Here is a 71852-nt window from a genome sequence, read left to right as displayed (position 1 = left end):
TTACGAATACAGGCAGGGCAGTAGAATAATGAATCCTGTTTACAAAGTCAGGATTATATTACCAATATAATCCTAGTAAAGACCTTCATATATTCTGTATACAAAGTCAGGAATATTACCAATACATATCCTGTATACAAAGTCAGGACCACGAACTCAACACCCGGATGTACCTAGTCGCCACATCTACACAAGTTGACGCAGTGACTAGTTAACGCAACGCAGTAACAACACAACTATAACGTCACGAGGGTGCTGTTCAAATAAACATCTTGCTCCCTTTTCTTTAGTGGCAACCGGCTCAATGAAAAGGAAAGGCTACTTCCAACAGCTAATGGCTAGGCTATAAGGCTACTGCTAACGGCTAGTCCACAGCACAGCCTTAATGGGGGTGGGGGTCATGCTAGGTGTGGAAATACGATTTGGTTGCATTTTCCAGGCAGATGCATGAACGCAAGGGTGGAATTCGTTTAATATATAAAAAGAAAGAGCCAGTGTACAAACAGCAGACAACACATCGCCAACGGTGGTGCTCCGCCAGCAACCCGGCCATGCGCCTTGTTAGCCGGGCCTGCTAACACCAGCTAGGGGCATCACACATACTGGCCGTTGTAGCGAGAGATGCTCATGAGTTGTAATGTTACTCCGGTCTACCGCGAAGCTACTTCCGCTCACTTGACTCATTCGAGCTGTGAAATACATCTTAAATGTCCCAAGCAGTTAGTAAAAGCAACTGAAGGGACAATTTGGTACAACAACGCTAAGCAGGCTTATTGTTAATTGTTTTCTCAAATGAAATACAAACTGTCTGGACTCCCGCAGCTAAACCCTTGCAACTGAAAGTCCCGCCCCATCTCCGGTTAAACGCTCATTTGATGCAACCCGCTCCCGGCGTTCCCTCTCCGAGGAGAAAGGGGTTATCCAAGACCAAAGCTCAGGGGAAGTATGCCCACAACGGCGAACAACCCTTTATACCGAGAAAAAGGGAAAAACTGGGAGACTCATGGTCCACAAAACACCACAGATGTAAAATCCATAAACATACCGAAAATAATGCTGATAAAAAACGGTTGTGAAGTAGGGAATATGAAAAACACGGTCCGGGTAATGTGATCTGTCCAGGCCCTGAGAGAAAGACCTGCCGGATAGTAAGGCGATGACCCTTTTTGTAGTCCGTGTTGCCAGATTGGGCCAGATTTCCTGCCCAATCTGGCAACTCTGGCTGCAACGAGTAATTTGGCCCAATCTGGCAACACTATTTATAGCGCTCTGGGAGCAAGTAAACGGAGGTGGTGTTCACCAGCGCCACATATTGGTCTGGAGTATGAGACATACTCCTTTCAGATTGTTTCCGAATAATCTATTGGAATCATTCTTCGATCTATTTGTGTTAGATAAATTAATGGAACCAATAATTATCAAAACCATACTACAATGATGATATAACTCGGACAGTATTGTTGTGAATAAAGCATGATATATTTCCCCCTGTAGTCACTGCAGGTTAAATGCTAAGGCGTTAAAGGGGTAGTTCGGAATTTTGGACATAGGGCCTGATTCCCAAGTGAGCATTGGTATTCTATATCACTGGAGACAGTTTTCATCACATTTCATTCAGTCCTTCTAGTTGCAGAGTTCGCTCGTGCTAGGCTAGCGCACGGCAACGGGCAATGCTAGCCTCCTATTAAAAACAGTCTTACCCACTCCACAGTACACCCGAGGTAAATCAATTATAACGCCAGACTATAGATTTAAAATTCTGCGTTGATAGAATAATGTTAGAAATAAAACTAACCTTGCATCGCATGAATCATCGAGGGACTACTTTCTCAGCAGAAGCGGAATTTTAGGCCCTTTCCCATTGCTTTGCTCTAAAGAAAATCTCAGCCCTAGCCCTCGCTGTTGCGCGTGCACGCACCGTGGAGCAATGTCCCAATACCACTTTAAGGTAGTGTGACCTTGGGTACACTGCAGCTCTTCTGCTTCTTATATGAACTCACAGAGACAGGTTGGGTGGAGCACTGGACTGGTTTATTAGCTGCAACATGGGACAACACACAACCAGTGTTCACATATATATATATTCAGCCGTAGTCCGTTCGAACACAACGTAAGCTTGGTTGCTTCTGACTTTCAAACACAAACTTCAAATGATCGTATAGTGGTATTTACAAGAAAAAACATTAAGTGATCGTATAGTGGTATTTACAAACAAAACATTAAGTGAACATACCTGCAACATGGGACAACACACAACCAGTGTTCACATATATATATATTCAGCCGTAGTCCGTTCGAACTATAAAAGAGGAGGCCCGCATTAGCGCGCACATGTCACATACACCTCGTGCTCAAGAACTCCTCAAACATCACACACAAACCAACAAAACGCCTTACAACATGTAACATTAGATTTTACATGTTATGCTATATTTTAAACATCGTACTTTACATGGTTTGCATTTATAAGTGAACTTATGTACAAGCGGACAGAACAGCGACTTACCACAACGTAAGCTTGGTTGCTTCTGACTTTCAAACACAAACTTCCGCCGTGGACTTTCAGAATAAAATATAAAATATTGGTTGGAGTCCCAAGTTTAACAGAATTTAACAAATAAAATAAAGTAATTATTTACACTGTTACAGTAGCTTTAAGGGGTAAGGGGGAGGGCTAACATCCCCTCAAAATTGAGATTTTCGATGGGCACCCTCAAAGCGATTCAGTTCTGACTTGCTCCCACAATACCTTGCGAGAAAACGGAAAATCCAGAAATATCCTAGACAAGATGGAGGACGAAAAGATGCGACAGGATTGGAAAAAGTATTTTCTCTGTAATTAACTAGTAATTATTTTATTAATTATACTCTGCAGCCCGGCTGCGGGCTTCGAAGCCCGGCCAAGGACTCTCGGAAGATCGCGAAAGTCTGTGGCCGACTTTCGCGGAAGATCGCGAAAGTCCCCGGCCGACTTTCAAGGGCCGCCCGACCCCGATTCTCGGCCAGGCTGCAGCCCGTGATCGTGCTCCGCGGCCCGGCCGAGAGCCGGGGTCGGGCGGCCCACTCTGCGGCCCGGCTGTCGGACCTTCGCAGGCCGCCCGACCCCGGTTCTCGGCCGGGCTGCAGCCCGTGATCGTGCTCTGCGGCCCGGCCGGGAGCCGGGGTCGGGCGGCCCATTCTGCGGCCCGGCCGTCGGACTTTCGCAGGCCGCCCGACCCCGGTTCTCGGCCGGGCTGCAGCCCGTGATCGTGATCGTGCTCTGCGGCCCGGCCGGGAGCCGGGGTCGGGCGGCCCGCGGGGGTCCGACGGCCGGGCTGCAAGACCGGGCTGGATATCATGTCAAAACACCGGCTCGTACATGTACGGTTCGTTGGATACAACAAATTCCTCATAATCGTCTTCAAAAGCAGATGCATCGCTAACTCCTCCAAACGTGGGCATATCTTGTTAATTGAATACGCTTATAGAATTCCTTCGTTCACTGTACTCTGCGTTTGTAGCAATGACAGCGGCAGGTAACCTAGGTATCAGTCCGCCGCTGCCGTAGCCTACGTACAGGAATATAAACACTGCTGCTGAGACCCCGCAATCCCCTCAAAATGCAATGCAATGCAAGGTTGGTTTTATTTCTAACATTATTCTATAAACAGACACTTAGATTTAATGTCTGTATAATTGATTTACCTCTCGGGTGTACTGTGGAGTGGGTAAGACTGTTTTTAATAGCAGGCTAGCATTGCCCGTTGACGTGCGCTAGCCTAGCACGAGCGAACTCTGCAACTAGAAGGACTGTATGAAGTGTGTTGAAAACTGTCTCCAGTGATATAAAATACCAACTCACTTGGGAATCAGGAGCTATGTCCAAAATTCCGAACTACCCCTTTAAGTGTCGGTGTTACACCGAATTCTGCGACCCACCGAAAAGTGTGACCCCAGGGGGCGCTGATGCACATTTTCTGCTACATGCACGTGTGCATTATAACAAAAAATAAAACATATTAGTATGTGCTACACTTAAACCTCCTAAGATGGCTCAATTTGATTTGTTCGCTTTCTCGGGATATTGGGCAATATTCAATGATCGAGATCTTAAACTTTTTATTGCGTGACGGTCGTCTCGTCACGCTAATAAAAACTAATAAACCACTAATAAAAACAAATAAATCCCGGCAAAAAGTGTTGTCTTGTTTATTTTTGGAGTGTTCACGTGTAGTATATACTAGGGATGGGCGTGAGGAATCGATTACTCGAGTACTCCTCGTTACAAATGAACTCGGTTGGTGGACAGGCAAACTCGAGTTTGCATATACACACACAAACAAAGTTTTCTGAAGCAAATGTATCAATTTTCTGTCGGCGCCACTAAAGGTGCGGCCACACCAGACGCGTATCTCGCGTACTTCGCGTCTAAAATCGCCATTTTTTCCATAGGGAACCATTGGTTTAATACGCGTATTACGCGTTTCACGCGTAAAGGTGCGGCCACACCAGACGCGTATCTCGCGTACTTTTTACGCGAGATACGCGCGTAAAATGTTGCTTGACCATTTTGTGTCAAAAATGGTCACATACGCGCAATACGCGCCATACGCGCCATACGCGCATACGTCACTCGCCTAGATGAGTCCAATGTCCATGCAAGTGAACGGAGCGTTCCCTCTTCGTCATAACTATCAAACCAAACATCCTTCACATTCACCGAGCGAACATTATGAAAGTAAAATGCACATTTCTCGCTAGAAATGTTTCCATAAAAGCATTTAATGGCGTAACTATGTTACTATTTCCACACAGAATAAAGAAAGATGTCGGCCGTATGCTTCTGTCCAAGCTCACTACTCTCTGCCAGTGACGTCGGGTCAAGCTCAACGCTGATTGGGCAACGCGGCTATCGTCAGACGCGTATCTCGCGTACTTCGCGTAAAAAGTTCAATTTTTTGAACTCTTGAAATGGTTGCGCAAAGTCAGGCGCCCCGACCCGTCAACCCTAACCCGATACTGATCGTGACCCAGTGACTACACCACGACCCCTGACCGATCCCACTTGTGTGGACTCGGGCCCTGCTGATTCTGGAGGAATACCGTCTCACCAAGTACCAATGGGCGGAGTGGTCTCGAGTGAGCCCTCAAAGACTCAGTGATGCGGGATATCCGGGTCCGAAGGGCGTCCTCCTTCGCGGCCCATGCCTGGCGTCAGAGCGGTCGGATATGAGGGTTCGAGAACTTTTCTAGCCTGTTGACAAAAGAAAAAGAGTCTCGAAGGGGACGACCAAATATAATCTGCGCCGGTGAGAGGTTGCAGTCGGGGTCAGGTGTGTTGCGCAACTGCAACATGGCACGCAAAAAACGATCATGATCAAGACCGCCAGTTGGGCCAGTGTTGGACACCAGAAGACGCTTAGCAGTCTTCACCGCAACTTCCGCCCTCCCATTCGACTGTGGAAAACCAACCGAGGACACGCGATGTCTGACGTGCCATAATCGGAGGAAGTCCTCTGTATGGCTAGATTTGAACTCTGGACCACCATCGCTCGAAAGTTCCTCCGGCACGCCAAATGTGGCAAAGAACGTGCGTAGGTGGCGAACCAAGCCAGCCGAGCCTCCCAGATCAGTGCCCGCTGTGGAGCAGAGGACCTCCACCCAGCCCGAGAGTCGATCACCGACAACCAGGTAGTGGCGGCCTCCATAATCAAAGAAGTCAGCAAACACCGCCTCAAACGGTGTGGATGGCGGTGAGGATGGTAGGGGGGGCGTGGATGCCTGTGACGGAGCATTGCGGTTACAGTCTGTACATCCATACCTGGTGGCTCGGATGTCCCTCGACATCCCGGGCCAGAAGACTATGGCACGGGCGTGCTGCTCCATTGCAGAAGCTCCTTGGTGGGCGGCATGGAGGTGCCGAAGGACTCCTTCACGGAGGGACGGTGGAACCACGACACGGTCGTGATATAGGAGGACGCCATCCTGCGCGTAGATTGACCCACAGACTGGTGACAGACTCGCTAGGGCAGGGTCATTAACATCAACCCTACCCTCATGCTCGATCAGGGACAGAAGGTGGCTGAGGCACGCATCAGCTGCCGTCTCTTGTGCGAGAAGGGACCATGAGATGGCTCCTAGTTCTTGTGCATCGTCGCGGATGGAAGCCATAAGTGCGGATTCTACAGTGTCAGGTACGCTAGGCGCTCCCAATGAGAGGCCGTTCGCAGAGCCCGAGAGGGAAGGATGCCTCGAAGTCGCATCAGCAGCATGGTTGCTCTTGCCAGGTAGGTACACAATGTCAAAGCGCCATGGGAGGGTACGCTGCTTGAGTCTGAACAGGCGTGAGTTTGTTATCTCATCTAGTGTGCGGTCGCCGAAGATCTTCACAAGGGGCTTGTGGTCGGTGACCACGACGAGGTTGTCACATCCTTGCGTGAAGTATCGTGTCTGCTCCAGGCCCAAGGCCACGGCCAGGGCCTCTCCTTCGATGGCCGCATAGCGTTGCTCCGCCGAGGATAGGAACCGCGAACCGGCGAGGGTGATCCTCCATCCTCCGGGGCAACAGTCAGGTATGCCCGAAGTGCAGCTACAATGTTGTTGGAGCAGGAAGTTGTTGGACCAGTCAGGGCGGAGGCAGGCGCGCTTCCGCATGTCGTAGATCTCCACGCCCTCACGGATGGCCCCAATTATTGCCTGTTTGAATGTTTGGAAGGCTTCCTCCAATTCAGGGGACCATGAGAATTTGCAGCGTGGGCTGAGGAACGGCTTGAATAGTGCCATAGCGTCGCGCAACTGGGCGTAGTTCGCCACCTGGTTGACCAGGCGAAACCAGCTTCTGATATCCGTCGTGGAGTCCGGGGTGGGGAAGTCCCGGATGGCGTCCAAGTACTTCGGAAGCGGCTCTATGGTGGCTTCTGACACCCTGAACCCAGCAAAGTCTACGCATCTCTCCGCAAATTGAAACTTATCTGGGTTCAACACAATGCCCGACTGGCCGACACGTGTCAGGAAGTCGATGGTCCTCCACCAGTGATGTTCCAGGTCAGTGTCATAGTGGATAGTGTCATCCACACAACGTTCCTTGCGCTAGAAGTCCGAGAGGATGGCGTCAAAACGACGGTTGTAGCCGTCCCCAGATGACAGGAAACCTTGCGGCGCCCTGATGTAGCGCCAGCGGCCGAAGGGCGTGATAAAGGTGGTCAGACGACGGTCCGACACACGCAGGGGCACACTATGGTAGCCGTTCCAGGCATCCGTGACGGTTTTCCAGGTGTCCCCTGGGATGCGACGTGCAAGGTGGAATGGGGATTCAGTGGCGAAGGTTTCACGTTGGCAGAACTTGTTAAGAGGTGAAAGGTCCACGGTCCTGCGGGGGGAGCCATCGTGCTTCCTTGTGACTACCATACGATGGCGCCATGTCACTGGCTCACCGTATGGCACACGTTCAATGACTCCAAGGGCTTTGTCCCGAAGGAGGTCGTCGTAGACTTTCTGCTGCCAGTACAAAGGCACATTAGCCGCGGTGTGGCATGCCTTCGGCGTGGCTGCTGGTTCCACGTGCATTTCGATAGGGGGCCCCTCCATGCAAGGCAAAGCCTCATGAGGGCAAGTGTTGAATGTGGATGAGGCGTATCTCTCTAGTAGCCAATCTTTCATCCGACCATTGTTCTCCGGTGAGCAGGGGAACGGTAACGCCTGAGGCCGTGGTGGAGGGGCTGTATGCTTGTGGCATGAGCACTGAGCGTCCTGGGGATTACCCTGGTCTGTGCAGCCACTGTCGGCAGACCTCGTAGCATTCACAAACAAGGGCTTGATTGGTATGTCACGTGCGCCAGGGCCATGCTCGTCTCTGGGTCCTCCACTGTTACCTGATGGGAAGTCCGCAGGGAAGAGGCCGAGGTTAGGCAGTGACTCGTAGGAGAGGTACATCGCTCGAACTGAGCTGCTCACGTACACCATCGAGCGGCAGGACGTAACACCACTGTCGCTGGGGGCTGTTGAGAGCCTAGTGAAGAATGCTCCCTCAATGGCTATGGGGGAGCGGTTGGCAGCTGACAGGCTAAGATTAACAGGACGCAGGTCATCACGCGAGAATCCGCAGGCGAGGAACTCCTCAAGAGACCACAGATCAGATTGTGCGCCAGTGTCTGCGATCGCGGATATGCTCACCTCATTGTCCGAGCCTCGGTGGTTGATGCTGCCCCGCGGCCCGACTGACCAGTCGACCGAGATGGTGATTAAGACTCGGGGGTGGTCTCTTAGCTTGGCCCGCCTCCATTCCCCCCTGGAGAAGATGTGGTGCCCGAGCCTGATGGGTGTGGGACCACCGATAGTGCTGTGTGTCATCCGAGTGCGGCGACGGCCCCCGCAGCGTCGGCCAGGGCGTGCTTTGAGTTGAACCGATGAAATCTGGGAGATCGGCACCGATTCCATGGCAGCCTGCCGACCGTCGTTTGATGGCTGTTGACGCCTCTTCTGTCGGCGGGCCCTATAGCAACCGACACAAATCTGGTGAGGCTTGGTATTCCAACCGCGAGGTCCCTCCGTGAAGACCTTAAAGGTGCTTTTACAGCCCAGGCACGAGGCTTGCCTAGCCCTGTCTGTTGGGGCTGGGGTCGGGACAGGGCCCGTCTGTAGAGCTCTCCGTAGGCGCTGGAATGACGACATGGCTGATAGAGTGGACGACGGGAGAGCATTGCGGGCCATTTCCTTGTTTTCAACGACTGCAATTACATCGTTCACTGGTTTTGTCAGAATGTCAGGTATCCCCAGTGTCTCGCGGCGTATGTCTGAGTCGTAAATCCCGTTGATCAGAACATCACGGATGATGTGGTCGGTATAGTCCACATCCTTGCCACACTTGAATACCGCAACGTAGGCGCATGTCTCCGCCTTCCCTCGCACCCTGGCGGTGAAGGCACGGAATGCTTCATCACGCTCCTGGTGCAACTGAAGCAGCTCGGTGCGCAGGACACATGTGGCAACCGGAATGACGGTTAGTGAACGCATGGCAGCAATCAGATCCACCAGGGGTCCGGAGGTGATGTTGGGATTGGCCTTCAACATGCTATCTCCAAGTTCAGGCCCAGCGCACTGAAATAACTGGAAAGGGGCGTGGACAGCCACGACGCCTGAACCGGTGCGAAAGCCGTCCCAGCGATGGATGAAAACGTTCCATTCCTCTATCGTCACGCCAACATCGACCTTAGGCCGATCAAGTTTCGGACCATGCGTAGTCGGGATCTGGGCCGGCGGGTTCTGATGGACAAGTCCGTGATTTGTCAACAGCGCAATGGCGAGTGCTTCAGACACATCTCCGGTCTCGAAAGCGCAGCCGGGAACAGTACATCCAACGACAACCATGACTTCTTCATGAAGAAATACACTCCTCGATGTCAGAGTTTGGATTTAATGACAAAGGTGAAGAAGTCCTGCAGCAATCACACACAATAACAATGTAAGCTACAAACGTTATAACAACAGTAATTCCTACATGCACATAAATGCATACACACATAAGCATCTCAAGTATCTAACAATAACAATTGTATTAATCAGGAAAGACTCACATGAATCCAGAGGTGTATAGTAACGAAGTAGATGTACTTCGTTACACTACTTAAGTATTTTTTTTGAGGATTTGTACTTTACTTGAGTTTTTTTTTTTATCAGGACTTTTACTTTTACTTCACTACATTTATAAGTTAAATAATATACTTTTACTTCGTTACTTTGACATTTGCCACCTCGTTACTCGTTACAAATTAAAACAGTCTCTGCATGAGATTCCGAGAGGACGAGAAGAACCACGTACGGTACTCTCGCGAAGAAGGTATAAATACGGGATGCGCGCACCGCGCGGGGGCGGCAGAGAGATCACTACAAACATGGCAGCCGCAGAGCATGTGGATGAGGGAGACACAGAAGACGACGCACAGAGTTCAACAGAAGTCGACGACGGACACCCGTGGTCATACCTGGAAAGTATGTTCAGCTACCTCGGGATGCGGGCAAATTCCTACCGAATGAAGTGCATGTTATGCCTTCCGAAGTGCCACGAAATAAAGGCCTTCAAAAGCTCCCCGTCCAACCTCAAAAAACACATCCAAGTAAGTGCATTAAGTAAGCAATGTCATTTCATGTGGCAGGAGGGATATACAAATGTGTAAAACATAGTTTTAGCTAACATTACAGGCAAGTTGCTAACGTAACGACGTGCTAGCATGGTTGCGTGCTAGTAGCAAGTTGCTAACGCTATGTGCTAACGTTAGCAACTTGCCCGTATCACACGTGTGGTGGTGTCGTGGACAAATAAACCTACGCCACACACACACGCACGCATGCACACAAGTGTTATGCAGGAGTGTCAATAAACAGGGTTAGCATCTCGAACGAGGCAGTTTTCCTCCTGCATGATACATTTTTAATATCAAGTGCTTCACTTGTTTTTTTAATGAAAAATACACAAATAAATCATACAAAATCTGTAACTTGGAAGTTAAGCAATAGGCTATTGAAAATGTGCCTGTTTGTTCATAGGAACTGTAGTAAAATGGCATGCTGTTCATTAAAATAGCTTTGTGTTTGTTTTTTTAAATTGTATTTGTTGTACAGCAATTAGATATCCAAGCTCAGTGTCCTGTATGATGTTTTAGCTTTAAATTATTTGGTATTTTTGAAAGATAAAATATAGTTGACAGTTGAGCAACATTTCTTTTTTTTTATTAATGTTGGACATGCCCACAAACGGGACATCAGGGTGAAAGGGGTTAGAAATCCAGACCTGTCATTGTGGTAACTGTTGAATGATGTCTTGAGTATCATTTGAACTAATATTATTATTTCTTTTAATTTTGTGTTTTTCATGTAGAGAGCACATCCACAACATCTAAAGAAATATGAGCAGCTGACCTCACAAAAAAGAAAGAGGGCTTCGGAAGCTGGGACCTCCACCCTCAAACAGACCACGTTGCTGGCTACCCGATCCATATCTCAGAGTGCTGTTGACAGGGCCATTGTTAAGTATGTTGTCAACAATCTCCAGCCATTGTCAACTGTCGAGAATGAAGCCTTCAGAGAGCTTCTCACAGATCTTCTTCCTACTGCCAAAGTCATCACACGGGTCACCCTGCGATCAAGGATTGAAGATTTAGCAAAGTCTATGAAAAACGTGTTAACTGAGGAGATGAGTAAAGTGGACCACATCGCCACCACTACAGATTGCTGGTCAGTTAGGAGAAGGAGCTTCCTTGGTGTGACTGCTCATTGGGTGAACTCTACAGACCTAACTAGACGATCAGCAGCCCTAGCTTGCAGACAGCTAAGAGGTTCCCACACCTTTGATGTTTTGGCCACCGCACTCAATGACATCCATACTGAATATGGCATCAGGAACAAAGTTGTGAGGACAACAACCGATAATGGCTCCAACTTCCTGAAGGCTTTTCAAGTTTTTAGTGTGGACAAAAACAATAATGAAGCAGAAGAGAAAGAGGATGAGGAAGGGAATGAGATGGAGGGAGTGGAATTTGTTGACATGACTTCAATCCTTGTTGAGAATGATGGCTTTGAGTTTGAGCTTCCGAAACATCAACGATGTGCTTGTCATCTGCTCAACTTGGTGTCTACAGTTGATGCTGAAAAAGCAACAGCCAACGATGGATACAAAAAACTGCAACGCTCAACATTCAGCAAGTGTTATGGGCTGTGGAATAAGTGTGGAAGATCCTGCCAAGCAGCTGAAGCTGTGGAAGATGCCTGCTCCCTCCAGCTGCTACGACCAAACGCCACCAGGTGGAACTCAATGTTTATGGCTGTGGAAAGGCTCCTCAAGATTCTGAGAGAGAAGGGAGAGCCAGCTTTGAGAGAGATCTGTGCAGAATTGAAGGTGCCAATGTAAGTTTGAATTATGTATTTATGTATTTTTATTTTATTTTTTGGGTACAATATTCATGCATAATTGTAAAACAGTGGTTTGTTTTCTCCCTAACAGGTTTCATCCAGTTGAGCTCACTTTCCTAAAAGAGTACTACACCACCATGAGCCCTGTTGCCCAGTCCATCAACATCCTCCAAGGAGAAGTGGAAGTCCAGATGGGATGGCTTCTTCCGACTATTTCCTTGCTGAGCAGCAAACTGGAAAAAATAAAGATTGCACTGAAGCACTGCAAGCCGCTGGTTGAAGCCATTCAAGTGGGCATCCAGAACCGTTTTGGTGAAATGTCAAGAGACCCTGAATTGGTTGCTGCAGCGATTCTCATCCCAAAATTCAAAACGGCCTGGATCAAAGATGATGCTACACTGAAAAACGGTAAGACAACATGGAGAAAATAAAAGGAAGAAAATATCCATAAAATTAAATTGTATCCATTAAATTACAAATCTAATGCACCCTTACATTTTTTTTATTATTTTATTACTCATTTCATACACCAGTCTAATTTTGAATAGTGGTTGAGCCAATATCTAAGATGTCTAATTGTCAGAGTCAAGACTTGTGTTTTTCTCCTTATCTATTCCCTGATTTTGTGTAGCCCACCTGCAAGCTCAAACTGCCTTGGTTGTAGATCAGTTATTTTCACAATTTGTCACAACTTTTTTTCTACTTTATATCTCTCTTTTTTTGTTGCTAATTTTGGCCTTTTGTTTCTGAGTGTTTTTTGTCAATGTAATATTATTTATTCCTTTAGAATTATGGAAAATGTCATAAATGTAATTAAATTTGTCCAATAAAAATGTGACTGTACTAATGCTAGTGTCACCCTCCCTGTGTTTCAGGGTTGGACTACATCAGGGAGCAGTTGGAGGATCCTTCTATTTCAGCAGAGGCTGGATCTGGCTCATCTGATGAGGGAGACTTCTTCCACATCCTGAAAAGTTCCCACAAAACACCAAGCGCCACCAAGCAGCTTGATTCGTACCTGGCCTACTCAACAGACGACATCAAGATTCTCAAGACGTTTCCTGTGGTTCTCAAGTTGTCTGTCAAACTCAACACACCTCTGCCTGCTTCTGCAGCTTGCGAAAGGCTGTTCAGCATAGCAGGTCTCATCTTCAGCCCAAAAAGAGCACGGCTAGCTGCAGACACTTTTGAAAATCAGCTTCTGCTGAGGATGAACCGCAAGTTCAACTTCTCCACTTGAACCAGAAAGTTTGTTTGTGTGGTGTTACTGTGCCTCAGCTCATGAGGATTCCCCCAACATAGTTAAAAAGTGGTTCTTATGTTAAAGACATTGTTTATTTTTGAGTGGTATTCTATACCACATTTCATTCACCTGAAAAAGTGAAATAAAAAACAAGGGGAGAATAATTTTGGGTTGTTTTGCTTCCTTTCATGCGTACTATAAAATACTTGTACTTGTACTTTTGATACTTGAGTATATTTTTTCACAAGATACTTTTGATACTTAAGTACATTTAATGTGAGCTACTTTAAGACTTTTACTCAAGTACATTTTTTTTAGGTGACTTTAACTTTTACCAAAGTAATTTTCAGTTATGGTACTTATACTTTTACTTAGTTATTTTTTTCAAGTACTTTATACACCTCTGCATGAATCATGCCAGCAGCTCAACATGCTATGCAACGGGAACGTCTGCAATGCTAGCGAACACAACAAGGTAGACCGCCAACTCAGCCGGTCAGCGGTCTGCAATACAACACTATCCCCTAGTGGCCGGAGGTAAACTCTGCATGATGAATAGCTTCCTGTATGAGCTGGATGCCTCTCTAGGCTCAGGATGAGAAAAAAGCCGCTCTAGCTGGCAAGGACAAATGTGGCCTGCTGATATGAATGTGTGCATTATGTCACAACCAGGGGCGGATGGTGTATAGGGGCGATTTGGGCTACGCACTACCAACTGGGAGAAAGAGGATACATATTTTTTTTTATTCTATCATGGCAAAAGTCGTTTTCAGTGTTCTAGACCTATTATCTGTCATTGTCCAATCAGAATCGTCAGATTCAAGTCGCGTTTCAAATGGTCCCGCCTCTATTGGAGAATTCATCGACGTGGAAAATCGCCCAAGCCTTCTCCGTGGACTCTAATGTTAAAACTTTTTTCGGAAATCGAGCCTTCAATGCATTTTCAATGGGGATTTGGGACTCGCCCTAACGTGCTTGCGTCATACGTAACTGAGCCAAGAGCGCGAAGGGATATCTTCGATCAAGTCACTTGCTGATTTCAACATGGCTGCAAATGTGCGCAATTCCGTTTCGTCTCTCAAAGAAGTTCCTTTTAGTCGACGATCCAATTCAGAAAAATTGGAAATGAAATATATTGTATATAGTTCTCTGCAAACCTATGGTGGCATCATGCCTTCAGTGTGTATATTGTATATAGTTCTCTGCAAACCTATCGTGGCATCATGCCTTCAGTGTGCATATCGTAAATAGTTCTCTGCAAACCTATGCATCATGCCTTCAGTGTGCATATTGTGTATAGTTCTCTGCAAACCTATGGTGGCATCATGCCTTCAGTGTATCTTGAACAACCACACATAAAAGGTTGCACATATTAAATTGATATTTGATCGTATTTGTCTAAATGCATACTTAACTGTAGATAGATTTATGAGTGAAGTTACCAACACAATAGATTGCCGTAACACACTTTTAGAATCACATTCTCTCACTCTCACTCTCTCACAAACAGACATACAGATAGAGACAGAGAGAGAATGTTAAAGTGTGTATACCGGTAATTCCTGAAACCTCGGACGCCAGCCTTCCGAGTTGCACTTTTTACGTCATTTTCGGTCTCTGAGAATTTATAGCGTTCCCGTTCGAATTTGCGATTATTGCATGAAATTGACAAATCGTTGTTTATTGTTAAGCTACATTAACCTTTTTAGCAAACCAGCTCGAAAATAAACAACAGAACTTTACAATGTAATACACGCAAAGCAGGACCATGCAATGTATAAATTGGTGACCGGAATAAAGTAGCAATGTCATCAAGTGTGTAAAAGCATTTAAAATCGACATTAAAAATGACCAACGTGGTACAAATACAAAGAAAATAATTCTCTTAACCGGCGTAAACATTATTTTGAGAGCGTCATCACTGCTCTCGGTGTACTCTCAGAGTTCCGAAAGATGAAGACAAAAAGGGGGCGTGCCTCAGAGAAATGCCTCAAGAAAGCTGGGAGATCTTCGACTTTTGACTCGGAAATCTGGCGTCAGAGGATTGAGGAACACACCATGAGTCTAGTTCAGGAAGCCTGATTTCCACCGGGGACATACGTACCGCGGAACGGCTGCGAACTCTGCCCTGCGTCAATTTCCAACGTGCGCGTTACGGCAGCGTAGCACTGCCTTGCTAGCCAGCCGTATTCACGCAAGATCACGCGATTATCCTAAACCTAATGTACTCACCTTCCACTCCCAAAACGACTGCAATAAAATGCCAGGCTTTGTCCTTTCTGACATTGTCCTTATAAAAAGGATGATTTATTTCATAAATAATTTTATGTTGCTCCACTTCGACAATCAGTCTCTCGTCGTCCATGTTACCGACCCTCTGAGACCCTTTGATTGATTGACTGCTGACCTGGTGCCACCGGTCATGACGTAATGTTGATGTGAAGTTGTGATAGGCTACATGAGCTGAGTATTGTGTTTTATTTAGAAAATTGACCGGATAGGTACTCTGTCGCGTCAAAAATAGAAGGGCTACGGAATGATAGCGCTGCAGCGTGGCACGCCCGTTGGAAAGGGTTTCATTGATTAGTGTGGCAGCGATCAGCAGCAGTGACCGCGGCGCAGCCGTTCCGCGGCGCTTACGTCCCCGGTGGAAATCATGCTTTAAGCGTGACGTGAAGACACTTCTCTCTTTCTGGAGACAAAGCACAACACTTCATGAACCAAATAGACTGATAAAAACATTAGAAAGGGAGTCCAAACAATAAAAAAATTATGTGATCATTACTTAAGTATCCTATTTTTTTCAGAATGGCCTTGGATATTACTTCCTGGTTCTAAGTATGTTTGGGTGGTGTTCCCAACAGTGGCGGTGGGTCAATGGAGGGTGCTAGGGCGCCGCCCCTCCGTGAAATATTCACTTGAATATATCTGCCAACTATTAACCACCTTTTATCAATGCAAAATAAATCAACAAAAATACATAGCGTTTATCCTCGTTTAATTGTGTGATATACTTGTCACTGCCAGCAACCATTTAAATGCGTCTGAACGTCAGCTGGGCTGGGCTAGTTATTAGTCATTCGAAATAAAGCCCTCCTCCAAGTCAGGGGGGCCGGCCACGTTGAATTCAATGTAAGCTCGCTAACTAAATTCAGCGTATCAATCAAATAGGCTACCTTCCTCAGCAGCATTCGCGCAACACAACTACCTGTAGAGAAGAGATAGATCGTTGTTAGCACTTTCCACCCTTTTCAGTGGAGGAATTGGACAACCCCAAGCAATGTTATACTTAAAAGGAGCAAGTAAGTTACATATTAATTTAGTCTTTCGGCCTGTAGCATATAAACAAAATGAAGCAACTGTCCCATATTTCTAACTGCATTGAAATAGGCATTGAGACTCACAAAAAATGACACTATAGGACAGTAATCATGATTTGTCTCAATATCAGAATAACAACGATGGGTCAAATAGCAATGGCTGTTGGAATGGCCATGAATCTGTATATGCAGTGTTAGCTAGTCCAGCCCCTGCAAGTCAGGATGTAGGCTATGAGTCTGAATGAATAGTAGGTAAATAGGTAGTGGCCATCCCCAAAATTCACCAGAATATAGGAAATCAAATCTATTAAATTCAATTTTTTTTATGGGGGGGAACCCCAGACCCCCAGACCCCCAGACCCCAGACCCCCTGTCTATTACTGTCCCCACCAACATTTTTGATCACCAGCCGCCACTGGTTCCCAACTGACTATATCTGGGTGGTGTCTCCTATGGGCCTTTCACACCGCCGCAAAATCGGAGCCGGTTCCGGGCTAGTTCGGAGCTAGGGCCAGTGTTTTGGTTTCACACCGCCAGAGAACCAGCTCCGGCCTCTAAAAACCGGTTCATCTCCAGCCCCAGGATTGAGCTGGGCCAGAACTAGAACTGCTTTTACGCCGGGGGCTGGGGGCGGGTTTATCCTTACCTTCATAAACAGGAAGACCAACGAAGAGCGGCATTTTTAACACCGAAGTAAACAATGGACGTGAATCCGTGTATGGTTGGTTTTAACCATACATGCATTTATGGTTTACCGATTTCAAACAAAATCAGAAAAAACAATTAACAGAGTCGTTTTTAGTTTTTTTCTGATTTGGTTTTGAATCGGAAAAAGGAATAAACAAATAAACTGTATTTTATTTGTGTTTATGTGTTTTGTGTGTTGATTTTTTTAAACCCGAAACAGAAAAACAAAAACAAAAATAGATACATTTATAGTTATAGGCTACACCAGAAGGCAGAACGCAGCGAAGAAAAAAGAGCCAACCACCTAAACCAGCAATAGTCTAATTATATTTAGCATTAGTTATGGCCGCACTTGAACCTTATGGTGATTTTATTCGTGAACTATTGGACACTGGAAAGACACACGACGCGATCAGTACCGCTCTAAAGCAATCTGGTGCCCCGAAGAGCTCCGTTATGACGGCGAGGACGGACCGTGTGAAGCACAACCTTCGAAGAAGAAATCTATTGTTCGATTTAGTTTCAGATCGTCCACTCGCAGACTAAGTCGCCGGCTCCTACGGAAAACAATAAAGCCGGCCATTGTAGAATGCGAGAGACTCGATGGAACATTTGAAACGTCTTTATATGTATTTATTTTTAATCTGCGTGCCCTTTTCACGGCATTCATTGCAGTTTTATCTAAATATCACGCAAACAAAAGAAGCAACTGGATTATTCAGTTTTCCCGTTTTGATTTAAAAAACAGAAAAATACAGTTTATTTGTATTTTCCTTTTGCCCTTTTTCGGCTTCAAAACCAAATAAGAAAAAAAAAAAAACGACTCTGTTAATTGTTTTTTTCTGATTTTGTTTTAAATCGGAATATTCAAAGAACGAACCATACACGGATTGACGTGAAGACGTTGTTTTTGTTGTGTTTGAAACTGGCGCGAGGGTTCTTCTTATTATGTACAGTTCCAGCAAGGCGCGAGGGTTGCTGGGAAAGCGGAGACGTTTGCAGTGACGTCATGACGTTGCTCTCGCCGGCTCCATCGCTGGCCCTGGCCGGTGTGAAACCAACTGGTTCATAACTGGGATAAGGCTGGAACCTGTTTGGAACTGGCCCTAGCACCAGCCCGGAACTGACTCTTGGTTCTTTTTGGTGTGAAAGCCCCACTAGTGAGTTAATAGCTGCTTTAACACATAGACGTACAGCCCGCTTGTAGGAGCCATATATATGTTTTGTTCATACTTCGTATTGGTTTGGTTTCACATATTGGAAGCAATAGGTATTGGACGTTTAATTTGTATTGATTTATTTTTTAGTTGGAACAGTGTGTGGTCACGTGAGTGTGTATGCCGCCCTATAGGTCAAGGGGAGCATAAAGGTGTGCCAAACCAGGAGAAGGAGTGCCCGGTGCTTGCGCATACCATCGTTGACGACAACAAAACCAGAAACACACATACTTAGAACCACAGTTTATCGTACTTTTTACTGTTTGATTGCTCAACAAAATAAATCCAACCCGATCAATAAACGTCTCTTGGTTTTCGAGTCAAGATAACAAGGCACCGGTACACCTCGGAAGTGGTGAGAAAGATATCACAAGCTGTGTTAATGGAACCAGTCGAAAAACATCTTGTTAGCCACTACACCGATATTAAACCGCTATTCTCCCGACAGGCCTTATATGTGAATGACAAATCCTGACATTGGACATCCTGAAAAAAGACTACCCCTGCCCTGAGGTAGTATTTTAGCTGGTGGAAATGTTAATTACCTTATATGTGAATGAGCAGTAGAATGTCGGCATTTCACACAAGTTGAGTGGGCGTGTTGATGACGCAACGGTCTACATTTGCATGTGATTGATAGCCACCTTAACCGATAATCAGCCTTTTGATTGCTGAATGGTTAAAGCATTTTTTAATGTTGACACTGCTTTTCAGTCATTCGTGGTGAACGCTAAATAATAGGTCTTATCGTTACCCTCAAAGTACACACATCATACAATAAATTACAATACATGAGTTCACAGCTGCACGCGTACATAGAAAACTTTTTTTTTAATTATAATGTGATACCTTTCCTGCTGTCGGCTCCCAGACCGTAGTCGAGGAGCAAAGGGTAGACGTTCCCTCCAGGGCCGATGTTCTCTCGGGGCAACAATCCTTCACTTTGACCGGCAGTGGGTCTGCTTATAGGTCGGAATATGGTCGGAATGAAGCGGCCACCGATTCTTGACAGGCTGGGTACTTTATTATTAGTTTCACTAACTTTACAGTACACGTTTGCACAGACAACACCAGACTCGTTTGTTACTTCGCTGAACTGACACACGCAACCGCTGGCTTTCCTCGCTCGTCCACTCACTCGCTGACGTCGCTCACACACACAGTGCCATTCTCGCGCACACACATACGCTAACTCTCGTAACAATTATTATTGACAACAGTAAGCTGAACATTAGGGTCCCGGCCTTCCACTTTTCCCAGTTAAACACAGAAATCAACTACATTTGTCTTAGTGTTTGTTAGATGTGAAATGAAGTTAAAAAAGGCATTCTCTTCCTCCGGTTATGCCGCGTTTCCACTGCAGGGTGCGGTACGGTTCGGTTTGCCTCAGTCCAGTAGGGAGGGGGCGGTATAGCCCAGCTCAGTTCCGAGGTCGCGTTTCCACCGCCGACAGTACCCTTTATGGTAGATGGAAAAGTTGAACGCGACACATTAAACCAAGAGCTACCATGGAAGTCGTCCAGCAACAGTTCCTGGCCTTTATGCTTTTCATATGGCAGTTAATCAACTTCCGAATGCAAGCTTTGTTGAATTTTCCGGCACCCTTTCAGGCATCTCAGTACCCCAACGGAGGAGTACTGAAGATGAGGGCAAGACGAGTACGGCTCAGTCCGGGTCACGCCAATTTTTGGCGACGGAAACGCAATCCGTACCGCACCTTTGCGGGCCGAACCGCACCACACCCTGCAGTGGAAACGCGGCATTATGCAGTCGTTCATGACGCCTTTCTTGTTCGTCGTTTCATCTATTTGTCTCTAATTCATGCTCCAATCTTTCATCGATCGATGCGGATGTTGTGGACTGAACTGAATATATGTTGCATCGCTGCATATATTCCAGATGAATATATTTAGGATGATCGCGATGAGTTCTGTCCGTTCTGCATCCGCCCTGTATGCTGTCAAAGCAAAACAAACCTGAATGACAGGGGCCTCGACCCTATGTTATATCCCGCCCCTCGTAAGACCACCCCCTAAACCAGGGTTTTAAATAAATGTAATATAAATCCACAAATATATGGATTAAAAAAATATTTGCAATTTTCATCAAAATGTGTTTGGATGTTGTTACATTTATACAAAAAACGTTAAACTTGAATTTACAAGACGCTTTTCATTTGTGAACTTGTTTGCATTCGTGTGTGAACAACACATTCTCACTCCGAGCGCGTCGATTTTTGTCGAATGGTCAGTGACTTTGGCTTCAGCTTCTGACGCAAAAGGGTACCCTTGTGCTTCTTTTTTCGACGCATGGGGTTTTCAACTCGTTACAATGTAATCCCTCCACGGCAATATATGAAGCTATGAGCATTCATCCCAGTGGCTAACGGGGGACCCGATGGCTGCACATAGAGACGCTATGAGCATTCATCCCATTGGCTAACGGATGACCTTGTGCTTCTTTTTTTTTGACGCAGGGGGTTTTCCACTCATTACAATGTAATCCCTGCACGGCAATATATGAAGCTATGAGCATTCATCCCATTGGCTAACGGAAGACCCGATGGCTGCACATTAACGGCGATTTTACAGTGAAATCTGTGACATTACTCAACACAACTACACCAACGTGTCCTTGTTAATTACATAACATGTATGGGTTAAGGCTTTATACTTCTGCACTAACAGCAGTTTTATAATAGAAATGTAAATATGATCTGGTTCACTTAAAATTAACTGAGTGCCCCACAACTAAATGCATTATCAACAGAATAGAACATTATGCAGAAGTCAAATAACAAAGCCTTACTTCTGAAATTTGGATTCAATAAACTACAACAGCTAGCTCAGTTCATGTACTTCCTATTTGGCCTAGAGGCTCTGCCGGACCCAGTGCAATACATAGGATTGGCAACTTGAACTGGGTTTTTGGCCTGCGGTACGACACATTGCTCGGATCCCACGCCTTGCTGGGATACACTGGTGGGAGACTTTTCTGGATTTTGTTGTCTGTGACACTGTTCTGCTGGTGTCTGTTCAGCTCCTTCAGTCCTTTGTGTTTGGTCCATGTCGGGGTTAAGTTTGTAACCTGTGTTGAATTCATCAGTGTATGTGGTGCTCTTCGGAGGCTGTGGCTCCATCACTGGCAGGATGTGGCGTCGGTTACGCCTGTATTCCTTCCCTTCAGAATCCACCACATATGAAAGTGGCTCATCACACCTCTGCTTCACTACTCCAACTTTATCATGTCCCCTTTGTGTTTGGTGTCTCACCACCTGGTCCGGTTCCAGGGGGAGTAGTGGTTTGCTGGTCTTGTCGTAATAGTGTTTTTGTGTCCGCCGCTTCTTTGTTTATTGTGCTATGATGCTGGTCGGGGTTCTTGCAGCTGGTTTCAGCAATTGTTTGCAGATGGGCAGAATGGTTCGAGTGCGACGGGACAACAGCCTTTGTGCAGGTGAGCCCAAGATGTTGTCTCGGGGCATGTTTCGTGTCCCAAGCAGATTCAGGTAGAAGTCTGTCCCGTCTCTCTCTGTGGTTTCTAACAGTCTCTTTGCGCTCCTTACGGCCCTCTCGCTGAGTCCAGTGGACTTAGGATACTCTGGACTGCTCGTCACATGCTGGAAATCCCAATATCGGGCGAAGTCATGGAAGGCCTGGCTGGTGTACTGGGTGCCATTATCCGAGTACAGCTTCTGTGGTATGCCGTGGACTGAGAAGTGACGCTTTAGCTTGTTTATGACAGTCAATTATGACAGGCTAATGAGCCGGTCATTTTCAAACCAGCCAGAGTACGAATCAACAAGCACCAAGCAACAAGCAGGTAATGGTGCTTGTCTTCCATTCAAACATGTCTGTGGCGACAAGAGACCAAGGCAGGTCTGGGACTGTGTGCAGTTTTAGCGGCTCTTTTTGCTGGTCAGGCCGCAGGCTGTTACAGACGCCGCATGCCATAACGACAGCCTGAATGTCCTCATTTAAAGATGGCCAGAAAACCCTTTCCCTTGCCCTTCTCTTCGTGGATTCAACTCCTGGGTGTCCCCCGTGTAGCACCTTCAGGTATTCCGAGGGCAGTGTGAGCACAACCTACGTGGGCGCGACCGCCCTGTTTCCTTTCATGAAGATCCTGTCTTCGACGGTGATTTCATCACGGAAACTGAAGAATGGTCTCACCTCTGTAGGTACGCTGCATGGACGTCTCGGCCAGCCCCGTTGAATGAAACAGGTGAGTTTCTGTAGCAACCGCCAGTGTGATTGGAATGTACGTCAGTACATTCCAAGGGGTCAGACAACTATCATACCGCCGCAGTCCACCGCCCAGACTCCCCCATCCGCCAACAACCGCATGGGGATAAGGGAGGGACGAAGGATGTACATGTGCCGTTCACCGGGCTGTGCGTGATTGACAGTGCTCAGCCGATGACAAGAATGTGATTGGAATGTACGTCAGCCGAGAGCAACCAATAGGTTTAGAGCTAAATGGTCCCGCCCCCAGGAACGTTTTTTTTTTCTTCAGACTTTGACTGTCAGGAGTTTCAAAACAAATGCGCCACAGAACACTGCCAATATTCACGTGACTCAAAGCTTGCGCCTGTGTGGTCAAATCTCTGAAAAGTCAATGCTGAAAAGTGAGTTCTGAAAAAATACATTGCAATGGCGTAAACGTACACCTTTAGAAGTTTTTAAAAATAAATATTCAACCTTTCAAAACTTATTTCTCAATGTATAAACACCTGTTTGCAGAATCCCATTTACAAGGTTTCAAAACCGGGAAACAATGAAATACAATGTTAGAACAGTGCCAGATTTGAAACTGCAAGTGCGCTGGGGAAATAGTTTGAACTTTGAAAACATGTTTGTGAAAAAAAAAATACTTGTAAATACTTGAAAATGTGTTGGTGAAAATGATGGAGAAGATAAAATAGAACACAAAATCATGTTTACCGATGTTTGAATTTTTGTTTGAATTTTTTTCAGGTTATAATCTATTTTTTCAAGGTTGCAAAACCTTTTTTATAAGGTGTTGAGTTTTCAAACCCAGACTTACAAGCCTTTGAAACTTTTTTTTTCAGGTTTGAATTATGGCAGGAAACTGGCTCCATATACCTTGGGGTCTCTTATGTATCAAAGGGGGTCTCAAAGGACGCACACACATCAACCTTGCAACTAATCAAATCTTGCAAGCGGCTCGCTTGCAAGATTTTGGCCTGAAGTTCTTCCCAGACCTACACCCTAGCCATCCAACATGCATATCTGAGAATCAGGCCTCTCTTTAATAATGACAAAAAGTTACGAGAGAAATACACATTCACTTTTTGTTATCTCATAAGCGGCGTGGTGCCGGCCCCTTTTGACCCCAGACTTCAAAAACGTGGCCACAGGCCAGCGGTGTCTACACACCTTAAGCCACAAATGTACACCTCCATCCCACAAAAAATGGGGACTAGAAACTAACCTCTGTCTTATGTACATTTACTCTACTGTTGGAGGTCATGCCCCTTTTCCAGCCCTTTTCGAGATAGCTAGGGATGCTAAAATGTTTACACACATTTCCCGGGGTCCCGAGAACGACATATCCGAGATTTGGAGTTCTAGTCCTTAGAGATAAAAAGTTTTCCCAATTGGACTGTTATTTGGACAAAGCCCCTCAGAAGTGTTGCCTGCAAGACCTAAAGGTTCAGAATGTGGTGGAAAAACAGTTTTTGAGGTAGGAAGGTCCTACTGCAGGAAGGGGGGGCCTGCCCTCGGTGTCCGACCGGGCCAAGTTTCGGTGCAGGGGTCCCAGTTGGGCCCTAGAATTCCTGCCCTCGGCGTCCGACCGGGCCAAGTTTCGGTGCGGGGGTCCCAGTTAGGCCCTAGAATACGGTATTCAAATTTCAGGGAGGTAGGACCTTTCTATCTCAAAAACTGTTTTTCCACCACATTCTGAACCACAAAAAAATATGTAAAATACGTTTTGTACTACACACTTTTTATCTATAATTTTTTAACCCCATGTTATTTACCATAGACATTTGACCGAGGGAACCGGGAGGCTCAGAGGCGGGACTTATTCTTCAGAGGTCGGAACTGCAGTCATGTGATTGGCTGAATCTGTTAAGGGAGCACGGAACGTGGGGACCCAAGTGCAGACACAGGCAGAGACGAGGTAAAGGGCAAGGGGGTTTATTGGTAACAGGCGGGCAGTCAGGCCGGCAGGGGCTCGGCGGTAGACGGATGGTCAGGCAGGCGGGGATTCGGCAACGGGCAGGCGGTCAGGTAGGCAGGGAACCGGGAGGCGGGCAGGCAGGAGCTCGGCAACAGGAGGTCAGGGTGACGAACGGAGAACTACAAACGGAGGACAAAGGGTTACTGGAGGACAGAGGAAACGGGCTAGACTAGAGGTAATGCTGGTAGGTACGATACTAACTGCGTAGAGGTAAACGACGAACTGGCGCCGGCAGATTGGAGATCCCCGGCTGAAGTAGGGAACGGTGATCGTAAATCGCGAACAGGTGTGTAGAGGAGGTGAGGCCCAGTGGCACCAATCGGCCACTAGATGGAGGTGTTGGACCGTGTGACAGGACGTGGCGTGACAGTACCCCCCCCTCTATGGACGCCTCCTGGCGGACGTCCAACCACGGACGGATGATCGCGATGGTAGTCCCGAATGAGATTGCATCCAGAATGCGATTCCGGGGAACCCAGGAGCGCTCCTCAGGACCGTACCCCTCCCAGTCGACGAGGTACTGGTGTCCCCGTTCGCAGCGCCGCACGTCAAGGAGGCGACGAACCGTCCACGCCGGGAAGTTGTCAATGATCCTGGGAGGAGGTGGAGGCGGGGCGGGAGGGGACAACGGGCTGGTGGAGACAGGCTTTACCTGGGAGACATGGAAGGTCGGGTGCACCCGGAGGGATGGGGGGAGTTTGAGACGAACTGCACAGGGGTTAACCACAGTCTCAACCTCGAAGGGACCAATGAAACGGGGGGAAAGCTTGGGCGGAGCTCCCTTCAAGCGAAGGTCCTTCGCCCGAAGCCAAACCCTCTGTCCGGGAGCGTACTGGGGGGCAGGTAGGCGACGCTTATTGGCCTGCAGCTGGGAGCGGGAGGATGCGCGGAGCAGTGCAGCGCGAGCGTGCTTCCAAATGCGCCGGCACCTGCACAGATGGGTCTGGACTGACGGGACCGCTACTTCGCCCTCCAATTCAGGAAAAAGGGGTGGTTGGTATCCCAGTGAAGCCATGAAAGGGGAGAGTCCCGTGGATGCGTTCACCAGGGTGTTGTGGGCATATTCGCCCCAGGGGAGCTGAGAGTTCCAAGAGGATGGACTGGCGTGGGTGATGCAACGGAGAGCTGCTTCGATCTCCTGATTAACTCGCTCGGATTGTCCATTCGACTGGGGGTGAAATCCGGAGGAGAGACTGGGCGTGGCACCAAGAGCCTTACAGAAAGCCCGCCAGACTTGGGAGGAGAACTGGGGACCTCTGTCGGAGACAATGTCTGTGGGGATGCCGTGCAGACGGAAAACGTGTCTGACCAGGAGATCGGCGGTCTCCCTTGAAGATGGAAGCTTGGGGAGTGCGATGAAGTGCGCAGCCTTAGAGAAGCGGTCGATCACGGTTAGGATGGTGGTGTTCCCTTCGGACGTGGGCAGGCCGGTGACGAAGTCCAGGGCGATGTGTGACCAGGGACGGCTAGGGATGGGTAGGGGCCGCAGTAGCCCAGAACGAGGACGAGTAGAGGTTTTATTCCGGGCGCAGACGGTACACACCGAAATAAACGAACGGACGTCCACGTCCATGGTTGGCCACCAGTACCGCCGACGGAGGAAGTCCAGGGTGCGGGTGATACCTGGGTGGCAGGTTAGCCGGGATGAATGCGCCCAGACCAGTACCCTGGACCGTACCGTGTCAGGGACGAACAAGCGGTCAGGGGGACCGGTTAAGGGGTCTGGCTGCTGTCCCTGAGCAAGGCGTACCGTGGACTCCACCTCCCAGGTGAGAGAGGCGATCAGGCGAGCGGGGGGCAGGATGGTCTTGAGGTCAGTACGGGGGTCCTCAGGGGAGTACAGGCGGGACAGGGCATCCGGCTTAACGTTCTGGGAGCCGGGACGATAGGTGAGGGTGAAGTTGAATCTACCAAAGTAAAGGGACAACCTGGCCTGGCGGGAGTTCAGTGTCTTTGCTGACTGGATGTAAGCTAAGTTGCGGTGGTCGGTCCAAACAATAAAAGGATGCTCCGCGCCCTCCAACCAATGTCTCCACTCTTCTAGAGCGAGTTTGACGGCTAAGAGTTTGCGGTTACCGGCGTCATAATTTCGCTCAGGCGGAGAAAGCCTTCGGGAAAAGAAGGCACAGGGGTGAAGCTTGTGGTCGGAGGCGGAACGCTGGGAGAGCACCGCGCCCACTCCGGTGTCCGAGGCGTCGACCTCCACCACAAACTGGAGAGAGGGGTCTGGTTGGATGAGAATGGGGGCGGAAATGAAGCGCCGTTTGAGACACTGGAGGGCGGTTTCGTCTACGTCCATGCAAAGGTGTTCTTGGTGGAAGTCAGAGCCGTGAGGGGTGCCACGACTTGACTTTAACCAAGAATAAAGCGACGGTAAAAATTAGCGAACCCGAGGAACTGTTGAGGGAGAGGGCCACTCGGCCACCGCAGAGACCTTGGAGGGGTCCATCTCTACCTGGCCCTGGCTAATGATGTAACCCAAGAAGGAGACGGTCGAGGCGTGAAACTTGCACTTCTCCGCCTTGACATATAATCTGTTTTCCAGCAGCTTCTGCAGAACCTGTCTGACGTGAACTCTGTGCTCCTCCACGGACTTCGAAAAAATGAGTATATCGTCAATATAGACGAAGACGGTGTGATTCAACGTGTCCCGAAGGACGTCATTCACCAGAGAGAAGGGTCCCTTGGTGGGAAATCATTTGGCGGAATGCCTCTGCGTCTGCTGGGTCCATGCTGGCCAGTTCGTACTGTTAAGGGAGTACGGAACGTGGGGACCCAAGTGCAGACACAGGCAGAGAAGAGGTAAAGGGAAACAGGGTTTATTGGTAGGCAGGTGGGTAGTCAGACAGGCAAGGGGGTCAGGTAACAGGCGGGCAGTCAGACAGGCAGGGGCTTGGCGGTAGGTGGGTGGTCAGGCAGGCAGGGATTCGGCAACGGGCAGGCGGTCAGGTAGGCAGGGGCTCGGCGGTAGGCGTGTAGTCAGGCAGGCAGGAGCTCGGCAACAGGAGGTCAGGGTGACGAATGGAGAACTACAAACGGAGGACAAAGGGTTACTGGAGGACAGAGGAAACGGGCTAGACTAGAGATAATGCTGGTAGGTACGATACTAACTGCGTAGAGGTAAACAACGAACTGGCGCCGGCAGATTGTCGCAATCGTAAATCGTAAATCGCGAACAGGTGTGTAGAGGAGGTGAGGCCCAGTGGCACCAAGCGGCAACTAGATGGAGGTGTTGGGCCGTGTGACAGGACGTGGCGTGACAGAATCACATGACTGATACAAAATACACATATAGATGCAGACCAGTTCACACACAAATGCGAACAATTTCAGAAATGAAAAGCGTCTTGTAAATTCAAGTTTAAAAGTTTGGATATAAATGTAACATCCAAATACATTTCTGATTTAATTCATATATTTATGGATTTATATTACATTTAGTTATGACAAGAAACATTTGTGTGTGGATCAGAAATGTGTTTGTGGAACTTATCTTTGTCTATGGATTTATCTTACATTTATACATACCGATATCAATTTGTGAGTGCATTGAAATGTATTTCTGAGAAGAGTCATTTATGTATAAATCATTATTAATAAGACCATACTGACCCCATACATTAGTGTGATGTAGTTACAATGATCAACTCTCTCAAGAAACAGTTAATGTTCAGAAGTCAGATTAAGTGATCAGTGAGTTGTGTGTGTATCCAGGTCTACAGTCTACTATGGATGAGGAGAGAGAGGAGGGGGGTCCTAACTCTAGGACCACGCTGGGGAACATGGCCACCAGAGTAAAGCTAATAGATAAGAAGAGGATCTCTCACTGTTTGTGACATCATGTTGTCCATCTCAGAGCTCAGTGGTGATATATCCAGTCCCTCCAGAAAAATGCGGTATTTTTTTGTGATTTATGCGGCCAAAAATCCTTGATTATGCGGCATGTTTTTGAAATTTTATGCAATGAAATTGTGGGAACTAGCGAAAAAATGCGGGAACTTGCAAAAAATGCGGGAACGTGCCAGCACTGAGGTCCTCATGCTTTTTCATCATCTGCTTTCAGCCCATCAGTGCTGAGTACATGACCTATGTACCTATGTAATTTTATTTGTATAGCCCTTAATCAGGCTTAACAGGCCAAATATTTGCGACACCCCCCTTTACATGCCCCCACACGGGCAAGAAAAAACTCCCTTGAAATCAGCAAGGAAGAAATCTTGAGAAGAAACGCGTTGTAGGGGATCCCTTCTTCCAGGGATGGTCAGGAGTGCAATGGGTGCCACAATTGACATACAGGTAAATACATGCACATCATATTAAAATGGTGAATGGGATCTGGCCAGTTATCCATGTGGAGAGTCCAGGCATCCAGTCCAGTACCCGCAACACGCTAGAACAGACAGAATAGTGAATTAGAACGGAAAAGTACATAGTGAAAATGTATAACGTAATAAGAAAAGCACAAGCATACAGAGTTTTCTTCACTTCGCATCTGTCGTTTTTACACTCCAAATGCAAGATTGTAGAGGTGCGTTTTGAGCTTTCCTTTGAATAGCTCCACAGAATCAGCTTCCCTGATCGCTGATGGCAGCCTATTCCATAGGAAGGGGGCTCGATAGGCAAATCTCTCTAATCTCTGTAGTTCTGATTTTACATTTGTTTCTGTTCAATTTCAAGTTGTACTCCCTTGCTCTCTCCAAGACCTTTATCAATCTTTGGTCATGTTCCTCGATTGTGTCACCCCATACAAGCAAATCATCGATAACGTTGACTTCTCCTTCCAGGCCTTCAATCATTTGTGCCACGGATCTCTGGAACACCTCAGATGCAGAAGAGATTCCAAAGGGTAGACGGAGGAACCGATATCTCCCTATAGGAGTGTTGAATGTGCACAACTTGGAACTTTCTTCGTCCAGTTTAATTTGCCAAAACCCTTGATGCGTCTAGCACAGAAAAGTACTTTGCTTTCGGCATACGGGAGACAACCTCTTCAACAGTTAGCAGTGGATAGTGCTCTCGTTTTATTGCCTGATTAAGATCCTGTGGGTCCATGCATAACCTCATCTTTTTCGGTGTGACCACCGTCAACATGCTACTCACCCAGTCTGTCGGTTCTATTTGTCTTGTTATCACTCCATTCTGTTCCATCCTGTGTAGTTCTTCCACTACTTTGTCCCTGAGAGCCACTGGAACCTTTCTTGGAGCATGCACAACTGGTGAAATAGTTGGATCAATCTGAATATGGTTTATCCCTGGTAAACATCCTAAACCAGAACACAAGTCATCAAAGTCATTCAGAATGTCATTGTCTTTTTTTATATCATACACTCTCTTCACCAAGCCTAACTTAGTGCATGTTTTCTTTCCCAGTATTGCTGGAACATTTTGCTGCGTGATCTCAAACTCAATCTTGTGTTTCTGTCCTTTGTGCACAAAGTGAGTTCTCTCTTGCCCAATGGCGCCGACTGGTGGCCGAAATATGCAACAAGCCTGCAGGTGGATTTTTTCAGCGTGTCTGCTTACATTACATTGCAACCTGTAACCTGCACCAGTATCAAGCTTAAATTTCACCTTTCTCCTGTTTATCTTTAGTTCTTCAGTCCACTCATCGCCATCCTCCATCTCTGCATTGTCAATCTTTTTGATGCATACTTCTTGTTCCACATTTTGCATTTTCCTTGTGTGGCCTTGTGCCTTGCACATCTTTGCAAAATGATTATTTTTCTGGCATGACTTGCATGTCTGACCAAAAGCTGGACATTTCTTGTATTCATGTTTATATCCACATCTATTGCAATCAAATCCCTTTTGCTGATCCTGTGACGCTGGCTTTGTTCTTCCCTTTTCAGCTCTTTCTGTCTTAGCTGTATTCACAGGTCTTATTTTATGCACTTCAACATCTTCATTGAGCATTTTAACTTGACTTGACGTGATCTCATTGGCACGGCAGACATCAATGGCTTTTTCTAACGTAAGATCCGCCTCTCTTAAAGGCCCACTATGCAACTTCGGGCATTTCTTCGCTGTTTTCTTGATTTTGGCACGCACATTTCTCTACACAGCGCCTCCTAAAGCTTCGTAGTAGATATTTCACAACACTGTCGTAACAACTCGTTGACGTCCCTTCCCCATGCACTTCTACGCGAGCCATCTGCTTTTGTTTTCAATGAAGCCGGCGAATGCGCGGAGCATTGTCCGAAGTAGATGTTCATAGAGTGTAGGCAAGGTTATACATTTTTAAAATGGTGTATTTGCATTGCAATAAACATAAATCCATCATTTTTTATAGTTGACGGGGAGAATTTATACCCTAGGTTATAATTGTTTTATCTTAGGTTGAACAGAACAATCAGTGTAAGAGGTTTGGCCAACATAATAATCGAAATAAACAAGAACCTGGATTCGGGGATTCAGACTGTATCTGGGGGACGAGACAGACGAACAGCAATACACCCATGGAAACAAAGGTGTTTATATGGTTGCAACCAAGCAAGCTAGAAACATACAGGGCTCACAACAAAACGGTCGAGAAAACAATTTTTACAGGGCTCAAAAAAATGGTTGAGCAAACACATGTGTACAGAGACTATCAGAATCAAGAATATTACGCAGACAAAGTTCACCCAAGGGTACTTTCAATTTCAAAAGCAACACGGCCGAGTTGGCGTCTGATTTGCAGTCTTCTTTTTCTTCAGTTCACGCTATTCCTGAAAAGCTTGCCCAACGTTTACTCGTGTCTGGTCTCTCTGTCGGTCTGTCTCCCTTTTCTCTTCTTCTGTTCCTCCGACATTGGGTTTCTCTGTCTCTTTTTAGTCGGCTGATCTATGATGAATATAACAATCCCTTAGTGACTTGTGTTTACATCGAGCCGGTTCCGTGTTTGTGGGTCTGTGCCGTAAAGCAATTCGTTACTGTAGTGACCCAGACCCTTGCACAGAAGCATACGGCCTACATCTTTCTTTATTCTGGGTGGAAATAGTAACATAGTTACGCCATTAAATGCGTTCATGGAAACATTTTTAGCGAGAAATGTGCATTTTACTTTCATAATGTTCGCTCGGTGAATGTGAAGGATGTTTGGTTTGATAGTTATGACGGAGTGAACGCTCCGTTCACTTGCATGGACAGAGTCTCTGGTTGCTAAACAACCTCAACGTCTTGGCGGACTATTTCTCTGCTGATCAACACTACGAATTCTGGAAACACACCAGACACACCATGTGAAGTTATTTAACCCGATTATCGTTATTTATGAGTCCTTAGCCCAAGTGAAGGAGTTCAAGTACCTCGGGGTCTTGTTCGCGAGTGAGGGTACTATGGAGCGTGAGATTGGCCGGAGAATCAGAGCAGCGGGGGCGGTATTGCGTTCCCTTTACCGCACCGTTGTTACGAAAAGAGAGCTGAGCCGCAAGGCAAAGCTCTCGATCTACCGGTCGATCTTCGTTCCTATCCTCACCTATGGTCATGAGGGTTGGGTGATGACCGAAAGGACGAGATCGCGGGTAAAAGCGGCCGAGATGAGTTTTCTCAGAAGGGTGGCTGGCGTCTCGGGATAGGGTGAGAAGCTCAGTCATCCGTGAGGAACTCGGATTAGAGCCGCTGCTCCTTTACTTAGAAAGGAGTTAGCTGAGGTGGTTCGGGCATCTGGCAAGGATGCCCACTGGGCGCCTCCCTTTGGAGGTGTTTCAGGCACGTCCATTGGGGAGGAGACCTCGGGGAAGACCCAGGACTAGGTGGAGAGATTATATCTCAACACTGGCCTGGGAACGCCTCGGGATCCCCCCGTCAGTGCTGGTCAATGTGGCCCGGGAAAGGGAAGTCTGTAGCCCCCTGCTTGAGCTGCTCCCCCCGCGACCCGACCCCGGATAAACAGATGACGATGAGATAAGATCGTTATTTATATCCGAGATTATTTAATCTAACCTGATCTAAACTCTATCATGCACCCAAACACGGCGGCGTTTGGGTTTCCTACCTCGGACAACAATTGCCTCGCAACTGGCTGTTTATATCTAGCCGGTGCCATGTTTGGGTGTGTGTCTGTGCCGTAAAGCATTTTCGAAACTACAATCTGACTACATTTTCGAGGATACTTCCGCCGCGCCACATCCGGGTGCGCTCGGTCCGAACACATCAAGTTGCATATGCGCTTTTTCACTGTAGAGGCGACATGGGGAAATGACACACCCACCAATCGACCCAGAAATGGATGCAGAACCATCAGCATAACTCTCAACCTGCATACTTAATGTAATTTTGGCTAAAAAAGTTGCATAGTGGGCCTTTAATAGTCTTTGTAGTGTATTTTAACCGAGATATAAAACACTTAGACTAATTCAAGAGAGAGAGTAAAAGAAATCGAGGGGTCCGGAGCAAGTATTGACAAAAGTCTTTATCGTGAAGAAAAACAACAACGATAACAGCCGGGTGTTCCTTTGTTCGAGGTTTCCGCCCACATCAATCTTTGTCCAACCACATTTTCAACAAAGTGATTTAGAACACCAGTCTGAGGTCAGCATGCATTAACCCCGTAGCCAAGATGACCCAAAGCAGAAGGCTGAGGTCAACATGCCTTAACCCCGTAGCTTCTGCTCATATCATGTGTCCCACCATCTGTTCTGACCCCAGACTCACAGGTATCGTGTGTCTTCTGCCATTAAGATATACAGGCCTAATAATTATCATAGTTTACCATAGAATATACCCATTAATTTCTACCACATCTTCTTCTTACATTATCATCTCGTATGCCGCATACAATCCTGTCACGTATCAAAGAGTCATGTAAAAGTCCAAACTCACAATCTTTGGCTTTGCTCTTGAACTCCGTCACGTAGGCGTCTATGGTCTCTGTCGGTCCTTGAGCCTTTGTGAAGAACATATTTCGGGTGTATTGAAGGTTCCTTCTAGGCTCACAGTAATCTTTGAACTTTTCTTTCAACACTTGAATTTTGTCTTTCTCAGCTTCACTGAAGACAAACGTGTTGTAAACCTTTATCACCTCTTCACCCGCCACGTGCAGAAAAGTAGCACACTGCACCGCCTCTGACTTTTCAGCTATTCCGCTAGCAGTACAAAACAGCTCCAACTTCTGGATCCATAATTTCCAGTTTTCCGCAAGATTACCTTGTAGGCTCAAACTTGACGGTGACTGTAACTGTGCCATTTTTTCTTTTCTCTTTTATCATTCCGTGATTTCTTCTGACACCATGTTGTATATTGATATGACTCGGACAAATGCGCTGCTTAGAATCAAAACACGTCTTTACTTGTTGTCCGCCATTATACAAGTACATGCAATTACGTCCTGACGTCATACAACCTGAACTACGGAAACACACACAATACATTACAGTATCCACTGAGTAGATTATTGTTTCTCTAACGTTTTTTTTTCCCTTCAAATTCTGTCAAAGTCATACTGCAGCCTAGTACGAGGGAGTATTAGGGCCACACATGAAGAATTTTTTCTTTTTTGCCTTGATGAGATTAAAATCTACGCAACGATTTTAATCTCGACATGTCGAGATTAAACTCGAAATGTCGAGAATAAAGTTGAAATATTATATCGACTTTAATCTCGATTTGTCGACTTTAAAGTCGACATTAAACTCGAAATGTCGAGAATACAGTTGAAATTAGTTGGGAGGGATAGCAACCGCTCCAAGGGCCTTACAATGAATCCAATGGCTTGTGTAGATAATTTGGCAAAATTGTGTTTGAGAATCGGGTTTAACATGGGAAATGGGCAGATGCAAAGATACAGATGGTTGCACCTCCGTGCAATAAATAAAGGTTATGTTGTGTCGCAAAATACAGTAAGACAATTGATCAAGTTGCTTGATCCTGTGGAGCAAAGGCGTGCCCGGCGTCTGAGGCGCAGGCAATATCACAGCAAAGGTCCGAAATGCACTCTGGCATATGGATGGGTACGATAAACTAAAGCCATACGGCATTGCCATCAGTGGTTGCATTGAAGGTTTTAGTCGCTATATTCTTTGGATGGAGGCCTACACCACAAACAATGACCCCAGGGTTATTGCCGACTACTTCGTGTCATCCGCTGCACGCTTGGGAGGATGCCGGAGCGTCTGCGTGCTGACAGAGGAACGGAAAATGGACACGTCGAGATTAAAGTCGATATGATGTTTCCACTTTATTTTCGACATTTCGAGTTTAAAGTCGTCACGTCGAGATTAAAGTCGATATGATGTTTCCACTCTTATTTTCGACATTTCGAGTTTAAAGTCGACACGTGGAGATTAAAGTCGACATGACATTTCAACTTTATTCTCGACATTTCGAGTTTAATGTCCACATGTTGACTTTAAAGTCGACGCGTCGACTTTAATCTTGTCACGGCAAAAATATTTTTTTTCTTCACGTGTGGCCCTAATACTCCGTCGTAGCCTATATCTTAGCAATAACCCCCATAAACCCAAATTTGTGGTACTGCACCCAAAGGTGGCGCTATTGTACCTTAGGTTGACAGTTCGAATCCTGATTAGAGCATTATGAACAAGCTGAACATAACATTCTGTCATTGCCACTCATTTAAAGGGTGCACTCACACTATGTTGTGGTTTCAGCAGTTTGCTGTGTTTTCCTCCTCCTGGTCTGCCACTCCTCCTGTCTGTCTGACCTCACACCTGGCCCTCATCTACAATCTCGCTCACCTGGTCTTCATCCCCAATCAACCCCATTCATAAACCCTTGGATTCCCTGCTGTCGGCGCCAGATCGTACTACGCACTACCGTGGTAACTATACGTGCCTGGCTCTTGTAACTTACTACCTCGCTCTCTTTCTCAGGTCTCTTGTTGTTTTTGGACCACATCTAACTTTTGTTCCTCTGCCTGCAGTTACCCGGATCACTCACTCCAGCTCGCCCACCTCGCTCTTCCCCCGGCTCCCTCATCCACTACCTGCTTCCCACCTTGTTCAATAAACCCCTTTTTATCCCCTGTCTGCTCTTGGGTTCAGCATCGTCTACCATAACACACTAGGCCATCTGGCCGTGGCCATTGGCCGTTTTCACACCTAGCTGTGCTCAAATTGCCCCATTGTTCTCTGGCCTGCACTCACACTAGGCCATCTGGCCGTGGCCGTTGGCCATCGCAACTGTGGCCTGGCCACGGTAGGCTCTTGTACATACGTCATCACGTCGTAAGTAACACGTCATCACCAAGCGTCCGCTGCATGGACCATAATAAAGTCTGCCGCCAGTCAGAGTTTTAACAACAATGGACAACAACACAGAGAACACAGTTCGCACTTTGCTGAGTCTGTTGCTTATTTGGATATATGTTTACCGTTTAATGGGAAAGAAGGCTCGTCGCCTTTATTATGTCCGTGGTCGTCGCATGGACTATACGTCATCTAGCTCAGTTTGCGTAGCCGTGCGTGTGCGTGTGTCAGCTCATTAGCATCTGTACCGTAGCGGCCCGTACCGTAGCAGCACACCTCTCCCAAGTGGCCAAATTGGCCTGGCCTGGCCAGACTGGCCACACTCACACTGGCAGATTTGAGCACGGTTAGGTGTGAAAACGGTCACGGCCAGAGGGCCTAGTGTGAGTGCACCCTTAAGAAACACAGCATTGAACAGCACCTGAAATTCATCAGGCAATCAACCTTCCGGCTCATTAGTTCCCAAGAATCGGTCTGCCAAGACACAGTATGGCATCAGGGGAACTTCTTCATTACCCTTTTTTCCTTTATAATTAACTCTGTCATATTTATATTTCTTCCGTTAGTGTTCTTGAATACAAAGGTTTAATTCCCCCAGAATTTCAAAGATTTTTAACTTGAGAAATGTCTGCTTGGGGGTTTCTGGATGTTGTATGCTTATCAATAGACATTTTGACCATGTGAATGAGGCTGCAGTTCTGGTTTATCAGTGGCTCAATGGGATTAGCCTTGTACAGGTGATCCTTAGGTTGAGAGGTCAAATCCCGATTATAGCATGCTGAACATGACTTTCGGCCATTGCTTTGAAGCTCACCTGAAAGCCGAGGCACAGTATTGCATTAAGTGGAACATCTTCATCAACATCTTTCCTTCATAATTATTTGTCATATTTATATATCTTTCATTAGTCTGTTCTTGACTTTTAATTTCGCTCAGACCCCGTTAATCACCACTTGCGGTTATATTTAACATTATTCTTTATGAACAGAAAGCCCAAGGACTAAAACAATAAAAACAGGAGACTTTATGAATCATAAACAGGTGTGCACATAGCTTTAATACCTGAACATGTTCTGCTACCGTTTGTTCCCAACAGAACAGAAGAAATCAATATTCATTTTAAAGTAATTTACAACATGCAACATTATCCCATAGACCTATTGTTATATTAATGAAATATAAAATATGCTCTAAATCTGGTTCCTTGTTAGGATAATGACAGAAATGATGATATCAAAGCCCTTAAGAATAAAGCTGCTAATGTCTGCAAATATACAAATATTCTAGTATGAAAAACATGTGATTTACCATCAATAGGTATTTAATATACATTTAAAAAAATAAATAATCTGTGTAAAACCCTGCTTAGCTAACCTATTTATTTATGTTCCCATTAAATGTCTTTCCTTTCCACAATAAAAACCTTGAAGAACTCCAGAAGAAACGACCCCTCATCAACTCTTCACTCTTAGTTTGAGCGTAATGTTCAGTACTTAATCTTTGGTGTTCAGAGTCGTGAACGTGTCTTCTATGGGAGACAACATGTTTAAGTTGTGGTCACTAGTTCTCTAGTTAGTTCCTCCTCACACATAAACGGCGCTACGCCTTTAATCTGATTGGCTGGCGTAGCGAGAGGAAACACTGATATCAGTATCATTCATATTGACGTCACGCTCAGACATGCCTTCACCGTATCTAAAAAAGATAACCACCGCGCAAATCATTCTCCTGACCCACTTTACACTCCGATGATGACCACCTTATACAGCAGAGAGAGAGAGACGGAGAAAGAGAATGAAAGAGATGGAGACGGAGGGGGAGAGAGACGGGGAGAGAGAGAGAGCGAGGGGGAGAGAGAGGGGAGAGGGAGGGAGAGAACGAGAGAGACGGAGGGAGAGTGAGAGGTAGACAGAGGGAGAGTGAGAGGTAGACAGAGATGGGGAGAAAGAGAGAGAGAGAGAGGGGGGGGGGAGAGGGAGAAAGAGAGGGAGGGAGAGAATGAGAGAGATGGAGGGGGAGTGGGGGACAGAGAGAGAGAGAGAGAGAGAGAGAGAGAGAGAGAGAGAGAGAGAGAGAGAGAGAGAGAGAGAGAGAGAGATAGGGACAGAGAGATGGGGACAGAGAGAGAGACGGAGAGTGTGTGTCCGGCCGTCTGTGTCCGGGTCTGTGTTTTCTTTCTACAACCGACACAGAGACAGTGAGGCACCATTCTGTTACCCCCTAACAGAAACCCAGGGAGGAGGTCCTCCTGGGTGAAGGTGGTCTGGAAGGTGTGGAGTCGTATCAGTGTGTCTGAGGACCCTCCTACACCTGGGGACACTCTGTAGAAGGACAGAGTGCCAGCAGGCCGGTCCAGATACACTCCTACTCTGGTAGAGCCAGCGGGGGGGAAACTTATGTCTGTTCTAATACCGTTGCACCGGGCAGAGTAACCACCACCACGACAATAAAGACTCCAGGACTTGTTGTTCCCTCCAAGCCAGCTGGCGCCACCCCCTCCTCTCCTTGTGATTTCTCTGTATGTCACTCCTATATAAACACATCCTTCCCACTCTACCTCCCAGTAACAGCGGCCAGTCAGAGCCTCTCTACCCAACACCTGGGGCCAGGAGTCAAATCTCTCTGGTCGATCCGGATATGACTGGTCCTCTCCAACCTCTGTCACCTTTCTGTTGTCCTCAGACAGAGAGAATCCTCTGTGGGCCGTGTTTGGGTCCAGTGTGAGTTCACAGGCATCTGAGGGAGAACAAGACATGATTAGCTGCTGAAACATTCCTCATCCTCCTCCTCATCATCATCATCATCATCATCATCATCATCATCATCATCATCACTAGTACTGTTCTCTTGCATTCTCGCTTTTTATTCTCTTTCAGGCTGTTTTTGGTCGCTCTCGACTCTTCAAACATTAACATAGCAAGACAAAAAGAAAATCATGTAATAGGTACTATAGTGGAAGTAGATGTGCTGCAGATTTGACGCTTTGGTCGCTCCTGGTGTGGACGTACGGTTATACATTCGTCATATGGCGCTGCACAGTTCCACAACCATTACTATCAACATCCGGACCCCTTCTTCTTCTACGCCATTTTTGCTGAACTGCGACTGTCAACATCCGGGATAATATACCGGTAACAGGGCTCTCAAGTCTCACGCATTCGGCGTGAGACACACGCAATTCAACCGATGCACACGCTCACACGCCACACTTCGTATTTCTCACGCAGAGAAATTACCAGGATAGCGCCCACCGATTTTGGCCACTATTTAACAGTGTTACAGGTAGGAATCAAATGGGTTACCCATACGTAGGGTAACCAGACGTTCTCTTTTGCCCGGACATGCCCTCTTTTTTAAACACTTGTCTAAAAATGTGTGGCGGAACTTCAAAATCGTCCTGGATTTTATTAAAGCCTCTCACATGTTCACATTGAATTTGCGTTGCGTTTCTCTGGGTCGTTCACAAACTAGTTAGGCTACGCCCTCCCCTACTCAGTTCAGTTAGATTTGCATTGGTGGAAGTGAGTAGGGGGAGTGGTTAAGTAGAGCCTTCAGATTGGACGGTTTGACTTACTCAGTTACCGTCGTGTTTTTTATTTATTTTTTTACCATTATTGTTTTATAGGGACAAACATTAACAAATTGATCCTACATGGGATTGATAAAGTTCTATCTATTGAACAGAAAGAAACACTTGGTCATACTTTACACACTTTACCACAGCATTGGCCTACTGAAATCCACCGATATATTTTCAGCATTGGACTGAATGCCACATAAATATATAATTATGTTTTTGCACGTTTGCAACGTTTGAAAGTTCAGGGTATAAAGTTCAAGTGTATGCCTCTACTTATATTGCTTAAGCCAATAGCCTTTTGAAGCAGTGTTTTTTCTGAATATTAGTGTTAAGGACCAATAATGCTTACTATCATACGTTAGTTACCATGTCTGTGGACACATTTGTATGCTGTCACATTGTGGCAACCCGGCCCCAAACCCTCAGGCCAGGCGGCCCAAGGGAGAGGTGGTGGAGGGCGTATACCGCCGATATCCACCGGCCGGAGCCAAAGAGCATCCATTGCGTAACGCCAATCAACGGAATGGAGAACACCTGCGACAGAGGGTGAGGCACCCTTTAAAAAGCTGTTTGTTTTCCCAGAGAGGGGAACCGGGAGACAGAGCGGACGAGAGTAACCCCGGGACCCGATACGGCCAAGCAGACGCCTGAATTTAACGGGTTTCCCCGGCGGCTGTGATGGAAAATCTACATGTTACGTTCAGGGTCGTCTAAAATGTAAATCTTAGTGTTTCGTGTGATGTAATCTGGTTTCACATTCTGTTCTTGGAATCTTGCTATTCTGCAGGGTCTTCTAAAATGTAATTCTTAGTGTTTCATTTGATGTCATCTGGTTTCACATTCCGTTTCCGTGTTGTATGTAGTTTGGTTTGGGCCTGTTTTACTCGACCCCCTGGGAGTGTAGAGAAGCAAAGGGTGATAAGGAACAGCCTCAACCACCTTCTTAACCTCTGAAGAAACTTCAATCAATAGATTAACATCTGGTTAATAAAGGCTTTTGGTTTATTGGGGGCCAACTGCCCTCAAGGATCCGATCTAAGTGTATAAAAGCTCCTAACTTTAGCTACTCAGTGGACTTCTCCCGAGCGTACCTTTAGAGTATGAAGTAACACGCAAAGAGAAGCTCCCATCTGAGGCCTCAGATTATTGTAATGTATGCCTGTTATGTTGTTTGTTGATGCATGTTGTGATGTATCTTTGTTCGTACTTTTATTACACCAGGACGACGTGCGCCGACACGGCACGCACCAGACAATTCCCTGGACGCCAACGTGGCTCACGGAGTCGCTTGTATGATTTTTGTTTTTCCTGCGTTGGGTACCGACCCCGCAGTTCACTTTTCTTATTAATGAATAAACGCCCCACCGGGCTTTGAACGTGTCTTGGAGTGTGGTATTTCTGACGTGAGAGACATTCCTGGGGCCGGGTCGCCACAACATGTAAATATAAAAAAACAAATGTTCCAACCGACTTATGATGGTGTAGCCATGCATGTTTTTTTGGTAATATTTCAATTGTTTTTTTATTAAATACTTTGTATAGATGAATTATCCCCAATCTTGTCATCGTAACACCTTTGAAATAACATGACTTAGCATGGCAGATACCTGTATATTGTTTATCATATGCGGTAAGAGTGTAACATTTTCAACTCGGTTCCTTGGTAGCACCTACTTACATTAAAAATCACTTCTGATGGAAAAAATTACGTGCAGGAAAAACCCTTTTCTTATCTATTGTTACTATTATATTGTTTAAAATATATAGCGTATAAAAAGTGGCTGGTAAAAAAGATGAGTGGCTTGTAGATTTTTAAATCTACCAGCCACAGTGGCTAGTGGGGAAAAAAAGTTAATTTCCATCTCTGGTATATACATACATGTATACGTATATATACATATTTGTGTCTTGATGAATCAAACCAAACAGACACTTACACTTCATTGGAGCTGGTTTCAGCCTCCACACTCCACCGTGCTCCACACTGGGGGGGGGAAACAAAGTGAGAGCAGAATGTTGAAAAATTCACCTTCATCATCTGCTGTCTCATAACTTTCTACACAACATGAGTTACAACTGCCTTTTCATACCACTTCATCTAGCAGCGGCTTGAAACCTTGAAGGACACTTTGTCCCTGAGTGGTGAGCTGTCCTCTCCATACCTGAGAGTGTCCAGTCTCCAGCGTGGATCCTCCAGTCCAGCAGAGAGTAACGTAACTCCTGAATCTCCTAGGTGATTGTAGCTCAAGTCCAGCTCTCTAAGATGGGAGGGGTTGGAGCTCAGAGCTGAGGCCAGAGAAGCACAGCCTTTCTTTGTGACCAAGCAGTAAGACAACCTGCACCGAACACACACACACACACACACACACACACACACACACACACACACACACACACACACACACACACACACACACACACACGCACACGCACACACACACACACAGGGGTGTGAATTATTATATTTTTCTGGATTTAAATCTGTATTGTAGAATTGAACCTTGGGGTGCAACTGTTTGACCATTGGGTAAAACTGACCTGAGAGTTTCCAGTGTACAGTGTGGCCTCCCCAGTCCAGCAGAGAGCAGCTTCACTCCTGAATCCTGCAGATCATTGGTACTCAGGTCCAGCTCTCTTAGACTAGAGGAGTTGGAGCTGAGAACTGAGGCCAGAGCTTCACAGCATCCCTCTGACAGATGACAGCCATTCAGCCTTTACACACAATTAACATGAACATGTTAGGTACTGTGATTAAATGTGTTATTCGAATTGAATCCATCTTATTACAAACATGAAAATGTAGTAATATGAATAGCCTGGATCTTTAAATATTAGGAGATTGATGTCACACAGATGTTAAATTATTTTAAAAAGTTAGCGTTAAAATTCACTTAAAAATACAGTTTTATGCATAGGCAGTTATTAAACTTTACTAAGGAACTCTAAACCCCATCTTGCTGTCTGACTACATGATATTCAGAATATGAATATAAGACAACGTACAACTTATACCGTCATAAACAAACTAATAATATAGTGTATACCTCATGTTAACACAAATATAAGAGTTATTCTTATGAAAATAATATACTCATGCCTGCTATATTTCTGGATGTAAATCTGTTAAATGTCTTCTCATATTGAAACTTGTGGTGTGTAAACTGACCTGAGAATTTCCAGTGTACAGTGTGGACTCCCCAGTCCAGCAGAGAGCAGCTTCACTCCTGAATCCTGCAGATCATTGGTACTCAGGTCCAGCTCTCTCAGACTAGAGGAGTTGGAGCTGAGAACTGAGGCCAGAGCTTCACAGCATCTCTCTGACAGATGACAGCCATTCAGCCTTTACACAAAATAAACAGAACATGTTAGGAACTGTGATAAAGTAACATAAATCTTTAACTTATTACATAATGAAGTAGGGTTATTAGTTTAGATAATATGTTTGGGTTTAAAATGTTAAATAGTTATTTTATTGTGTTTGAAATGTTTTCTAAATGAATACTTCTTCTATATTCTAGTATTCTAACTATTCTATGCCATTATGTGTACTGTACTCCAATTCATTAAATGGTAATAGTACACCCACCAGATGTTATGTATATTATAACTTTTATATTCTACTAGTATGTTCTGTTGTGAGTTGAATAGGAAAACATAATGTTATGAACCTTAAGAGATCTTTTGCATATTATTATACATATTCCAGTTGTATGTATGTTGTGTTGTGTGTATTGTAATACATGTTATTAGTGAACCTATTAGTGAAGAGAAAGATACCTGCATGTACACATATATACATGCACACATCTATCGAACCTAACCATGTTATTAGTGAAGACTTTTGAATCGTTGAACCCCTCTTTGAACTGTCATCTCTCGTTTTTAATACCTGGAATCTTAAAAAAATAAAAAATATTCTCCTCCATTGTGGTACTACTATTTATTCACTGGGCTAAGGATTTTTTTTTTAATCTGCCATATGTCTAGTGTTGGCTTATGATGTGTGTGTCTGTGCGTGTCTTTGTTTATTGTATGTACTGTTGGGTACGGACACACCCTGCTGCTCCTCCACATGTGAAGTTCCTAACGGAGGAATAAAGCTCTTTGAATTGAATTTGAACCTACAGAGATGTTTTGGAGGATTTGACCACTGGCAGCAGCCTGAGAAGACCCTCCTCTGAAGCAGAGTATTTTTTCAGATCAAACACGTCCAGCTCCTCTTCTGATGACAGTAAGATGAAGACCAGAGCTGACCACTGAGCAGTAGAGAGAGATTTTCTGGAGAGATTTCCTGATGTCAGGTACTGTTGGATCTCCTCCACTAGAGAATGGTCATTCAGCTCATTCAGACAGTGGAACAGATTGATGCTTCTCTCTGGAGAAAGATCTCCAGCTATCTTCTCCTTGATGTAAGACACTGTTTCCTCATTTGTCCATGAGCTTTTTCCGGTCTGTCCAAGCAGACCTCGTAGGAGATTCTGATTGGTCTCCAGAGAGAGGCCTAGGAGGAAGCGGAGGAACAAATCAAGATGTCCGTTCTCCAGAGGTGTATAAAGTACTTGAAAAAAATAACTAAGTAAAAGTATAAGTACCATAACTGAAAATTACTTTGGTAAAAGTTAAAGTCACCTAAAAAAAATGTACTTGAGTAAAAGTCTTAAAGTAGCTCACATTAAATGTACTTAAGTATCAAAAGTATCTTGTGAAAAAATATACTCAAGTATCAAAAGTACAAGTACAAGTATTTTATAGTACGCATGAAAGGAAGCAAAACAACCCAAAATTATTCTCCCCTTGTTTTTTATTTCACTTTTTCAGGTGAATGAAATGTGGTATAGAATACCACTCAAAAATAAACAATGTCTTTAACATAAGAACCACTTTTTAACTATGTTGGGGGAATCCTCATGAGCTGAGGCACAGTAACACCACACAAACAAACTTTCTGGTTCAAGTGGAGAAGTTGAACTTGCGGTTCATCCTCAGCAGAAGCTGATTTTCAAAAGTGTCTGCAGCTAGCCGTGCTCTTTTTGGGCTGAAGATGAGACCTGCTATGCTGAACAGCCTTTCGCAAGCTGCAGAAGCAGGCAGAGGTGTGTTGAGTTTGACAGACAACTTGAGAACCACAGGAAACGTCTTGAGAATCTTGATGTCGTCTGTTGAGTAGGCCAGGTACGAATCAAGCTGCTTGGTGGCGCTTGGTGTTTTGTGGGAACTTTTCAGGATGTGGAAGAAGTCTCCCTCATCAGATGAGCCAGATCCAGCCTCTGCTGAAATAGAAGGATCCTCCAACTGCTCCCTGATGTAGTCCAACCCTGAAACACAGGGAGGGTGACACTAGCATTAGTACAGTCACATTTTTATTGGACAAATTTAATTACATTTATGACATTTTCCATAATTCTAAAGGAATAAATAATATTACATTGACAAAAAACACTCAGAAACAAAAGGCCAAAATTAGCAACAAAAAAAGAGAGATATAAAGTAGAAAAAAAGTTGTGACAAATTGTGAAAATAACTGATCTACAACCAAGGCAGTGTGAGCTTGCAGGTGGGCTACACAAAATCAGGGAATAGATAAGGAGAAAAACACAAGTCTTGACTCTGACAATTAGACATCTTAGATATTGGCTCAACCACTATTCAAAATTAGACTGGTGTATGAAATGAGTAATAAAATAATAAAAAAAATGTAAGGGTGCATTAGATTTGTAATTTAATGGATACAATTTAATTTTATGGATATTTTCTTCCTTTTATTTTCTCCATGTTGTCTTACCGTTTTTCAGTGTAGCATCATCTTTGATCCAGGCCGTTTTGAATTTTGGGATGAGAATCGCTGCAGCAACCAATTCAGGGTCTCTTGACATTTCACCAAAACGGTTCTGGATGCCCACTTGAATGGCTTCAACCAGCGGCTTGCAGTGCTTCAGTGCAATCTTTATTTTTTCCAGTTTGCTGCTCAGCAAGGAAATAGTCGGAAGAAGCCATCCCATCTGGACTTCCACTTCTCCTTGGAGGATGTTGATGGACTGGGCAACAGGGCTCATGGTGGTGTAGTACTCTTTTAGGAAAGTGAGCTCAACTGGATGAAACCTGTTAGGGAGAAAACAAACCACTGTTTTACAATTATGCATGAATATTGTACCCAAAAAATAAAATAAAAATACATAAATACATAATTCAAACTTACATTGGCACCTTCAATTCTGCACAGATCTCTCTCAAAGCTGGCTCTCCCTTCTCTCTCAGAATCTTGAGGAGCCTTTCCACAGCCATAAACATTGAGTTCCACCTGGTGGCGTTTGGTCGTAGCAGCTGGAGGGAGCAGGCATCTTCCACAGCTTCAGCTGCTTGGCAGGATCTTCCACACTTATTCCACAGCCCATAACACTTGCTGAATGTTGAGCGTTGCAGTTTTTTGTATCCATCGTTGGCTGTTGCTTTTTCAGCATCAACTGTAGACACCAAGTTGAGCAGATGACAAGCACATCGTTGATGTTTCGGAAGCTCAAACTCAAAGCCATCATTCTCAACAAGGATTGAAGTCATGTCAACAAATTCCACTCCCTCCATCTCATTCCCTTCCTCATCCTCTTTCTCTTCTGCTTCATTATTGTTTTTGTCCACACTAAAAACTTGAAAAGCCTTCAGGAAGTTGGAGCCATTATCGGTTGTTGTCCTCACAACTTTGTTCCTGATGCCATATTCAGTATGGATGTCATTGAGTGCGGTGGCCAAAACATCAAAGGTGTGGGAACCTCTTAGCTGTCTGCAAGCTAGGGCTGCTGATCGTCTAGTTAGGTCTGTAGAGTTCACCCAATGAGCAGTCACACCAAGGAAGCTCCTTCTCCTAACTGACCAGCAATCTGTAGTGGTGGCGATGTGGTCCACTTTACTCATCTCCTCAGTTAACACGTTTTTCATAGACTTTGCTAAATCTTCAATCCTTGATCGCAGGGTGACCCGTGTGATGACTTTGGCAGTAGGAAGAAGATCTGTGAGAAGCTCTCTGAAGGCTTCATTCTCGACAGTTGACAATGGCTGGAGATTGTTGACAACATACTTAACAATGGCCCTGTCAACAGCACTCTGAGATATGGATCGGGTAGCCAGCAACGTGGTCTGTTTGAGGGTGGAGGTCCCAGCTTCCGAAGCCCTCTTTCTTTTTTGTGAGGTCAGCTGCTCATATTTCTTTAGATGTTGTGGATGTGCTCTCTACATGAAAAACACAAAATTAAAAGAAATAATAATATTAGTTCAAATGATACTCAAGACATCATTCAACAGTTACCACAATGACAGGTCTGGATTTCTAACCCCTTTCACCCTGATGTCCCGTTTGTGGGCATGTCCAACATTAATAAAAAAAAAGAAATGTTGCTCAACTGTCAACTATATTTTATCTTTCAAAAATACCAAATAATTTAAAGCTAAAACATCATACAGGACACTGAGCTTGGATATCTAATTGCTGTACAACAAATACAATTTAAAAAAACAAACACAAAGCTATTTTAATGAACAGCATGCCATTTTACTACAGTTCCTATGAACAAACAGGCACATTTTCAATAGCCTATTGCTTAACTTCCAAGTTACAGATTTTGTATGATTTATTTGTGTATTTTTCATTAAAAAAACAAGTGAAGCACTTGATATTAAAAATGTATCATGCAGGAGGAAAACTGCCTCGTTCGAGATGCTAACCCTGTTTATTGACACTCCTGCATAACACTTGTGTGCATGCGTGCGTGTGTGTGTGGCGTAGGTTTATTTGTCCACGACACCACCACACGTGTGATACGGGCAAGTTGCTAACGTTAGCACATAGCGTTAGCAACTTGCTACTAGCACGCAACCATGCTAGCACGTCGTTACGTTAGCAACTTGCCTGTAATGTTAGCTAAAACTATGTTTTACACATTTGTATATCCCTCCTGCCACATGAAATGACATTGCTTACTTAATGCACTTACTTGGATGTGTTTTTTGAGGTTGGACGGGGAGCTTTTGAAGGCCTTTATTTCGTGGCACTTCGGAAGGCATAACATGCACTTCATTCGGTAGGAATTTGCCCGCATCCCGAGGTAGCTGAACATACTTTCCAGGTATGACCACGGGTGTCCGTCGTCGACTTCTGTTGAACTCTGTGCGTCGTCTTCTGTGTCTCCCTCATCCACATGCTCTGCGGCTGCCATGTTTGTAGTGATCTCTCTGCCGCCCCCGCGCGGTGCGCGCATCCCGTATTTATACCTTCTTCGCGAGAGTACCGTACGTGGTTCTTCTCGTCCTCTCGGAATCTCATGCAGAGACTGTTTTAATTTGTAACGAGTAACGAGGTGGCAAATGTCAAAGTAACGAAGTAAAAGTATATTATTTAACTTATAAATGTAGTGAAGTAAAAGTAAAAGTCCTGATAAAAAAAAAAACTCAAGTAAAGTACAAATCCTCAAAAAAAATACTTAAGTAGTGTAACGAAGTACATCTACTTCGTTACTATACACCTCTGCCGTTCTCACTCTGTAAGGACTTGTCCACAGCACTCCGGTAGAGTTTGAGCTTTCTTTTTTCTGCTTGTTTGTTTTGAACGAGAATAGACCTCCGGGATTGTCGTTTTCCTGAGAGCAGATTGACACCAGTGTTGATAAAGGACAGAAAGACATAAAGGGCAGCCAGAAACTCCTGGATGCTCAGATGGACAAAGCAGAACACCTTGTCCTTGTACAGCACATGCCCCTCTTTAAAGATCTGGGTGAACACTCCTGAGTACACTGAGGCTGCTCTGATATCGAAGCCACACTCTGCCAGGTCTTCCTCATAGAAGATCAGGTTGCCTTTCTCCAGCTGATTAAAAGCCAGTTTTCCCAAAGAAACAATGATCTCCCTGCTCTCTGGTCTCCAGTTTCGATCTGTTTCAGCTCTCCCATGGTACTTCCTGTCCCCATGTATGGACTGAACCCTCAGAAAGTGGCTGTACATCTGAGTCACGGTATTGGGCATCTCTTTTATCTGGGATTTTTTGAAGATGTCCTCCAGAACTGTAGCAGTGATCCAACAGAAGACTGGGATGTGACACATGATGTGGAGGCTTCGTGATTTCTTGACGTGGGAGATGATTGTGCTGGCCAACGTTTCGTCTCTGAATCTCTTCCGGAAGTACTCCTCCTTCTGTGGGTCGGTGAACCCTCTCACCTCCGTCACCATGTCAACAGACTCAACAGGGATCTGATTGGCTGCCGCAGGACGTGTGGTTATCCAGATGCGAGCGGAGGGAAGCAGGTTGCCCCTGATGAGGTTTGTCAGCAGCATGTCGACTGAAGTCGGCATTGTGACATCAGTCCAGATCTGGTTGTTCTGGAAGTCCAGAGGAAGTCGAAACTCATCCAGACCATCCAAGATGAAGACAACTTTGAACCGGTCAAATCTGCAGATTCCTGCTTCTTTGGTCTCAACAAAGAAGTGATGAAGAAGTTCCACCAAGCTAAACTCTTTCCCTTTCAGTAAATTCAGCTCTCTGAAAGTAAGGAGAAAAGTGAAGTGTATGTCCTGGTTGGCTTTGCCTTCAGCCCAGTCCAGATTGAACTTGTGTGTTAAGATGGTTTTACCAATGCCGGCCACTCCAGTTGTCATTATTGTTCTGATTGGTTTATCTTGACCAGGTAAGGGTTTAAAGATGTCTTCACATTTGATTGGTTTTTCCTCCTTGGCCGGTCTCCTGGAAGCTGTTTCAATCAGTCTGACCTCATGTTCCTTGTTGACCTCTCCACTGCCTCTCTCTGTGATGAAGAGCTCTGTGTAGAAGTCATTCAGACCTGTTGGCTGTCCTGCTTTAGCGATTCCCTCAAACACACACTTGAACTTCTTCCTCAAATTAGACTTGATTTTATGTTGGCACTCGACAGCAGCAGATTCTAAACAAGAAAACAGGAGGCATCAGTTAGAGGATGGTGAAATAATCAATGTCAATATTTTGTGTTCAATGATCTACTTCATGATATTTAGTGGCTTCATTACTTTTGGTCGGAGAAGCTGGTCGTGACAAGGACTGCATGTTCTAGATTGCAAATGTTACGATTATTTAGATATTTCCATAGCAATATGATTGGTCTAATGACATTAATAATGATACTGGAAAGTGGCTTTCTATACTGATATCACAAGTTAGTCCTGCATCTCTAAAGTAAAAGCATTATCTTACCTACATGACTGTAATAAGTATGGAAAAAAGCACAGTCAATGAAGGACCACATTCCGAGGGAAATCCATGTGACCCTCATTCCACCTCCTTACAGCCCTCTGAGATGAACCTGGTTTACTTAACAGTCTTCAAGTAGATCCCTAAAACTATAGAGCCTTCTTTACCCGGCTCCCCTCATCCCAAAGACAGGGAGGGCTTCATGATTTGTGTGTCTCATATACAGTACATCGAAAAGATTTGCACGAAGGAGAGGACATAGCAAGTATATTGTTTAACATTAGGTTGAGGCTATTTGCCCCCCTGGTACAATTATCAGTACATGCTATTTGCACTCCTGGTACAATTATCAGTATATGCTATTTGTACCCTGGTGCAATTACAAGTGAATGCTATTTGAACCCTTGTAAATTTATCAGTATATGCGCACAGAAATGTGTTCTATTCATACCCCCCAGTGCAAATATCAATTTTTCTCCCCTGTGCATTGGCATATTGATCACACAATGTAATAAAAAATATAAAGAACTGCTGCAGACAAGGTAACCCTGACAGATCTTCTCCAAACGTTTGTAAGTTTGGTGATCAGACTCCTCAAATACATTTGTAAACAAACTCCCATGATTGCCTAGGATAGCATTGGGAATAGCTGAACTATTTTGCATTGTTAGCCTCCTCCATAGAACACGCAAGGAAAACAGCTTGCTATAATCTTTGATTTATTGCTAGATTCAGATGTTGTGTGTGAGTATTCTCCAAGTCTTAGGGCTTGGCCTCAGAATATCAGGGAGGCACTGAATTTGAAACTTTATGATACAGGAGGTCTGTGGGGTATACTTCGAACCTCGCCAAACATACCCAGCACATAATAAGGCTAGGGAGGCGTCCTGGCAAAAAAACTGCTGATGTGTACATTTGTATTAGTGAAAAGATTCTTTATATTGTCTATAAAGTAACTATGCCAAATGCAGAATTGTTCGCCATTAATCCCGTGAGTGATGATGATTTAAAAATGCATAAGCAACGTCCAACCTGCCTTATTCTATCATTTAGGGAATTCACTTTAAATACATCCTATGTAGGAAATGTATAGCATATGTTTTTATATCATTGCATATGTTCAACCGCTGAGAGGTAGCGTTGGTGGCATAGTGGATTACTATAAGACCCGAATGCCAGCGACAGGGGTTCAAATCTTGCTGGTACATTATCATGCCTTTTACTCCCATAGATGTGGTGCCAGCACGGCCTTGAGAACATGGGTTCAAGTTCGAAATAAGCACAAAAATATAAATTCCATCAACTTTAGTGAATACGTTTTCCATATGACATGGGAATTGGGACTATTAAGCTTCACATAAATGCACATCACTTGGGAGACGAACCCCGCACACAGAAATTCAAGACTGACGCAGTACCTCCACTACCACTCTCTCATGGAGACACAATGCGCAACAGTAAACATATGCCTACATAAAATCCAACAAAGACGATCTAATAGCGAATACCCTCTGATGAGAACCTGTATCTCTCATAGAGAATATTCTCAGGCAATACCAAGGGATAGGTCCCGAAAGAGCCTCTACGATACGGGCTCCGAGGTCCACGGGAACACCCAGTAATGGTGACGCCATTGTCAAAGTAGGGGCTAGGAAGCTGCGTACGCCGATCTAACCCGATAGACTTAGCGGAAAACCTGCTCCCGACCAGGTTTGGTTGACAGTATAGGTCACAATGGAAATACAGCAACGCCACCATGGACATGCCCAATCTCGTCTGATCTCGGAAGCTAACAAAGACGGGGCTGCAGGGCTGGGCTACTGGCTAGGCTAAGGAAACATCCTCTCAAACCTCCGCTGCCGAGCCTCTACCTTACAAATGCCAAATCCCTGGTAAACAAAACGGACGATTTGGAAAATACAGCTGGCTGGAAATCGCTATGTCCTCGAATGCTGCTTGCTCATCATCACAGAGACATGGCTACATACACAAATCCCTGATGCCACGTTGCAGCTAGCAGGCCGCACGCTACACAGATGGGAAAGGAACAGTGACTCCGGAAAGAACAGAGGAGGAGGGCTCTGCATCTACGTGAATGAAGGTTGGTGTAACAACAGCACTATTCTGGACAGACACTGTTCTCCTGACCTGGAGTTCATGTCGGTGAGATGCAGACCCTTCTTTCTACCTAGAGAACTAGCTGCTGTTGTCGTCACTGCAGTCTACATACCACCGGATGCTAATGTAAACATGGCTCTCTCTCTGCTGCATAATGCCATCAATAACCACCAGCACGCCCCAATGGCGCCCACATTATTGCAGGGGACTTCAATAAAGCAAATCTCAAGACTGTTCTACCAAAATTCTATCATCATATTCTACATCAAGCATGCATACAGAGCCGTACCCCTCCCCCACCTGGACCGGTCAGACCACCTCTCCCTGCTCCTCACCCCGCATACACCCCCCTCTGTCGACAAACAAAGCCCACAAAGAAGACCATTGCCACCTGGCCTGATGATGCCCTCCCCCGACTGCAGGACTGCTTTGAACAAACACAGGGGAAGCCTTCTACCATGAAGACCTGGCTACATTCGTAGACACAATACTGTCTTACATCAAGTACTGCATTGGGAATGTCACCGTGGAAAATTGCATCCGGGTGTTCCCAAACCATGGATGACAAGCCAGGTCCGCACGCTCCTCCGGGCCCGTGACTCATCGTTCAGGTCAGGTGACAGAGATTTGTCCGCTCGCACCGACCTGAGGAGAGGGATTAGGTGGGCCAAAGTAGAATACAAGAGGAGGATAGAGGAACAGCTCAACAACCCCCGGCAGGTGTGGCAGAGCATGCAGACCATCACCAATTACAGAGGCTGTGCTGTGACACCTGGGGACTCAGATGCGGCATTGGCAGAGGAGCTGAACAGCTTCTTTGCCCGCTTTGAATCTCAAACACATCACTCAGCCACAACACTCCAACCACCACTACAATCCCCATCAGCCTCCAGCACCCCCCCACTCACTCTTAAGGTACAGGACGTGAGGCGGGTGCTCAGTGCAGATACCCCAGGAAGGCTGCAGGCCCAGATGGAGTACCAGGGAAGGTGCTCAAGGCATGTGCCAACCAGCTATCACAGGTCTTCACTGACATTTTCAACCTGTCTCTGGAACAAGCTGTTATACCATCCTGCTTGAAATCTGCCACAATTATCCCAATCCCTAAAAAGTCACCCACTACCAGCCTCAATGACTTCCGCCCCATAGCACTCACCCCAGTCATCACCAAGTGCTTTGAGAAACTGGTTTTGAGACACATCAAAGCCTGTCTCCCCCCCACCCTGGACACACACCAGTTTGCATACCGGACTAAAAGATCCACCAACGACGCAATAGCCATCGCTCTCCACTCAGCGCTGAGTCACCTGGAGAAAGAGGGGAGCTACGTCAGGATACTCTTCATTGACTTCAGCTCAGCTTTTAACACAATATTACCAGACATTCTGATCCCCAAGTTAATCAACCTGGGGCTCCCACCACCCACCTGCTCCTGGATGAAAGACTTTCTGGTCAACCGACCCCAGCAGGTGAAACTAGGTCCTCACCTCTCCTCCTCCCGCACCCTCAGCACTGGCTCTCCCAAGGGCTGTGTGCTGAGCCCACTACTCTACTCCCGCTACACATCCGACTGCAGTCCCACCCACCCAGAGAACATCTTTGTCAAATTCGCTGATGACACAACGGTGGTGGGCCTTATAACAGGGGGAAACGAGGCGGCCTACAGAGATGAGGTCCTGAAACTTGGTGAGTGGTGTGTTTCTAACAACCTGGCACTGAACATCACCAAGACCAAGGAACTCATCCTGAACTTCCGACGGATAATAGCTGCCCCTGCCCCCCTGTACATCAACGGTGAAGGTGTGGAGCGAGTGCAGTCCTTCAAATTCCTCGGAGTCCACATCTCTGCTGACCTCTCCTGGTCCGTCAACACCTCAGCGCTGGTCTGGTTCTGAGGATGCTCAGGAGGGAGCATCTAAATACACAGCTGCTGGTGACCTTGTACCGTTCCACCATCGAGAGCCTGCTGACCTACGCTGTGTCAGTGTGGCACTCCAGCTGCACGGAGGCCGACAGGAAGAGACTGCAGAGGGTGGCAAACGTCACGCAACTAATCCTTGGCTGCCCTCTGCCTTCCTTAAGCACCATCTATGGCTCGCGTTGTCTCAGCAGGTGTCAGTCCCTAAGAACTTTCAAGCTGCAGTGACTGCCTTTTGCCACTAGATGTCCTCATTTGTACCTTTGTACGTCTTTTGTTAATCACCTGATTTGTTCTGCTCATGTGATTGAATGATTACACCTATTTGATTGTAATTAGTCAGGGTATTTAAAGAGCATGTGTGTGCTTGTGACTTTGCTGAGTTCTCTGTTGCATCACCTGTGCCTAGTGTACCCCTGTTTTTCCTACGTGTTGAAGACTTTTGTTACCTTTTACCTTTCAAGTTTTTGGACTTTGCATATTTTAGGCTGGCCTGTTCATAAGGACTGTGTTCCTTGCTCTAAGTTTTTTGATTTTTTGCCACAAAGACTTATGTTTGCTTGCCTGTTTTTTGAGACTCGGTAAAGAGAACCCTGAATCTGTTTCCTCTGCATTTTGGTCCTTTATTCACTCCCGAGGGTGGTACAGGGGATTGATCGCCACCTTTCACTCCGGAGACCCGGGTTCAAAACCCTGTGCGGCCCTGACTCGTGACAGCAGGACCAGAGGCATCCTGAATGACATCACCGGCTACCATCTCTTCAACCTGTTGCCCTCTGGCAGGCGCTTCAGTTCCATTTATGCCAGAACAAATACACTCAGGAACAGCTTCTTTCCCAAAGCTGTCACCATACTGAACTCAGATCTGCTCATGTGATGAGCAGATATGAGTCTGTTTGTGGTCTTTACTGTGTATTTAAGTTTTACTGTGTATGTAAATACCCTTTTTTTTTTTATTATTATATATATATATTTTTTATTATATATTGCTTTTGTATATTATTATATATTATATATTCGATAACATGTGTGCACTTTTAAGGAGCTGCTCATTGCATTTCGTTGTACTTTGTACAATGACAATAAAGCTTTCTATTCTATTCTAAGCATGGTCGGCCTTGTTAGTACTTGGATGGGAGACCACCTGGGAATACCAGGTGCTGTAAGTGGTGTCGAATGGTGGCCAATATTTGGCACTCATCCCTGTGGCCTTAACATCAATCCCGATGCCCCAGTGCAGGGACGGGGACACTGCTGTGGAAGGCGCCGTCCTTTAGAGGAGATGTAAAACCGAGGTTCTGACTAACTGAGGTCATAAAAGATCCCAGGGCACTTATCGCAAAGAGTAGGGGTTTCCCCGGTATCCTGGCCCAACCAGGCTCATTCAATCTGGCCCCCTAATCATCCTCCTGTATAATTGACTGACTCATTAATTCCCTCACTCGCCACCTCAGGCTGGTGTGTGGTGAGCGTTCTGGCGCAGATAGGCTGCCATGCATCACCCAAGTGGGTGCTACACACTGGTGGTGGTGAGTGAGGTCCCCCCCTCACTGTAAAGCTTCTTTGAGTGTCTAGAAAAGTGCTATATAAATTCAATCCATTATTATTATAAAAAGAGATTGACTTTCGTGTCACAGCTAACCCAGGCTTTGAGCGCAACATACTTCGCTAACCCACTAATCAAGGTTCGTAGTACAGGGCACTGGCTGGCTGACTAAAAAGGCACTGAATTTGAAACTTGAAGGTTCCTAGCACAGGAGGTCTGGCTTTCTGACTAAAAAGCGGTGCGACCACAAAAGCGTGCCAATCTGGCAAAAGCGTAAATCTGACAAAGAGGGAATAGATCCGGCAACGTCTTGATTACAGAGTTAGCTTGTAGCGTCGCTACAAGCTATTTTACTTGTAGCGTCGCTTCAACCACGGTGGCCACCCTCTTCGCCGCAGTTTCACTCATTTACAACTATATGACGCGACAACTAAGAACTTTGTCCATAATGTATCTCATTAGACTTCATGACATTTAACAAAATAAATAGGCAATATAGAATATATAAAATACATCAACCCTATTCATATAAAGTACACTAATGCCAGGGAATGTGCGAAGTACACGAATGCCCGGGAATGTAGGCGCATGTGCGATGCCCATGCATATCTGGATCAAACCATTTAACCTCATACCCCCATTAACCCTAAAAATCTGGATCAAAACTGTGTTACATTATGTCACATTATGTCAGTGTCACATTATGTCAATTACTCTGAACGGAACAAGTATTCTCATACTGCTCTTCAAAATGAGTAGTTCCTCTAAATTTTCAAGATAAGAGTATCTTCCCTTCATAATAATGGTTTCCTCTGTCTTCGAAATAAGAGTCTCTTACTTCTCCACAGTGTGTCGGCCAGTTCCTCCTGGTTCATCTCCATCAGGCAGAGCTTTGTGATGTCAACCACTCCCGCTATGGCGCACCTCCTCTGCTCCTTTTTCTTATCATCCACCTCGTCCTCCTCCCTCTGACTCTCTGAGCATTGTGGGTAATCTGAGAAGAGATCCCTCCAGAGCTTCTTCAGCTCCTTGTCTAGGAAAGCGTGTGCGTTCTCCTCAGCCCTCTGGAACAGAACAAACATCAAGGAGAACTTTACTCTGAACTAACTGAGGACTTCAGAAGCATCTGTCATGGATTCACGTCCCACTGGTCTAAAGAGGGAAGCCTGGAGACAATTTGGACCACAAGAGATGCTTTTTAATGTTGATGTAGAGCTAAAATCCAATGACTTGTTGGAAATGTACACACCTTGATCAGCTCTGTTTGATGCTGCTGTACAGACTGAGCACTGGTAACCTTTGACCTCTGGTGGGGTTGTCTGAGGGAGAGAACACACACCAGTGTTGCCACAGTTACCTTGAAAAAGTAATCAGATTACTGATATCTAGTTACTCCATAAAATAGTAACTTAGTTACTTTACTGATTACTTGATATTAAAAGCAACTAAGTTAGATTACAAGTTACTTTGTTAGTTACATTTAGCTGCAACAACATCCCCTACCGCCTCAAAACAAAAAAATACAACCGGTTTTGCCAATACTAACTTTATTGGAAGTGCAAGGTCCACAATGTATCTCCAGACAATTTAACTTAAAAACAATTTCCTGAAGAAATTGATGTTTTTATGAAAAATAAAATCAAGTATTTTCTGACTACACAAGATAAATACATGTTTTCATAAAAAACGAAATAGAGTCTTTTCTGACTTCACCGCATAAATACTTGCTTTTATACAATACAAGATAAAGACAGGATCAGGATCTGGATCTGCCCAGTGCCACTCTGAATCTGCCATAACCAATCGCTAACGTTTGGTTGTGACGTATGTCATGCGCCGGGAATCACGCGCAGGTTGTACACAAACCAAACACCTTGCGCGTCTGCACGAAAATGTCCGTCAACGACAGCTGCAGGTTTTGTTCGTCGAATTTAATTTATCAGGGAAAAATTGCACATTGTAAATCAACTAACGACCTACAACAACAACTCAAACTGGCGTACGACTTTATCGTCATTGTTCTCAGACACGCCCTCTGTTCGTGTCTAACCAAATTACCAAATTACATACAGCAGGTCCAGACCTAGTACTGAAGGGAAATTCAAATTGAGCGGAAGTACTTAGGCGGGCGGAGCCAGGCTAGGCGTGAGCACCAAAACTCCCAGAATGAGAAGCCGCTCCACAGGAGCACTTGATGGGGTTGGAGAGTTATGCTTCAAGAAATTGATCTTTATGTTTGAAAACTGATGCAGAATCTGAAGGTCATAGGCTGACCTCAGGTAGTCCATAACTTCCTTTTCTGCAGAGTAGGTCTCCTCTGTCTCTGCCTCAAAAGTGAAACAGCCCTGCTCTGTGCTGCAGGAGCAGTTTTGTGGCACTCTGCTGTCAGAACGGCATCTTTGTCGTCCAACACACCGGCAAAACGAGTCTGGATAGCCTGAAAAATATAATTGATATGTTTATGCCTACAAGGCCTACTATTTATTATGTAATTGAACAACCTGGAAACCATGCCTAATGTGGGATCTATATTATAGATTTAATTTCTTATAGGTTACTTACTGATATTTGTACTTGTTTTAATCTTTTTTTTTAATGATAATGAATATTCTGTTCCATGTTTATAAATAGTGTGATGATGCAAGACATTTTAACTGGCTTAAAGATGCACTATGGCATTTGGAAGTCCTGTAGTCATACTGGAGAAGGCATCTTTCACAGCCAGGGTCTTCTGCATCAGAACTTCTAGTGTGGGTAGTAAAGTCTCATAAGGACAGTCGCCTTGTAAAATGTCCAGTGCTGCAGTCAGGGGCTTCATGGCGGTGCAGTACTCATGCAGGAACTGCTACTCTTTGTCTTTGAAGCACGGAACTCCCAGCTTGGTGCACAGAGTGTTCAGCTCATTCATGGGGATTGCAATTGCAATTCTCTTTACAGCGTCAAAAAAGGAATTCCACCGTGTGGATGTTGGTACCAGAAGCTTTCTTTGCTTACTTCCTCCACTGTTTCTGACGCAAGGGCAGATCTACTTGATTTGGTCCAAAGAGCAGTGCATTTTGCTGTGCTGCTCCTATACACGGCCTTGCTCTCTGCATTGGAAGTTGAATATTTCTCCACATCACTTGTGGAAATTAAATAGATGGTGTGTGAAGCACACCTGTAGTGCGGGGGAAGAGACAGCTGGTCATTACTTTCATCCTCAGCCGAGAGGATTTCTGACAGATCTAAAAAAGTGAGGGTCCGTGGGGGTGGACACTTCCGCCTCCGTCCATCATCTGACTCTTTGCCAGGCTTTAAACGCCTTAGCAAAGTTGGATCCATTATCAGTCACTGTTACAACTACTTTGCTCAGTAGTCCAAATGAAGACTGAATGTTTTTGATTTCTACACCAATAGCATCATACGTGTGTCTACCGCAAATTCTCCGACATGCCAATGCAGCCTTATTGTGCTCTAATGTGGATCTACTGATCCAGTAGAGCATTACTCCCATATAGCTTCTGTTGTTAGCGGTCCAGATGTCCGCAGTAGTTGACACAAAGTCGACCACATTTAGCTCGGCCTTCAGATTTCTCTCCATCTCTGCATACTCCTTCTCCAGGTATTATGAAAAATGTGTTTTGTGAGGTAGCCCTGCACTGTGAGTGGTAGGGATTTTATTTATTATGGCACGAAACGAGGGCGAGTCAACCGTGTTTAAGGGCAGCATTTCCTCGACAACATACTGTCCGACCGACTTCTTCAACACCCCCCCCCACTAGCTGGTTTTGCACCGAAGTCCAGCTTTTGTTGTTTGGGGATTGGCGGGGGACCTCCTCCGGCATTAGCAGCTCTCCGCTTCGCATCATGTGGCACTTGCTCAGTAAGTTTGACTGTGCCGTGCTGCGACTCCAAATGTTTCTTCAAATTTGAATCTAGTGTTCTTGAAGCTAGATAGCACTCCTCCGCCGCCAGCACAGAGTGTACATCAAACCTTAATAATGTCACCTTTAGCTGACACAAACTGAAAATACTGACGGTATTTCCAGCTAGAAAACGCGCATCTCTCTGCCATGGTCTCTCCTCCCTCCATTGTTGTTTTGCGTTTGAGTCGCTGCGTAGTGCGTACACGTGAGTAGTCGCCGTGAGTAATCGCATGCTTGACACGTGACACAGTGATCCTGGTTGTCGTCGCTCACCACCGTCCGATAGGCAAGAAGAAAGCGAAAATATGTTTTTATACTAAGGAATATTACAGTTTTTTCCTATCGTTTTCGGTCATGTACCCATACTATGGTCACTTTTCCCTATCACTTAACACAGTGGGCTTTAGAGACACACACCTCTGCATATCTGTTATCCTTTGGTGCAAAATGCACTACAACAACCACACCACAAACAATGCTGCCATAACTTAACACATGTTTCCTCTCAGAACACTATGACCTAACTAACATATACTAACATCTTGAAGCATTGCCAATTGCATATATAAAACGTTGCTGTGTCCTCCAGTTTGGCATAGATTTCCTGTAGTGTTGCATTGAAAAAAAGAGAAAAAACACAGACAAACACTTCTTTGGACTACAGTAATAAAGTTTGTAATATTACAGTAACAATGACAATCCAGTGACAATCCAAGCCAAGTATCTGCTGACAGTGTTCATATGTCGGTTTACCTCCCACAAAAGATGTCACAATTGAGTGTGGTAAATGTACTGTAATTGTAAATACAGTAAATACTGTAAGTGTTTTATGAGAAACTGAGAATAACAATTTTCTGTTTTTGTAATGCAAATTACATACAGTAAGTACGTAATATATGATCCAGAAACAAATCACAAACACAACAGTTTTTTTCACTGTGCTTTACTTTTTGGAGATTTTGTCACAGTGTAAGTGTTACACAAAACAGAAAATACATTACAAAGTCAAAAAATGTGTTCTAACAAAAAATTCAATGCACAAAACCTGCACATACTGTATATTACAGTAGCCCAACAGTGGCGCAGAATTGGGCTAATCCCTCCTATCCTCCGCATATGACCACCAGGTGTTTTGCATTGCAAAACTTATCCTCTGTGTTTTGTACAGATCATTGTATGTAGTGTTGCTTTTACGTAAAAAAGTAATTCCATGCCAATTCACCAAGAACTATGGTGCACAGGGGGAAAACAATCTAAATTACTGTAAAATAAAATAAATAAACTATAAACTAAATATTTTTCCCTATTCAAACATATAACTTCATTTGTCTGTCCAAATGCAGCATCTTTCCATCTACAGTGATCTAAATTACTGTTAGGTTTTGAACAGAAAGATCACTGTTTTGAACAGAGTATCTAAACATTGGTAAAATATGCTGTAGTTCCACAGCGTTTTGCCGGTAGTGAACATTGACTGGGGCAGGTATCCATGAAATTTGGAAGAAGGCGTCATTGCCAGCATTTGTATCTTAGCATAGGGGCAAGTAACCACAGTTTGGTTCACATGGTCTACTAGTATGCTCACTGTGTGAAGTGTTTAGGGAATGTGAACATGGTTTAGGTAAATTGCCTAAAACGATAGGAAAAAACTGTAAGAAAAAAAAATAGCAACACACAGGGACTTTGATGAGTAACTTTAAATTGATTACTGGTTCGGAAATAGTAATGCGTACACATGAGTTGTCGCATGCTTGACATGTGACACAGTGATACTGGTTGTCGCTCAGCACCGTCCGATATATTTTTTTACTAAGGAAAATTAAGAAAAAAAAATAGCAACACACTGGTTTGGAAATGATAACGTGTTAGATTACTCGTCACTGAAAAAAGTGGTCCGAGGCCAGTAACGCGTTACTAAGTAACGCGTTGCTGGCATCACTGACACACACACAGTAAACATAAACATACAAGAGTAGGGTGAGAGAGAGAGAGAGAGAGAGAGAGAGAGAGAGAGAGAGAGAGAGAGAGAGAAATTTATATTTATACTGTGCATGTTATTATTCTACGTTTTTTATCTTTATTCGTTTTTTTTATTTATTTTGTATTTATCACTAATCTCTCTTTCGCTGTACTTTTGACTCTAGAGCTGCAACAACAAGAGATTCCCCTTGTGTGGGATTCATAAAGTTGAGTCTGCGTGTGTGTGTGTGTGTGTGTGTGCGTGTGTGTGTGTGTGCGTGTGTGTGCGTGTGTGTGTGTGTGCGTGTGTGTGCGTGTGTGTGTGTGTGTGTGTGTGTGTGTGTGTGTGTGTGTGTGTGTGTGTGTGTGTGTGTGTGTGTGTGTGTAAGGAGTAGAGGTAAACCAGTAATCTTCTTCAGTTAGTTAATGATTGATTGTGAGAGAGTATCAGTAAAGTCTGATATCGGCCAACTGTTCTGTTGTCATCTTCTGTTTAAAACTCCTACCTCTCCTCTCTGGAGGGCCGTCCATCTCTAAATTTAGGAGGATGACCCATAGAGCGGTCACCCTTCATGGAGACACAGTTGGGTCCAGGGGAGTCTGCTCTCTCCGGCTGGACTATTCTAGAAAAATAAGAACCGGGATTACACCATGTCAACCACATCGATAAAACAGCCTTATCCCTCCTCTCATTCACACCATGTCAACCACATCACTAAAACAGCCTTATCCGTCCTCTCATTCACACCATCCCCGAAGGGTCACTGTTTGAATCCTTACCTCTTCTCAATAGACTTATTTCCATCTTTAAAGTTCCAAGGATCGTCCATAGAGCTATCACTCTTCATGGAGACACAGCTGGGTCCAGGGGAGTCTCCTCTATGCTGCTGGACTCTTCTAGAAAAAAAAAAACCGGAATCACAACATGTCAACCGCATCACTCAAACAGTCTTATCCCTCCTCTAGTTCACACCATGTCAACCACATCACTAAAGCAGCCTTATCCCTCCTCTCATTCACACCATGTCAACCACATCACTAAAACAGCCTTATCCCTCCTCTCATTCACACCATGTCAACCACATCACTAAAAGAGCCTTATCCCTCCTCTCATTCACACCATGTCAACCACATCACTAAAAGAGCCTTATCCCTCCTCTCATTCACACCAGCTCTGACCGGTCACTGTTTAAATCCTCACCTCTTTTCAATAGACTGATTTCCATCTTTAATTGTGACAGGTGGATCCATAGAGTGATCACTCTTCATGGAGACACAGCTGGGTCCAGGGGAGTCTCCTCTATGCTGCTGGACTCTTCTAGAAAAAAAAGAACCGGAATCACAACATGTCAACCGCATCACTCAAACAGTCTCATCCCTCCTCTATTTCACACCATGTCAACCACATCACTAAAGCAGCCTTATCCCTCCTCTCATTCACACCATGTCAACCACATCACTAAAACAGCCTTATCCGTCTTCTCATTCACACCATCCCCGAAGGGTCACTGTTTGAATCCTTACCTCTTCTCAATAGACTTATTTCCATCTTTAAAGTTCCAAGGATCGTCCATAGAGCTATCACTCTTCATGGAGACACAGCTGGGTCCAGGGGAGTCTCCTCTATGCTGCTGGACTCTTCTAGAAAAAAAAGAACCGGAATCACAACATGTCAACCGCATCACTCAAACAGTCTTATCCCTCCTCTAGTTCACACCATGTCAACCACATCACTAAAGCAGACTTATCCCTTCTCTCATTCACACCATGTCAACCACATCACTAAAACAGCCTTATCCCTCCTCTCATTCACACCATGTCAACCACATCACTAAAACAGCCTTATCCCTCCTCTCATTCACACCACCTCTGACCGGTCACTGTTTAAATCCTCACCTCTTTTCAATAGACTGATTTCCATCTTTAATTGTGACAGGTGGATCCATAGAGTGATCACTCTTCATGGAGACACAGCTGGGTCCATGGGAGTCTGCTCTCTCCTGCTGCTCTGGGCTTCAACACAACACACACACACACACACACACACACACACACACACACACACACACACACACACACACACACACACACACACACACACACACACACACACACACACACACACAGCTGTTACTCAGAGTAATGATGGAGTCATGATGTCACACACAGTCACACACAGAGAGATCCTCTTCTTACCTCTTAGCTTTCCTCTGGCGGCCATGTTCCCCAGACAGAGTGGTTTTAGAGGTAGGACCCCCCTCCTCTCTCTCCTCATTCATAGCAGACTGGAGACCTGGGGCCGTATTCACAAAGCATTTTATCTTACCGCTAGGAGTGCTCCTAACTCGCGCTAAAACATTTTACGTAGGAGTTTTTTCTTAAAAGTTATTCACAAAGCCGCTGAGACCTACTCTTACTAAGGATAAATCACAAAGAGTGAACTAAGAGTGACGCGCCGTTGCTATGGATTACGTCAATTATCGTGCACGAGTTTAGAAGCGGTCAGTTCGGTGATTGGTTGTTCAGACGAGCCCACTGAATCACCGAAAAACAAGGAAATAGCCTAGGCTAGAAATGAATTCCTATTAAGTAGTTATAGTGCAGTTAGCAGAATACACGCATGATGACAATTGTGTGCAGACCACGATAATGACGTTGTAGCCTGGCCCTGCACGTTCAAGAGAGAGAGAAAGCAAACAATAAAAATACGTAAAATCTAAAAGAAAATAAATGTTATGAACTACCCAAGTGTTGACTGATTTGTGCCAAGGTGTTTACCTAAAATGTGTTTTCAAAGTGATCCCTAAATGCCTGTCCACTCGGTTCCACACGGCCAAATTCCTTGTAATGTTGATCGCCATCATCATCATCATCATCATCATCATCATCATCATCATTATCGTCTGGCTGTGGAATGTTCCTCCGCTTGCAGAGGTTGTGTAGAATGGCACATACAGTGATTACTGTGCTTGCCCTCTCTGGGGTGAGGCGTATTTCGCCGTGGAGGACATGAAACCGACGTTTCATCTGCCCAATTCCTCTCTCCACAACATTTCGTGTATGTTTGTGTGCTCGCAAAGAGCCAATACGATGTGTTTTACGCATAGGACTATACGTAATCTGCGTAATCACTTACATGTTACACTTTAACTGTGCTCCCGGTTGTGGATTGAGGTAGGGTGTCTAGAGCCACGTCTTGCATGGATAGTCACTGTCACCCAGCAAGTGACACCCAGTACATCTCAAAAAGCTGCCTCAGACCGCTCACCATTAAAATGCGCGAATCATGGGTAGCTGAAGATCCAGGCCACTTTGCAACAACATCCAGTAGGCTATGTTAAAATTTGCATCAAAAACAACCTGCGTGTTGATGGAATGCATTTTCTTCCTATTGACGAACACGTCCTCGTCTTTTGATGGCGCAATTTTTTTTTTTTTTTATAAATTATATATATTTTTTTATAACTTATAATTTTTATAACATTTTATTTCGGGACTAATCGGATTATTCCTGTTAGTCGGGGATGTTATTGCATCGCGCATTAACTCCACAATAAATTGAATACCCTAACATTTCGTCTCGCAGGCATTTTAAGATTCTTTGTGAATAGGTCTTACTGAGTTAGGAGTCCTCTTGAGGACTTTTAAGCTCTCCTAGACTTAGGTGCTACTTTTAGTCCTAAAATACTTTGTGAATTGCTCTTAGTGACAAAAGTTAGGAGTCCTAAATTTAAGAGTGACACGCCCATTATTTTTAGGAGTTAATCCTAAATTCGCCAGTTAGGACCTACTTTTAGCCCTAAGATCCTTTGTGAATACGGCCCCTGAACAAAAACACAACTCCATATTGTTTCTGTGGATTGTATTTGGGTACCAGATAGTGTTGACACACACACACACACACACACACACACACACACACACACACACACACACACACACACACACACACACACACATGCACGTTACAGCAGCTCAAGGTTCAGGAATAGAGCAAAATAGTTAAGCAATAAATAATAATACATAAAATATAATATAATACTATAGGATATTTGAAAAAGGATATTTATACTGATGACAGTGATATACCTGGTCAGGTATGATACAATAGTAGTATTTTAGGAGTTATTTAGAATATATTAATGCAGTGAGAATATATGACTAATAATCTTAATAAACATGACATTAAGCAAACTGTACATTAGCTTCTTGGAGACTTCCCATCCTTCTCCTGTCTGATATGCACAGACAAAATATCACTATCTTTCTCTAGGGGCCCTATTTTAACGGTCTGAAACGCTAGTGAGAAGCGCAAAATGGAAGGAGCTTTGTGGGCGGGGCTCTGCCGCTGTTGCTATTATACCGGCGGATAAATGACTCGTGCGCCCAACGCAAATCTAAAAAGGGTTGCCCTGAAGTAGCCTAATTACCCGTAGGTGTGGTTTGGGCGTAATGTGCAATAAACCAATGAGAGTACCATCTCCCATCCCCTTTAAGAGCCATGAGCGCATTTACAGTCTCTGATGAGACAGATGCATGACCACATGAATTTCAAACGTCAAATGGCTCAGTTTATGGCCAAATAATATGCCCTAATTCACACATCTTCTACAACTTCCGAAATACTGATTCGTCATGTAAATTGCGGCCAAGATAGCTTAACACACATATGATATGCGGTCCTGTGGCCGCAACTGCGGGTCTATTTACTGATATGCGGCAATACATTAACGCACATCGTTTCTTAATAGTATTGTACACATTATCGTTATCGACTTGTGTCCCCCCGTTAATGTACATTGCCATGGACTGTATTATGCGTTACGTGTTTAGTTTGCGTGTGTTTAAACAGATGGATGCACAGAAGCGCGCCTGCATTCATGCATTCTTTTTAACACTCACTCGCGGTAAAACAATGTTTTCTCACAATGAAATGCTCATCAATCCTTAAAGTTATGGGCTTGTACACGATGTCTGTGTCAAGAAAATATGTGTTTGCTGTACGGTGTTTGCAGATGCATTGATTTATTATTATTATTATTATTATTTATTACCGCTGTATTAGCTGTTCTTTCCCAAATAATTTAACCAACGTTTACTCTAAAACAAGATTTTGTTTTGTAAGGCTGGGATATAGACTACTTTGCTTGAGTTTATCATGATTATTATTTTAACGCATGGCATAGCCTACTACAGTGTTTATTCATGCAGCCTCTATGGGAAAAATGTTGCAGTTCCGATCTGCCGTGGTACGTCAAAATAGCAACACCAACTGCGCTATCCGCTAGTGCACTTAGACCAGGTATTTGTCGCCAGATGGGCAACTGCTTTATCGATCTGTAAGATCACATCATTTGCGCTGGAACACTCCTTTGCTTTTCGCCGACATGCCTCTCAGGGTTCAAGTTTAGTGGCGCAGGTTTGCTGCGGGGGAAAATCGGCTTCGTGCCGGGTGCAAACTAGCAAAGATACATGCATCTGTGTAGAAAGTAAATTGCGCTGGATGCAAGATAGGGCCCTAGATCTCATACATACTATCATTATCTATGTCTAGATCTCGTACACACTATCATTATCTATGTCTAGATGTCATCCATATCATTATTAGGAAAGAATATGTTTTCCCTTTTGAACTCCTGCTGTGAGGTTCTGGGGGTGTGTGTGTGTGGGGGGGGGGCGTGTTACCCCACAGTTCTGTTGATGCTGTATGCAGGAAGGTGAAACAAATCCCCCAAAGGTTTCAAGAGCTCTTTTACTTTTACTTAATATCAGGGCTCTCTGCATACAAATGTGTCCACGGACATGGTGACTAATGTATGATAGTAAGTATTATTGGCCCTTAACACTAATATTCAGAAACAACACTTCCTCAAAAGGCTATTGGCTTAAGCAGCACCAGTAGAGGCATATACTTTTCCCAAACGTGCAAAAACATAATTATATATTTATGTGGCATTCAGTCCAATGCTTAAAATATATCTGTGGCATTCAGTAGGCCAATGCTGTGGTAAAGTGTGTAAAGTATGACCAAGTATTTCTTTCTGTTCAATAGATAGAACTTTATCAATCGTTTGTAGGAGAAATGAGTTCACTTTTATCCCAATAAAACAATAATGGTAAAAAAATAAATACAAACATGACGGTAACTAAGTAAGTCAAACCGTCCAATCTGAAGGCTCTACTTAACCACTCCCCCTACTCACTTCCACCAATGCAAAGGGAACAGAACTGAGTAGGGGAGGGCGTAGCCTAACTAGTTTGTGAACGACCCAGAGAAACACAACGCAAATTCAATGTGAACATGTATGAGGCTTTAATAAATCCCGGACAATGTTGAAATTCCGGCACACACTTTTTGAGACAGGGCATGAGAAATACGAAGTGTGGCGTGTGAGCGTGTGCATGGGTTGAATTGCGTGTGTCTCACGCCGAATGCGTGAAACTTGAGAGCCCTGTAATATGTACAGGGGCCTCATGAATTGATAAGAAAAGCAAACAGCAAAACAATAATAAGTTGACTAGATACACTTATAAAGAAGAAGGATTCAGAGAACTGAAGTCTACCCAGCCCAAGAGACAATCAGCCATTGTTAACTCTCCATGGGGAGATTAAATAAGAGCTGGGATATACCATTATTAAACACAAAGTGGGGATCCATATTGAGCCCACTGCGCAATGTGAAGTCGCAGTGACGTCTTTTCTGTGTCATTATTGGATGTCAAATTTCGGTCCACTGAAGGGGTTGTTTTGTAACGCCAGGCGACATCTTTTTTTCGTCTTCTACCAAACATCTAATGTTGATGTCCGTGGGACCTCCGTGTATGAGGGGCCGTTTAGGACATAACTAATTGAGACACTCTCACACACATACCTATGAAACACTCTTACACTCACTGCTGAAACGCTCACACACTCACTACTGAAACACTCACACATACATACATACTTGTCTGAAACACTTACACATACATATGAGAAACACAAACGCATACATACATACCTCTGTGGCATATACACATACATATGAAATGCTTACATTCATACAAGTGAAACATTTATACGTATCTATCTGAAACACTCATGCAAGCACATATTTGTATATATGTTTCAAATGTATGAATACGTTTTTCAGTTATATGTATGTATGCTCTTACATGAGGATGTGCAAGTGTTTCACATGTAGTATTCATACCAGTAATTTCAGTAGTGACGGTGAGAGCGTTTCAATAGTGAATGTAAGAGTGTTTCATAGGTATGTGTGCATGAAATTCCAAGGTCAAGGTCGGCATTTAAACCGGAAGGCGGGAACAAAGAGTGCATTTTTGAACAGCCAGAGCGTGCCAATCTGAGCCAAAAAAACTGAAATGTCAGTCACGCTCTTCACCGTTGGCTTAGATTGGCTGAAATGTCACGCTCTTCACCGTTGGCTTAGAAACCGGCACTCTTTGTTCCCGCCTTCCGCTGTGTTTGCCAGGGTCTCACGGTGACATAGAGCCCTCCCACATGTCTGTAAGACCAATACTTCCTTGTTTACAAGCCTTACAAGCCAATGAGGCGATCACTATCAATACTTGGTCTTACACACACTATTATACTCTCTCACATACACTATTATACTCTCTCACATACACTATTATACTCTCTCACATACACTACTACTCTCTCTCACATACACTACTATACTCTCTTACATACACTACTATACTCTTACATACACTACTATACTCTCTTACATACACTACTATTCTCTCTCACATACACTACTATACTCTCTCACATACACGACTATACACTCTCATACTTACATGTAAAAGGAGTTTAATAGTTTGAATGAAACGGAAGTGAGTTTGAATGAAACGGAAGTGAGTTTGAATGAAACGGAAGTGAGTTTGAAATGTTCATAAGAGTCCGCAGAAATCGAATATCAATATTATTTTAATGTAATTACATTGTGTATATATATGCACAAGCCATCTTATACAAAGCAGCCGAAAAATAGAAAACCGAAATGCTACTATGTTTTTTTTTAGAAAACTGCGATTCAGGGTTTGAATTCTGCTATTGTCGTCTGATTCATTGAATCCGCTGTGTTTGCCAGGGTCACAGGGTCTTCCGACTCTGGGGAAGAGCCTGCTAGTTTACGCACACCCCTTGTGCATTTGTTTTCTCAACCACACGTGAGACGTTGTTTGACATGCTGGATATCGTCAGAAAGGTATTTTCATTGGCTATTAGGATATCTAAGGCCCGTCCCCGACCCTTGCTGTCTGCTGGTGTAGCTGTCAATCAAAGTATACACGCACCGTTTTGATAGTGATCGCCTCATTGGCTTGTAAGGCTTGTAAACAAGGAAGTATTGGTCTTACAGACATGTGGGAGGGCTCTATGTCACCGTGAGACCCTGGCAAACACAGCGGATTCAATGAATCAGACGACAATAGCAGAATTCAAACCCTGAATCGCAGTTTTCTAAAAAAAAACATGGTAGCATTTTGGTTTTCTATTTTTCGGCTGCTTTGTATAAGATGGCTTGTGCATATACACAATGTAATTACACAAAAATAATATTGATATTCGATTTCTGCGGACTCTTATGAACATTTCAAACTCACTTCCGTTTCATTCAAACTCACTTCCGTTTCATTCAAACTCACTTCCGTTTCATTCAAACTCTCTTACACATACTACTATACTCTCTTACATACACTACTATACGCTCTTACATACACTACTATTCTCTCTCACATACACTACTATACTCTCTCACATACATGACTATACACTCTCATACTTACATGTAAAAGGAGTTTAATAGTGTGTGTGTATGAGTATAGTGGTGTATATGCGAGATTATAATAGTGTGTGCAAGACCAAGTATGAGTTCTGTCCCAGACGGCCCCTCATATCAATTAGTTATGTCCTAAACGGCCCCTCATATCCGTGTAAGGGCTATTTATAGTCCAAATTTGGTCGTTTGTGGACGTCTTTTCAACATCAAATTTAGACTAATTTTAGACGTCTTTTTTATGCTACTACGATAATTTATTTATTTTATTTATATGTTTATGGTTGTTGCCGTTGGAAAACGAAAAACGGCGATTCATTTAACATCTCTACTGGCGCGTTTCCACTGCAGGGTGCGGAACGGATCGGATCGCAAAGGTGCGGGTCGGGTCGCGTTTCCACCGCCAAAAGTGGGCGTGACCCGGACTTTGCCGTACCTGTTCCGGCCCCATTCTCGGGACTCCTCCGTTGCGGTACCCAAAACGAGACCAGACGCCTGAAAGGGTCCCGTGAAATTCTAGCTACACCCCCCCTCCGTTGATTGGTCGACAGAATCGTCACTTCCGGGTGACGCAGGGATAAAAACAAACAAACAGTAGCCTCGAGGTATTATTCTTTACAATTAACATGTCGCGTAAAAAGCTTGCTTGGGCGAACAAGGAGGTGGAGACGTTCGTCTGCATTCTTGGGGAGGAAGACGTTGTTTACGATGTTTACGTAGCTGCCGCGGCGATCGACATCCGGCCTACCACCAAGGGTACTGTCAGCAGTGGAAACGCGACCTCGGAACTGAGCTGGGCTATACCGCCCCCTCCCTACCGCACCTTTGCGATCCGATCCGTTCCGCACCCTGCAGTGGAAACGCGGCATACCACAGAGTGGAGTCACTGGTATCAAGAGTGCAAAGATCAGGGTACTAAACCGTTATGGATGCTCATAAAACCAAAAATAAGTCATTAATGATACCAATAAGCCTCCACAACACACTCCACTCATACAGTCCAAGAGATGATCAACTCGTCCTTTCAGCACAAAACAGGGAATGTTTGAATCCAAACCGTTTTCAATGTGAGTTCGGTTCCGTTCCGGACCAGAGGTTCCATATCAAAACGCCCTCAACACAGTGAAACTAGTTATTTATGTTCTGACCCATATTCCTTCATTCAGACAGGTTGTCTCTCTGAGATCAATATCTCTTTTACAGCAGGAACCTGGAAGCAATTAACCTGAACTGTTAACCGATTAATTGATATATTAATAGGCCTACAGCGAGAATATATGACCAATAATCTTAAGAAAACATGACATTTAGCAAACTGTACCTTAGCTTCTCTGTGGTGAAAACGTGTGCTGCCCCGTGTAGTTTGAAAATAGAAAAGCACAAAAGGATGGAAAGTAAGATCCATTTAAGGAAGAGATGCAGGTGTTCGCCAAAACACAATTGAAGTATTTAGAACAGAGACAGAACGTGAACACGGTTCTAAAGGTTCTGAGTAAAGACTGAGCTGCTGGGCTCCTCAGTGAAGACAGATGGAATGAGGAAGGAGGCTTTGAACAACAGCTACTACACCTAAAACCTTTATGATGGTCAGGGCTGGGTTTCACCACAACACACCCATAACTGTATCAAGTGACAAGATAAGACACAGCAAAGGTTTGAGGAGAAAAAAAATAAAATAAGTGATCGTATCCACGCTGTCAGAAACCAGACCTGGACCTGAGTAAGAGCAGTCATTAATCAATCATTAACTAACTAAAAAGGATTATTTGTTTACCTGTAGGCCTACTGCTTACACACACACACACACGGGGACACACACATACACGAGTGCACACACACACACACACACACACACACACACACACACACACACACACACACACACACACACACACACACACACACACACACACACACACACACACACATACACACAGTGTTGGGGAGTAACGGAATACATGTGTTGGGGAGTAAGCGTTAGGTATTCAGAATACAAAATATAGCTAACTGTATATTTCTACTTCCGTTGCAGTTACAATTTAAATAGTTGGTAGAATGCAGTTACATTGTTGAAATCAATGGATTGCATTACATGACGC

The 71852-nt window shown here is 44.8% G+C and overlaps 4 protein-coding genes across 8 annotated transcripts in view; 1 reads left to right on the top strand and 3 right to left on the bottom strand.

Annotated features, from left to right (window-relative positions):
• LOC130385543 (eIF5-mimic protein 2-A-like) overlaps window positions 1-1158 on the bottom strand; it is a 22164-nt gene extending 21006 nt beyond the window's left edge. The window contains exon 1 of the mRNA XM_056594070.1: window positions 1046-1158. The gene's annotated coding sequence lies outside the window, so the exon portion shown is untranslated. The remainder of the gene's footprint in view (window positions 1-1045) is intronic.
• An 8478-nt stretch (window positions 1159-9636) lies between these two features.
• Window positions 9637-13476, top strand: LOC130385196 (uncharacterized). Of its 3 annotated transcripts, none has more exons than XR_008895975.1 (4): window positions 9637-10091; window positions 10853-11869; window positions 11975-12291; window positions 12759-13476. XR_008895975.1 is itself a non-coding variant. In XM_056593570.1 (4 exons), exons 1-4 carry the CDS (start codon window positions 9828-9830, stop codon window positions 13121-13123), a joined length of 1971 nt encoding a protein of 656 aa, XP_056449545.1. In that variant the 5' UTR covers window positions 9637-9827; the 3' UTR covers window positions 13124-13476. The 3 variants fall into 3 exon arrangements, 2 of the variants coding, with proteins under 2 accessions (XP_056449545.1, XP_056449546.1); XM_056593570.1 differs by having other exon boundaries at window positions 10853-11877; XM_056593571.1 differs by having other exon boundaries at window positions 9637-11869.
• A 30441-nt stretch (window positions 13477-43917) lies between these two features.
• On the bottom strand, window positions 43918-47757 carry LOC130386366 (uncharacterized). 3 transcript variants are annotated; one of them, XM_056595254.1, is made up of 4 exons: window positions 47303-47757; window positions 45517-46541; window positions 45103-45419; window positions 43918-44635 (listed from the first exon to the last, which is right to left on the bottom strand). In XM_056595254.1, exons 1-4 carry the CDS (start codon window positions 47564-47566, stop codon window positions 44271-44273), a joined length of 1971 nt encoding a protein of 656 aa, XP_056451229.1. In that variant the 5' UTR covers window positions 47567-47757; the 3' UTR covers window positions 43918-44270. The 3 variants fall into 3 exon arrangements, with proteins under 3 accessions (XP_056451229.1, XP_056451231.1, XP_056451230.1); XM_056595256.1 differs by having other exon boundaries at window positions 45525-47757; XM_056595255.1 differs by having other exon boundaries at window positions 43918-45419; window positions 45525-46541.
• Window positions 47758-47822: 65 nt separating this feature from the next.
• On the bottom strand, window positions 47823-71468 carry LOC130385950 (NLR family CARD domain-containing protein 3-like). Its single transcript, XM_056594735.1, has 10 exons — window positions 71075-71468; window positions 63164-63260; window positions 62864-62980; window positions 62492-62608; window positions 62169-62285; window positions 61748-61864; window positions 61474-61590; window positions 56353-56422; window positions 55942-56167; window positions 47823-49237 (listed from the first exon to the last, which is right to left on the bottom strand). The coding sequence occupies exons 2-10, from the start codon at window positions 63244-63246 to the stop codon at window positions 47823-47825; spliced, it is 2379 nt and encodes a 792-aa protein (XP_056450710.1). The 5' UTR covers window positions 63247-63260; window positions 71075-71468.
• Window positions 71469-71852: the final 384 nt, after the last annotated feature.

The sequence above is a fragment of the Gadus chalcogrammus genome, chromosome 7, assembly GCF_026213295.1.
Source record: "Gadus chalcogrammus isolate NIFS_2021 chromosome 7, NIFS_Gcha_1.0, whole genome shotgun sequence".
NCBI classification, from domain to species: domain Eukaryota; kingdom Metazoa; phylum Chordata; class Actinopteri; order Gadiformes; family Gadidae; genus Gadus; species Gadus chalcogrammus.
Note: the sequence above shows the minus strand (reverse complement) of the source record. Positions and strands in the feature narration are given on the sequence as shown.

Excerpts from the sequence above, each read along its gene's own strand:
- LOC130385950 (XM_056594735.1), bottom strand. The coding sequence starts at position 63,246 with ATGAATGAGGAGAGAGAGGAGGGGGGTCCTACCTCTAAAACCACTCTG. Across the intron at positions 62,286-62,491 it reads AATAAGTCTATTGAGAAGAG|AAGAGTCCAGCAGCATAGAG; the intron begins GTAAGGATTCAA and ends TTTTTTTTCTAG. Across the intron at positions 61,591-61,747 it reads AATAAGTCTATTGAGAAGAG|AATAGTCCAGCCGGAGAGAG; the intron begins GTAAGGATTCAA and ends TTATTTTTCTAG.
- LOC130385196 (XM_056593570.1), top strand. The coding sequence starts at position 9,828 with ATGCGCGCACCGCGCGGGGGCGGCAGAGAGATCACTACAAACATGGCA. Across the intron at positions 10,092-10,852 it reads ACCTCAAAAAACACATCCAA|AGAGCACATCCACAACATCT; the intron begins GTAAGTGCATTA and ends TTTTTCATGTAG. Across the intron at positions 12,292-12,758 it reads TGATGCTACACTGAAAAACG|GGTTGGACTACATCAGGGAG; the intron begins GTAAGACAACAT and ends CCTGTGTTTCAG.
- LOC130386366 (XM_056595254.1), bottom strand. The coding sequence starts at position 47,566 with ATGCGCGCACCGCGCGGGGGCGGCAGAGAGATCACTACAAACATGGCA. Across the intron at positions 45,420-45,516 it reads GCAGAATTGAAGGTGCCAAT|GTTTCATCCAGTTGAGCTCA; the intron begins GTAAGTTTGAAT and ends TCTCCCTAACAG. Across the intron at positions 44,636-45,102 it reads TGATGCTACACTGAAAAACG|GGTTGGACTACATCAGGGAG; the intron begins GTAAGACAACAT and ends CCTGTGTTTCAG.